General features: G+C 47.2%; 11 protein-coding genes across 20 annotated transcripts; 5 read left to right on the top strand and 6 right to left on the bottom strand.

Moving 5' to 3' along the window:
- The first annotated feature begins 11,200 nt into the window (after positions 1 to 11,200).
- LOC120710372 (formin-like protein 1) lies at positions 11,201 to 15,529 on the top strand. The gene is made up of 4 exons (XM_039996013.1): positions 11,201 to 13,128; positions 13,220 to 13,419; positions 14,072 to 14,319; positions 14,485 to 15,529. Exons 1-4 carry the CDS (start codon positions 11,597 to 11,599, stop codon positions 15,310 to 15,312), a joined length of 2,808 nt encoding a protein of 935 aa, XP_039851947.1. The 5' UTR covers positions 11,201 to 11,596; the 3' UTR covers positions 15,313 to 15,529.
- Positions 15,530 to 18,379: 2,850 nt separating this feature from the next.
- On the bottom strand, positions 18,380 to 24,682 carry LOC120710368 (beta-glucosidase 4-like). The gene is made up of 13 exons (XM_039996008.1): positions 24,254 to 24,682; positions 22,784 to 22,850; positions 22,650 to 22,708; positions 22,362 to 22,437; positions 22,146 to 22,220; positions 21,982 to 22,069; positions 21,592 to 21,817; positions 21,184 to 21,299; positions 20,752 to 20,963; positions 20,132 to 20,166; positions 19,952 to 20,054; positions 18,953 to 19,061; positions 18,380 to 18,871 (listed from the first exon to the last, which is right to left on the bottom strand). Exons 1-13 carry the CDS (start codon positions 24,587 to 24,589, stop codon positions 18,673 to 18,675), a joined length of 1,701 nt encoding a protein of 566 aa, XP_039851942.1. The 5' UTR covers positions 24,590 to 24,682; the 3' UTR covers positions 18,380 to 18,672.
- A 262-nt stretch (positions 24,683 to 24,944) lies between these two features.
- Positions 24,945 to 28,870, bottom strand: LOC120710365 (pentatricopeptide repeat-containing protein At3g02650, mitochondrial-like). Its single transcript, XM_039996000.1, has 2 exons — positions 26,787 to 28,870; positions 24,945 to 26,158 (listed from the first exon to the last, which is right to left on the bottom strand). Exon 1 carries the CDS (start codon positions 28,672 to 28,674, stop codon positions 26,869 to 26,871), a length of 1,806 nt encoding a protein of 601 aa, XP_039851934.1. The 5' UTR covers positions 28,675 to 28,870; the 3' UTR covers positions 24,945 to 26,158; positions 26,787 to 26,868.
- Positions 28,871 to 29,070: 200 nt separating this feature from the next.
- LOC120710371 (50S ribosomal protein L13-like) lies at positions 29,071 to 31,718 on the bottom strand. The gene is made up of 5 exons (XM_039996012.1): positions 31,537 to 31,718; positions 30,635 to 30,706; positions 30,385 to 30,551; positions 30,187 to 30,298; positions 29,071 to 29,523 (listed from the first exon to the last, which is right to left on the bottom strand). The coding sequence occupies exons 1-5, from the start codon at positions 31,573 to 31,575 to the stop codon at positions 29,314 to 29,316; spliced, it is 600 nt and encodes a 199-aa protein (XP_039851946.1). The 5' UTR covers positions 31,576 to 31,718; the 3' UTR covers positions 29,071 to 29,313.
- Positions 31,719 to 32,487: 769 nt separating this feature from the next.
- LOC120710369 (ribonuclease 2-like) lies at positions 32,488 to 36,098 on the top strand. The gene is made up of 10 exons (XM_039996009.1): positions 32,488 to 33,119; positions 33,211 to 33,239; positions 33,787 to 33,860; positions 33,954 to 34,055; positions 34,169 to 34,172; positions 34,332 to 34,423; positions 34,529 to 34,690; positions 35,196 to 35,286; positions 35,447 to 35,507; positions 35,856 to 36,098. Exons 1-10 carry the CDS (start codon positions 32,863 to 32,865, stop codon positions 35,857 to 35,859), a joined length of 876 nt encoding a protein of 291 aa, XP_039851943.1. The 5' UTR covers positions 32,488 to 32,862; the 3' UTR covers positions 35,860 to 36,098.
- A 364-nt stretch (positions 36,099 to 36,462) lies between these two features.
- Positions 36,463 to 39,123, top strand: LOC120710370 (ribonuclease 2-like). Its single transcript, XM_039996010.1, has 9 exons — positions 36,463 to 36,779; positions 36,948 to 36,976; positions 37,068 to 37,141; positions 37,216 to 37,317; positions 37,466 to 37,469; positions 37,587 to 37,678; positions 37,844 to 38,005; positions 38,450 to 38,546; positions 38,640 to 39,123. Exons 1-9 carry the CDS (start codon positions 36,565 to 36,567, stop codon positions 38,714 to 38,716), a joined length of 852 nt encoding a protein of 283 aa, XP_039851944.1. The 5' UTR covers positions 36,463 to 36,564; the 3' UTR covers positions 38,717 to 39,123.
- Positions 39,092 to 43,307, bottom strand: LOC120710366. Of its 7 annotated transcripts, none has more exons than XM_039996006.1 (7): positions 42,867 to 43,151; positions 42,505 to 42,556; positions 42,131 to 42,286; positions 41,916 to 42,038; positions 40,146 to 41,565; positions 39,853 to 40,045; positions 39,347 to 39,583 (listed from the first exon to the last, which is right to left on the bottom strand). In XM_039996006.1, exons 5-6 carry the CDS (start codon positions 41,250 to 41,252, stop codon positions 39,977 to 39,979), a joined length of 1,176 nt encoding a protein of 391 aa, XP_039851940.1. In that variant the 5' UTR covers positions 41,253 to 41,565; positions 41,916 to 42,038; positions 42,131 to 42,286; positions 42,505 to 42,556; positions 42,867 to 43,151; the 3' UTR covers positions 39,347 to 39,583; positions 39,853 to 39,976. The 7 variants fall into 7 exon arrangements, with proteins under 7 accessions (XP_039851939.1, XP_039851940.1, XP_039851938.1 ...); XM_039996004.1 differs by having other exon boundaries at positions 40,146 to 41,269; positions 42,867 to 43,150; XM_039996005.1 differs by having other exon boundaries at positions 39,092 to 39,583; positions 40,146 to 41,269; positions 41,916 to 42,286; positions 42,867 to 43,307.
- Positions 43,308 to 44,422: 1,115 nt separating this feature from the next.
- Positions 44,423 to 47,513, bottom strand: LOC120710364 (60S ribosomal protein L5-1). Its single transcript, XM_039995999.1, has 9 exons — positions 47,362 to 47,513; positions 46,418 to 46,490; positions 46,247 to 46,338; positions 46,012 to 46,138; positions 45,844 to 45,923; positions 45,638 to 45,754; positions 45,227 to 45,361; positions 44,909 to 45,078; positions 44,423 to 44,808 (listed from the first exon to the last, which is right to left on the bottom strand). Exons 1-9 carry the CDS (start codon positions 47,362 to 47,364, stop codon positions 44,694 to 44,696), a joined length of 912 nt encoding a protein of 303 aa, XP_039851933.1. The 5' UTR covers positions 47,365 to 47,513; the 3' UTR covers positions 44,423 to 44,693.
- Positions 47,514 to 49,165: 1,652 nt separating this feature from the next.
- LOC120710362 lies at positions 49,166 to 55,315 on the top strand. Of its 2 annotated transcripts, none has more exons than XM_039995995.1 (13): positions 49,166 to 49,479; positions 49,555 to 50,367; positions 50,504 to 50,604; positions 50,691 to 50,805; positions 52,491 to 52,568; positions 52,755 to 52,847; positions 52,949 to 53,032; positions 53,117 to 53,212; positions 53,422 to 53,484; positions 53,752 to 53,782; positions 54,116 to 54,162; positions 54,433 to 54,491; positions 54,612 to 55,315. In XM_039995995.1, exons 1-13 carry the CDS (start codon positions 49,411 to 49,413, stop codon positions 54,805 to 54,807), a joined length of 1,845 nt encoding a protein of 614 aa, XP_039851929.1. In that variant the 5' UTR covers positions 49,166 to 49,410; the 3' UTR covers positions 54,808 to 55,315. The 2 variants fall into 2 exon arrangements, with proteins under 2 accessions (XP_039851929.1, XP_039851930.1); XM_039995996.1 differs by having other exon boundaries at positions 49,284 to 49,479; positions 54,596 to 55,315.
- Positions 55,316 to 56,137: 822 nt separating this feature from the next.
- LOC120710363 lies at positions 56,138 to 56,972 on the top strand. Its single transcript, XM_039995997.1, has one exon. The coding sequence runs from the start codon at positions 56,275 to 56,277 to the stop codon at positions 56,758 to 56,760; it is 486 nt and encodes a 161-aa protein (XP_039851931.1). The 5' UTR covers positions 56,138 to 56,274; the 3' UTR covers positions 56,761 to 56,972.
- A 69-nt stretch (positions 56,973 to 57,041) lies between these two features.
- LOC120710361 (chromatin assembly factor 1 subunit FSM-like) lies at positions 57,042 to 64,200 on the bottom strand. 3 transcript variants are annotated; one of them, XM_039995993.1, is made up of 13 exons: positions 64,014 to 64,197; positions 63,136 to 63,862; positions 62,949 to 63,048; positions 62,513 to 62,657; positions 62,296 to 62,422; positions 61,382 to 61,881; positions 60,949 to 61,299; positions 60,778 to 60,859; positions 60,577 to 60,705; positions 58,086 to 58,490; positions 57,866 to 58,003; positions 57,692 to 57,737; positions 57,042 to 57,613 (listed from the first exon to the last, which is right to left on the bottom strand). In XM_039995993.1, the coding sequence occupies exons 2-13, from the start codon at positions 63,769 to 63,771 to the stop codon at positions 57,435 to 57,437; spliced, it is 2,838 nt and encodes a 945-aa protein (XP_039851927.1). In that variant the 5' UTR covers positions 63,772 to 63,862; positions 64,014 to 64,197; the 3' UTR covers positions 57,042 to 57,434. The 3 variants fall into 3 exon arrangements, with proteins under 3 accessions (XP_039851927.1, XP_039851928.1, XP_039851926.1); XM_039995994.1 differs by having other exon boundaries at positions 64,018 to 64,197; XM_039995992.1 differs by having other exon boundaries at positions 57,075 to 57,737; positions 64,014 to 64,200.
- Between the last annotated feature and the right edge of the window lie 1,705 nt (positions 64,201 to 65,905).

Here is a 65,905-nt window from a genome sequence, read left to right as displayed (position 1 = left end):
TTGTCGACAGCATTTCGTGAGGAGCTCTGAAGAAAGTCGCGTCTTTTCGGACGCTGCACTGTGGTTCCTCGTGCATTTGTTCTCCAACTGAGCTGCTCCAATCCTCTATGATCTGACGGCTACATCGTACACAGAAGAGAAACCACTCTGCTGTACAGTGTGCAGTACAGCTGAGTGACGAGCCATCAGCTCCATGAATCGGCAAATCTAGCTCTGAACCTTCACCCAGTGTCGGTGGCGTTGATTTTCACTGTACAGGTACTGCAAAGTCTTTCTCGCTCCTCCGTTCACTACCAGTATTATTATCTCTTCTAATCAGGTACTTTTTGCACTTCTGGAAGCAACCAGCGGCATTTTGAGCAGAGAATGGTCCAACCAAAATACTAGTGTAGATCTGTCAAGAAAAAAAAAAATCTGGATGCCCCTTCCCCCCCCCCCCCCCCCTTGATTCGCAAGAATGAGCTACTGTACTTGGACATACTAGCTAGTAGACGATCAGATTCAGAAAAAGCTGAAAGTGTGAGGTTGGTGTGCGTACCCTGCTATTTTTTCCATTAGGCGCATCACATGGCATGTGACGCTGTACTGCCTTGTTGCCGGGCAGACGCTGCTGTCTGCTGCTGATGCATATGCTAGTGTCCTCATCAATTCCTCAATCATGCATGCGTGGCCACGGCTTCTCACAATGATTGGAAAAGCCCACATGAAATCCACAGCAAGGGATGCAGTAGAATGCATGGAGAGTTGGCACAGCACCCCAACTCTCAAGCGGTCGAGCACGCGAGATCTTCTTCGTCAGGCTGCTGGTAGCTAGCCTTCCCGTGCCCCAGATCGATCAACAACAGGATTAGCAGTTATCCCCATTTGGACGAAAACTGCTAGATAGTTTGGTGACTGACAGAGATCACTCAGGCCATTCATGGAATGTCGCGGAAAGAGGCTCTCCGTGCTGGTCCTTGTATTATTACCCTTTCGAAAAGCGAGCTGATCTAGCTAGTTCCCTTTTGTCACACGAGCTTGTGTTATCAGTCAGTGACGGGTGATGGCCTGACGGGCTATCAGCACGCCATTTTTCAGTGAGCCGTGGCCCTGAAAACGACAGAGAAACAAGAGTTAGGCGCGCATGCATGAACGCACGAATGGTTGCGCATGCTAATATACAATCAACAGCGGTTAACGAGCACCTAATGGAAACAAACGGATCGGACAGGAACGCTGCTTGTGCTGCAGCTGCTGCAGAAGCTTTTTTGCTCACGAAGCAAGCCAGCAAGGGGAAGGAAAGAGGCTGCTGAGGCTGGAGCTGGAGCTACCCCGAGTAGCCCCGGAGCCTGGAGGTGGAGGTGGTTTCGGTTTGGCCATCGACATCACGCTCCAAATCTCCGATGCATCATCCACTGACCACCAGACCAAAAGGAGAGAATCCTTTGTGTGTGGTGACTGGCCGGAGCCGCGCCAAAAGTCCGGGTGGGTGGGCCTGCGAAAGCTGGCCCAGAAAGCGGTGAGATAGATTCTGTTGTCTGCACTCGCACAGCGGCAGTATTCTGCTATCTGTCCTCATTGATCACCGTGCTGATCGAACACTTGTTGCTGCGTGCGTGCCTGCGTGGCCTGCGTCTGCGTAGCAGGTCGGTCGGTCGGTGCACGAAGCTGGCCGGCGATCAGGGCTTGTTCTCGCTGGGATTTCCTGGGTTCTCCAATCCAACGAGACAAAAAAGTTGAAGATGCACGCAACAGGAGTCAAAGATGAACGTCTTTTCCCCTAGTTTATCAGAGGGAGAGCTCGATCCTTTCCCTCTGGTCGCCCTAGGGCCGCGAATCCGCCATCGAACCCAGAGCTTGGGCTTGTACTCGTACCTGCTGGGCTACGCTTCCGCAGCGCACTCCCATGACGCGCGCCACGGAGAGCCGGCCGGCAGCGGAGAGCGGTCGAAGCAGCCGAGAACGAGGTCGGCGAGAAGAGATCCCATTCGCAGGGCAGGGCAGGGGAAATCGAACCGTACGGAGCAGAGCAGGCTCAGGCCGCGCGCAGTTCGGCGAGCGTACCCACCTTGGCATCGGCAACGCGCCGTGGTCCCTGGTCCGTGTGGGCGGCGGCCGAGGACGCGAATGAAATCGGAGCGAAATTACGAGGGGCAATGCACGGCGACTTGCTGGTACGTTTACCCGTGGGGGGCGTGGCTTGCCTGCAGCTCGCCGGCGTCCTGCTCTCACGGCTCATCGGCGGCGCTCACGTATGTCTCTGATCTGCGACTGCGAGCCACCACCAACAACCCAGCGGCGAGTAAGAGCACTAGAGGCTTTGATCTTTTTTCAACTTGCGTGGTTGCCGGTGGTTGAGAGCCTGCCACAGCACTGCTGCTACCTTACCTACTGTACTCGCATCGAGATGGTTACGTGCTGCTGCTCGACCAGACGACACGGGTACGGCGGGGCTACGGAGTCGTCGATCAGGTTGGACGAGTATATAGTACTGTATGGCACACACGCGTACACATCAGCCGTCAGACTCAGATGAGATCGCGTCGTTGGCAATGCCATCACATCCGTCGTTCAGGGCGAGCGAGGGAGATGCGACGCTTTCACCAACGGCGGAGAATGGGGAACGGAGTTTCTCCGCGACGCCGAAGCCATCGGATCATGGACCGGCAGCATTGATAAAACTAGTAGTACTGGTAGCACGAACTGTACCCGGGATCGATCACGGCACGGCATCCGTCCGCGACTCCGCGTCCGCGGTTACCAGCTGCAGTTAGTTATACGAGAGTCCTCGCCGGACACCGCACAGTTGAGTGTGCAGACCAATCTCAAGGGGGAAGCAAGGATCTTGTACATTGATCTCCGTCTTTAGCGTTTACTAACTTTTTAACCGGGACGAGCTACTCTGTTTGGCTGCAACTAGTCAATAATATTTTTTCTCATAACAAATCAATATTAGCCACCAACTACCACTACACAGGGTCAGTCCCCACCCCATCCCCAAATGCCATGCCGGCGGGCAGGCAATGCCGTCCCTGCGCGTCAGCCAGTAGTACTACGGAAAAGGCGTGCATCCCCTTTGTGGCCTGCAAGGGTTGGGGCCGGCAGCGCAAAAGCTAGGCCGGAAAGCTAGCCCCGCAGGCAGCAGATTCTGCTGTCAGCGCCGCGGTAGTGGGCGTATCTCCTCGTCGTCGTCGACTGTCGTCAATTCGTCGTAGCCCAGCTGCAGTGCAGTGCAAGCAGCAGCACTGGCCTCCCTCCTCAGGCTATCCTCAGTGGCCTCTGTATCCCACGCGCTACTCGTTTTAGCGTTCGATTTTGGAATAAAAATCGCCGGGGTTCTCTAAATGCTGCGCTAAGTTAGCGCGCATCCTCCCGTCCGCGACTTTCAGCACAGGTACGGACGTCGCGCTATCGCCATCTGGCCAACCCACCCCACCTTCGCACCGCGGCTCGGACGTCCCCGCCGCCGGTCAACATCGGAGGAGCATGGCCGCCACCCCGATCCGGCCATGGACGCGCGCGCGGGAGGGCGACCATCCCACCTCATCGCCGTCACCGGCGCCCCCCCTACTCCAAGCCCCGCCTGGGCTCGATTCGGGCCGCCGCCGCCATGGTCCGAGCTCGAGGCCGCCATGGAACGGAGGCACGGAAGAAGGCGAGGGGCAGGGGAGGAGAGGGATGGGGCAGAGGCTGGCGGCGCCTGAATCCGCCGGCACGCTCCTGTTCGGCTCTCATTCGCCTCAGCACGCGCCGTCCCGCCACCATCCCGCCGCCGCAGCACCGCCGGGCCTCGCCTCGAGCCGGAGCTGGGGCGCCTCCGCGCCAGCTCGCCGAGCAGGGCCACGCCCACGCGCGCGCCGCGGGTCGCCGCCGCGTACACCGCGAACCCCGCCGTAAGGGGCGGCGCCCCGGCTCCGCCGCGCCGGCCATGTCCGGAGCAGAGGAGGCGCCGCTGCCGGGGAAAAGGACGACTTGGGGGCGAGCCGCGGCCTCCTCCGCCGTGTGGCCGAGGCGGCCTTGCGCCCCCGCGGTGCTCGCGGCCACGGCCTCCGCTGCCGCCGCCGGGATCTGGGAGGAGGGTGAAGGAGGAGGTCGGGGAGGAGGGGCCGGGAGGAGGTGCTAGGAGAGGCCGCCGCCGGGCCGAGCTCGAGCAGCCGGAGAGCTCGACGCCGGAGAGCTCGCTGGCCCCCACTCGAGCTCTGCCGCTCGCCGCCGCGCCCCTGGCCCTCACGTCGCAGATCCGGCCGGGGCGCGCGAGCGCTCGTCCGCCCGCCGCAGCAGCTCCTCCCTGAGAGAGAGAGAGAGAGAGAGAGAGAGAGAGATGGGGGAGGAAGGGCGCCATGGCCGCCGCCGCCGCCGAGCTCGAGGAGGCGCGCCGCCGGGGGGGAGCTGAGGGGAGAGGGAGATGGTGGAGGGGGCGCCGACGGCGGCGGGACAGAGCAAGAAGAGGGCGGCGTGGAAGAGAAGGGAGAGAGGGTGAGAAAGAAAGGAAAAAAGATTTCTGAGGTGTGGGTCCCACCTGTGGTTGTTGGTATAGAGAGGAGATATAGAGAATGGATGGGTGCGGAGAAACTGAATATAGAGTAGAGAATCTCGATGATCAGGATGGAATATCCGTTTAGAAAGTGAATTTGGAGTACCACGAGTGTGGATAGCCTCGAGTATGGGTGGGCATTCGGGTTACCCGAAAATTTCGGGTCGGGTATTTCGGGTTTTCTAAAATTTGGGTTTTTAAAAATGCTACCCGAAATATACTCTGAAAAATCAATACCCAACATTTCACGTACCCGAAAGTTCGGGTTCGGGTTTACCCGATATGCCCGAAATTTTCCAATCTGCAAGCCTCCACCGGCTGGTGCTCCTCTTCTCTCCCCGAGATCGATGCGCAGCCGCCGCCGGCCGGTGCTCCTCTGTTGTCCCCCGAGGTCGATGCGCAGCCGCCGCCGGCCGGTGCTCCTCTGCTGTCCCCCGAGGTCGATGCGCAGCAGACCAGCAGCCGCCGCCGAGGGTGGCACCACGGTACTCGGGACTGGCAGTGACACGAGGTGGGTGAGAGAGAGAGGCGCATGGGCAGTGGCGTGGCGGCGGCCGGCGAGCGGTGGTGCGGTGGGCGGCTCGCGGCTGGGGCGGTGGCTGGTGGGCGCTGTGGCGTGGGGCAACGAGGCGCTGCCACCCTGGGGTCTGGGTGCGGCGCCGACGCGGCGGTACAGGTGGAGTGCGGCGCTAGGGGCTGCGGCGTAGGATTGGGACTGCGGGGGGGCAGGGGCGCTGGTTGGCTCTCGGGTGGGTGCGGTAGGCTTAGGGTTAAGTGGCTTGGTGACTTTGTGGGCTGGGCTCAAATGAACAAACACATATGGGCTGGCTATTTTTCGGGTTCTTCGGGTATTTTGGGTACCGTGGCCCAATACCCAAACTATCCGTACTTAAATTCGGATACCGTGGGTTGAAACTCGAATTGGGATTCGGGTTTTTCAGGTTCGGACTCGGGTTTTTCGGACTTAGATTTCGGGTTTCGAGTTTTCTGCCCGTCCATATCCTCGAGCAATGAGTAGTGCGAGCCATGTCGGTGCACACGTGGGGCGGCAACGCGAACCGGGGCGCCTCTATTTTTCCGGATTCAGACGAGACAAGGTTCAGCGTGCACGTGATCCCACTCCCACTCCCACTCGTATTCACCGTGTTCGGCTGGTGTAACAGCCTCCAGCGCTACAATATTTCTCTCTCACACCGCTCCAGCACCAGCTTCTAGCCACCAGTCAGATAATAGTATTTTTCTCTCACACCACTCCAGCTCCAACCTCCAGTTCCAGCCTGGCGAACGGAGGCAATTGTATGCACACCGTGCCAACATGTACAGCAGTGACCGAAGCTGCTGAAGCACACGAGGCCGAGATCAATTAAGAGCTCACGCCTCACGGAAAGCCAAGCTCTCGGCCTCGGGCCTTGCCGCCGGGCAGAGTTTCCAGTGGCCGGATCCCGGAGGAGTCCTGCGACCGCGATGGCCATGCTGCTGACCCGTGTACGGCGTGGAGGCACGGCCGCCGCCGTCGCCGGCGCTGCGCGCGACATGCGTCTCCCGCCCCGCACTCCGGGTTAGTCGGCGGCGGGGCCAGGAGCTGAGCTGACACACCAGGGTTTACGTTTTCGTTTTTGAAAAAAATTTCGGTGACCACCGGAAACGGTATACCGGCCGAAATTTCGCGGTTTTTCGGTAATTTCAATCGGAAAGAGTTTTCAAATTCAAAATTCCGAAATTTCGGTATACCGGCCGGTTTTTCGGTGCATCTCGCCGGTTTTTTCGGTGCTTTTCACCGAAAAATGATGGAAACAGTTGGAAAATGATGGGGAAATTATGTATTTGTGAAAAGAAATTGAAAATTTTGGGGAGTTTGCCCTAATTATGTCTATATTTGTAGATTATAATACACAACATATAAGAAACTCCAGCACACAATGAGAAATACGAAAACGAAACACATAATTCATGTCCAAAGTGCACACGTACTTAGTCCAAAGTACAAAGTCTATTAAAATTATTACAATTAAGTCCGTAGTCCAATTAATACAACACATTGCTTGCACAGTAATCGAAAGTATTGTCCATCCATAATCCATGTAGCAAATGCATAGTCTCTGCATACGAAGATTTTGTATGAAATGAATGGAATAACTAGAAAAAACGAAATATAGATATAAAAACTTTTCGGTTGCTTAAGTACCTGCGTTCTACACTCCTCATAGATGGTGAGACTTAAGCAAATTTTGACCTACCAAATCAACTTAGATTTTGACTCCTCATAGCAAATTCATCATTCTGACCTACCAAATTTTCACTCCTCATAGAAAATTCATCATTTTGACCTACCAAATCAACTTAGATTTGAATGATTTCAAGTGCTATAAGCTAATAAAAATCCCTAGTTTTTTATCATAATTTTTTGCCGATTTTTTTGACGGTTATTTATAATTTTTTTTGAAATTTTAAAATTCGAAACGAAAAATACCGAAAAAAACCGGTATACCACTTTCCAGTACCTACCGAAAACGGTAAATTCACCGGTTTTTCGCCGGTTTACCGCCGAAAAGCTAAACCCTGGACACACCCGCCTGGACACGGTCGCCGCACCGTCGTCGTCTCGGCGCCGTTGGCGTGGGGTGCAACGTGGAAAAAAAAAACCGGCCGGAGGTAGTAGTAAACTAGTAATTACCAGGAGACGCATGCGACGCGGCGGCCACTTGTTGCTGCTGCGTACGTACGCCCTGCCCTCACGTGGGGGGCGTGCTGCCCTGTGCCCTCGGTTCGTCCCGATCGGCTGCGGTCACGCCTCCGGCCCTCTGCCATTCTGCCGGGCGTCCTTGCACGGCCGCGTGCCAACAACCCGATGGCTAGTACCAGTACGGCGCTTTGACCTCGGCAGCATGCTCCGTGCAGCTCGCTCTTCACCTGCTACACCACCGTGCACCCGCTGGTTGGGTGCCGGCCCCTCAAACGAGACTGCAATTGGCCGGCCCTGTTTAGTTTCCAAATAATTTTCTACAGTATCTGTCACATCGAATTTTCAAATACATGCATGAAGCATTAAATAAAATTAAAAAAATAACTAATTACACATTCTAACTAATTAGCACGAGATGAATCTTTTAAACCTAATTAGATCATGATTGAATATTATTTGTCAAGTAACAATAAAATGTGCTACAATATCAAAACTAATAATTTTTTACCAACTAAACAGGGCACGCATCCGTCCAGTTTTTTTTCCATAAAAAATGCGGTTTCCGAGTCGTCGTCGTCGTCAGTCGTCAGTCTAGAGTCCTCGCCGTCTGACACAATCACCACGGCATTCCAGTAGTAGTTTACCAATCGATCTCAAGGTGGAGGGAGGGGCGGGAGGGGGAGCGATTAATTAGTTAATCCACCGACCCACCCACTAATGTAATAATGAATCATCTGCCTGCTGCTCATGGTGATGACGTCAAGGTCGTCGAGGCCAGCCAAAAACAAAAAGTTAGATTAAATCAGTCGGGATCAGCGAAAGAGTCGCCCAGTAGGTATAAGAGTCTCGGTAGCATCGGAGGTCTTGATTCAACTCTCCATAGAATTTGCATATGTGTGTTCACATAAGTGTGAATATGCATGCGTTGTGAGTGTTCGAGTTGTACTGTATAATTAAAAAAAACAGTCAGTTCCCCGTGCACGCAGCGCAGGCAACGCGTCGTCAGATGATGCACGCAGCTGACTGTAAGCCGATCGACATGGCGGCAGGCAGGCAGCAGGCATGTCGCAGCCGAGCCTCTCGCAGGCTGGAACGTTCGCTCGACGTCCTGGGGATGCTGCTGGGTAGCTCCAGCGCAAATGCCCATGCCCCCTCGATCTATGCTGTAGTGCTCCACAACGGGCAAAACCAAACCGTAGCCGCAGGAGAGCTACCACGCCGCTTTCCGGGCCCACGTGTCGGCGACAGGAGAGCACGCTGCAAAGCGAGGCCCCAACGGTCGTTAGTCTTCCCTCAAAGCGTTAAATAAAGCACAAACCTATAAGATGCCGATCGAGCTAGCAGGCCAGGGCGACAGTAGTACATCATCTATCACGCTTGGTTATTCACATTATACTGTTCCTGTCTAGTCCTAATCCACCTTGTCCCGGAAGCTGCGTAAATGCGTGTCGCTATACGTTGGCCGCCCAAAAAGAGAGAAACGAAAATTACCCGTCGCTATACGTTAGCCGGCTTTAGCTAACCGGCCGGTAGGTCAAGCGTCGCCGGGTCAGCCGTGCCTGCTAGCCAGCTGCTGCATCGGCAGCTCGATCACCCTGACCTCTCGGCTCTCGCCTTCGATCGTCAGCTGTCGATCGATAGGCACACTTATGAATGACTTGATGGCATCACACGACACTAATGAACAACGCACGTCGATGTGCACAGTGCAATTTTTCTTTTTCGGTATCCTTTTTTTTTGGCGCCAAAAAGGGGGAACGAGAAGAAGGCAATTAATTCGATCCAAGTGCTGAGGTTAGATCGTCTGCATCTGTAGTAGTAGTGTGGCTGGCTGTCGGACTGATGCATGGTTCTGTAGAAACCGGCTCGCTAGATTCGTTGGACAGACACTAGCAGCCCAGTTCTGTCTGAACCTTGGTACAGCAGCGTAGAGGTACGCAGCGGCGGCGATCCTTGATTCCGGGCTACGCGCCACGCCAGGGGTACCCATACAGCCAGACGTGATGCGTACAGGTGCGACACCGGCAAGGAGTCAAGGACCACTGTTACTACGGAGTAGGATCATTGCACAGTGGCAGTAATCCACGTCATTGCAAGTTTTGGTATGGCGGTTGAGCAGTTGGCGTGGGCAGCGGACCAGCAGTGAACTGTGGATGCGCCGGTAGGATCGGACATGTGGCGAGACCGGCGGCTGTACAAAGGGAAGGGAAAAAGCAAGTACTAGCATCTTCTCCCCTTCGTGCCAGCCTTCCAAAAGTTACCGCCGCCCAGGCTCTGTGGACGAATCAAGCAGGAGCCCAGGGGGTCGAAAAAGGGTAGCCAAGCAAGGGGAGAGGAGCAAGAGCCGAGGACACGGCGATGACTGGACGAGGCAGGCAGGTGCGGTGTTGGTAAGCTCCTGTCCTCCATGGCTCCCCTTCCCCCGGGGCCGCAGGCCAGCGGGCGCACCGGCCTCGACATTACCGGCCGCCGAAGCCGAGCCGAGCGCGGGGGGCGCCCACAGGCCACAGGTCGGCCGCCGAGCCGAGCGCGGGGGGCGCCCACTGGCCACAGGTCGGCCGCCGAGCCGAGCGCGGGGGGCGCCCACAGGCCACAGGTCGGCCGCCGACCCGATCGCGGAGCGCTTCCCCCTCACGCGCCCGGCGCCCCACGTTGGCTTGCTGGCCCTCGGGCGCCGCATGCCGTGGGCATCGCGGAGCAGGGGCGCCGCCGCGGCATCCACATTCCACCCACCCACCCGATCGAAGAACCCATGCGCGCGTGCCGCCGGTGCGCGCCCAAGGCAACCGCGCGTGTCCGCGTCGGCCGCACACGTGCCGGGCTCCCGCAGCGTATGCCTGTCGGGCAAACCGCGTGCCTACAGTGTCCAAAGGGGGCAAGGACCAAGCGACTCACGACGGCCTCACGGGCTCCAGGAGCCGGTCAAACTCGCCGGCTTCGTTCGCCCGCCCGGGCATGCATGGTGGTTCACAAGCATGCCTCCTCCTTGCGAGAATTTGTTCACAGAAGCTCACAGCACGGTCCGATCAGGCAGGCTTCTTGGCAAACCTTTTCGGGCGACGACGCCTCGCGAGAGGCGGCGGCGACCAGGGAGGCAGGGAGGGCCTATCTTTTTTTGAAGAAGAGGGAGGGTAGCAGCAACTCGGACCAACTGCATATCTGCAACTGACCGTGGCAGAGGAGTCAAGAGTTTCGTAACTCGAATGTTTGGAGGGGATGGCGTCCGTCGATCCCCTGCTTGATGCTTTTCCGGACCACCTGCTGCCTGTTTGTGACGCAAACGAATCTGCTAACTCGAGACCTAAGCAAGGTTGCGCTAACTCCGGAGAAACCAACACTTGTGATCTTCCAATGTACTCCTAAAGACTAAAGAAGCGAGCATAACTGTTTTTTTTTAAATTCCATAAAAGATAGCTTGTACTGAAATTTGGTACCTGACTTCAATTAAATGCATAAAACCAGCAATATGCATCCATTGCTATTCTCACGGCTTCATTCGAGGCCTCCAGCCAACCATTATGCATCAGCATCATCACCTTGATTTTTTCTATCCTCGTCCCACGTAAGGTCTTATATCTGCATAAAAGATAGCTTATACTGAAATTTGGTACCTAACTTCCTATGATGTTGCCATTGCTCTATATTGACTACATATTTAACCTTTCATCATCAGTGAGCATACAGTAGAGCGCCTCTCTTTATGCACATGGCGGACAAAAGGTATCACATAATTTTGGGAGCACATTTTTAGTTCATTTCCTCACATCAAAAGAAAAAAAGTTTAGATTAGTCTCCTCAAGTACGTCAAGTCCTAATATCCCTAAACAGTTTAAATAGCTTGGTGTATAAGATTTCTATATAAAAAACTGAACAAAGTGCGAGTGCATGTATACAGGCACCGAGGTGCCTCCATATAAAACTCGTGCTTGTTCTTCCACACCTCCCCTTTGCTCTCTTGCACTCTTCCATTACTTTATTCGAGCAGGCGAAATGGCCAAAGAATGAGAACAAACCAAGCAAGCTTCAACCACCACCACCCCTCTCTCCCCCAGCTCACAAAACTAAACCACCACTAGTGGCCAACCCCCCACGCTTTTTATATGCAACTCTACCAAAAAAAAATCTAGTAATCAAGAGCGAAATAAGAGGAGCACAGCAAGAAGAGGAGAGGGAGAAGGAGAGAGAGTGAGGCCGGAGGAGAGACTGAGCACACATCCAAAATACTCCACCTCCATGTAAGAGCTGTATCCACTACAACACCTCACCTCCCCTTCTTCTCTCTCTCTCTCTCTCTCTCTCTCTCTCTTCCAAGATCTGTCGATCACACACACCACGCCATACACAAGCGGCAGCTTTTGCTCTTGCTTCCTCTGCTACCTGCTTCTTCCAGCTCAATCGCAATGCCATCTCCCCGGCAATTCTTGCAGCTGCTGCTACCCATCTTGCTCGCCGCTTGCTGCGTCAATGGCGCCAACGGCCCAGACGCCCTCGCCACCGCCAGGAGGCAGCTCCACCAGCCGTTCTTCCCGGATCAGCCCCAGCAGCCGGCCGCGCCCCCGCCCTTCTTCCCGACGCTGCCCGTGCCGCCCCCGCCGCAGATGCCGGCGGGGCAGGACCAGCCGACGTACCCTGCCCTGGTGCTGCCCAACACCGGCTCCAGCGGCGCCGCGCCTCCGGCCGGCGCCTCGCACGGGTCCAAGAAGGCGTCCAAGCTCGTCCCGGCCATCCTGCTGCCGCTGCTCACCGTGGCCGTGCTCGGGCTGTCCATCGCCTTCTTCTTCTCGCACCGCCGGAGCAATGCGGCGCGCGGGGGAGGCGGCGGCTGTGTCGGTGGCGGGGAACCCAAGTTCCTGCACCCGGAGAGGACGAGCCTCTTCGCGCGCGACGAGTTCGGCGGCAGCGGCGGCGGTGGCGGCGCTGCCGCGCCTGCGGCCGCTACGTCGGCCGAGTTCCTCTACGTGGGGACGCTGGCGAGCAGAGCGGACGAGAAGAGCAGTGACACGACGTCGTCCGGCGACGAGGACTCCCGGAGCTCCGGCGGGTCGCCCGAGCTCCGCCCGCTGCCGCCTCTGGCGCGGCAATGCGCGCCGGCGCCGTCGAGGAGCCCCGGCGGGGCCTCCCCGTCGTCCGGCGATGAAGAATTCTACTCGCCGCGAGGCTCGTCGACAAAGACCTCGAGCTCGCGCCGGACTCTGGCAACCGCAGTTCAGGCGGCGCTCGAAGCGCGCGACCGCTCCAGGACCCCGTCCCCCGGGTCGGTCCTGAGCACGCCGTCGTACCCGTCGTCGCCTGGCGCGACGCTGTCCCCCGCGCCCGCCTCGCCGCCGGCCTTCTCCAGCCCAGGCGAGTCCGGCCGCCGCTCCGTCAAGTCGAGATCGGACAGCGCGCGCGTCGTCGTCCTCCCACCGGTTCCCCCGACTCCGCCACCGCCACCTCCCTTCGCACCAACACTACCACCGCCGCCGCCTCCTCGCCGGAAGCCACCGTCCCCATCACCACCGTGCTCTCCACTGGACGACAAATCATCAGCTCTCAGATCCAGCACCGACGCCATCTCAAGGAACCCATTCGCCCAGCCAGCACCCCCACCGACAAGCACCCACCCGCCAGCTCCGCCCGCAGGCCCACCGCCACCACCTCCTCCTCCTCCGCCGCCGCCGGTGGGCTACTGGGAGAGCCGCGTACGGAAGCCCGACACGTCCAAAGAAACCCGCTCGCCGGCGCTGTCGCCGCCACCCCAATCCGCCAATTTCAGGAGCGTCCCGGCGCCCACCGACGCGTTCCCGGGCCGGCTGCCGGAGAGCTCGGATCAGGGCGACAAGTCTGAGGACACGACGCCACGGCCGAAGCTGAAGCCGTTGCACTGGGACAAGGTCCGAGCCAGCTCCGACCGTGTTATGGTGTGGGATCAGCTCAAGTCCAGCTCATTCCAGTGAGAACTCTGCCGCAAAATTCTCATCTTTTCCCAGATGCATCAGCTGTTCTTGGTCGGTATCCTTACCAGTCTCACTGAATTCTTGCAGGGTTAACGAGGAGATGATCGAGACGTTGTTCATTTGCAACCCGGCGAACGCGCCGGCGAAGGAGGCGACGAGGAGGCCGGTGCTGCCGACGCCCAAGGCCGAGAACAAGGTGCTGGATCCGAAGAAGGCGCAGAACATTGCCATCTTGCTGCGCGCGCTGAATGTGACCAAGGAGGAGGTCTGCGACGCGCTCTGCGAAGGTGAACAAGATCCTCTCTGACACCACACCACTACTTAGAATTCAGCCATTTTTATGCGCTGCATACATGCTGCATCGGATCGAGAGCTGGTGTTCACAGACTTTCCGATCGCGTAGGAGTCTTCGCTAGTGAGCTGTTTTTCGTGTTTGACCACATTTAGCTTGTGACCGACTGCAGCCATGCTTGTCCGTATAGTATGGTTGGGCTTTTAATAAGTTTGTCTGAAAGAAGTGAATGCCAGCATATAGCAGTTGCACTGCAAGTCGTTGCCGAAATGGCTGGCCAATTTATGCTGAAAATCACCCGGTGCTTCAGGTCTGTTTAATAGGTACAGGGACTTATATCTGCGGTGAGCGTGTGAAGAATGTCGGAGATAGTATTTCATAGTTTTTTTTTTTGAGAAAGATAGTATTTCATAGTTGCTCACAATAGGAACTTCCATTTTTCAGTCGTTTATCATGACTTTTTATGGAAATCCCTGTAATCAAGTTGGATGAATGCAAAACTCAGGTTTTTAGGCCACAATTCTTTTACTGGTATTGCAGAAGATATACTAATTGCTTTTCACTTTCCATTTTGTGGACTTCACTAATGTGCTAATTGATCGTTCTGAGAATAATATGCTAACCAATTTACCATTCCTCTCCTTCAGGTAACACAGAGAACTTCGGAGCAGAATTACTGGAGACCTTGCTAAAGATGGCTCCGACCAAGGAAGAGGAGATTAAACTGAGAGAATTCAATGAGGAGGCTTCTCCAATTAAACTTAATCCTGCTGAGAAGTTCCTCAAGGCAGTCCTTGATGTGCCTTTTGCCTTCAAAAGAGTAGATGCCATGCTTTACATAGCGAACTTTGATTCAGAGGTCAATTACCTAAAGAATTCGTTCGAGACCCTCGAGGTGAGCATTGTACCTTTGGCATTTGTCGTTTCATGGTATTATTGGGACCTTTTCATCTCCTACATGTGATATACACTTATGTGATAGATACAAGTATACAACAAGTAAATTTAGCATTGGGTAGTATGTATCCTCACCTAATTTCCTTTCGTTTCTTACTCACAGACTGCTTGCGATGAGCTTAGAAGCAGCAGACTATTTCTGAAGCTACTTGAAGCTGTTCTGAAGACAGGCAACAGGATGAATGTTGGCACAAACCGTGGCGATGCACACGCGTTCAAGCTTGATACTCTACTCAAACTGGTTGATGTCAAAGGCACCGATGGACACACAACCCTTCTGCACTTCGTCGTGCAGGAGATCATCCGAACAGAGGGCGCCCGCCTCTCTGCTAGCACCCAAACAACTCCAAGAACCCAAGCAAATCCTCTACGAGAAGAGCATGAGTGCAAGAAGCTTGGCCTCCAGGTAGTGGCTGGCCTTGCAAACGAGCTCAGCAATGTCAAGAAAGCAGCTGCCATAGATTCCGACGTGCTTAGCAGCTACGTTACCAAACTTGCTGGAGGAATAGAAAAGATCACCGAGGTACTGCGGTTGAACGAAGAGCTGAAGTCAAGGGACGATGCATGGCAGTTCCATGACAGAATGCAGATGTTCTTGAAGAAGGCAGACAACGAGATCATCAGGGTTCAGGCTCAGGAGAGCGTGGCGCTGTCGCTCGTGAAGGAAATTACTGAGTACTTCCATGGCGACTCCGCAAAAGAGGAGGCTCACCCTTTCAGAATCTTCATGGTCGTCAGGGACTTCCTCTCGGTTCTTGATCAGGTCTGCAAGGAAGTTGGCAGGATCAATGACCGCACCATCGCCAGCTCTGTGCGTCATTTCCCGGTGCCGGTGAACCCAATGATGCCACAACTGTTCCCACGGATTCATGCGTTGAGAGCTGGATTCTCCGACGACGAGAGTTCAGCTGCTTCAGTTGCATCGCCATGATCACTGGTAGTCTGCCAATATAATTTTTCGCGGACCATCAGTAGAACGCCGCCGGAGGGCAGAGGGATACAAATGGTAGCGAGCTGTCCATTTTTTTAAAACTTTTTGTACCTGTAGATTATAGAATGTACAAGATTTTTGCAAATATTTATTTCTATATATAAGAAGGGATAAAATCTAGATCAGAGGAGGAAAATATAAGCAGTTGATACATGTATGTGGCCATCGCTCTTCAGTTCAGTCTGCAGTCTGTACATGCCTTGAAGCAGTTAACCAGATATAGATTTATCCATCTCAGAACAAGACGAGTTAACAATTTCAGAAAAAGAAAAATCTGGAGAATTGTAAGGTTGATGGACTTTGCTGTACTTGAAAAGGAAAGAAAATCCATTAAAATCTGGCAGGCAGTACCAAGAAAGAAAACATCAACCTGTGTCATCCATCTACAGTGTTTTGTCATCATATTCTTTTCGAAATCATTCTGTCACCATCTTTACAATTGCACAAATGGTCCATACCCGGATACCCCCATGTATACACCTCAAGGTTGTACCAGTTTACCTGACAATTTTATCTGCAGTAGAAGAATCTGTCCTGTCACAAGAGCACCCTGTAATTTCAGACACTGTAACTACTTCCCCATGTGGTGAAACTGAAACCAGCATGGATGAATGGAGTAAAGCTGCAACAGGCTTCCACTTGGGACATCTGGAGAACCAAGTCCCTGCAGCAGCAGTGGTCAAAACCAAAGGTTTCCATGGCAGCATGGGAAGAAGAGAGGGCGGGAGCAACAACGAAGCGGGCGGTGGTTCGGGTGGGCGCCATCGCTGGGTCCCCATCCCATGTGAGCGTGACAACCATGCGGTGGTTCGGGTCTTGGATGCACGCCCACACAAAGGTTGCGGCCGGGCCGGCATGGCGTGGCTGCCCTCTCCTACCAAACTCTTTTCCCTCGCTCCCATCCTGCAAGATCGCGGCGCCCCATATGCGGTCTCTTGTCCCCGTCCCCCCGCAGGCTGTGCACACCGTATGGGATGGATGCTTAGGTGACGCTAATGGCCTCAATCATTGACCTCCAAGGCCAACCAGAGTTGTTTTCTTTTGGGGTTTCCTTGGACTCTGGCCTCCAAAACACATGGACCGGTTTGGTTGCTAATGCAAGTGGCGAGGGTCAAGAATGCCGCCAGTTCGATTAAGAAACATGATCATTATGCTATAGATTTTTAAAAGGAGAGAAGAGGAGGGGAATTGTAATGTTACTAGGTATATGGTGGTAGTTGGAGTTGGACATGGAAGGTAGAGAGAGGAGAGGACCCAGCAGCCATGGCGATGACAGAATCACAAAAGGTGGTAGCAAGATTCTAAATCTGGAATGAGAGCACAAAGTGAAAGATGGGGGCTATGAATACATGGATGATAGGTGCTCCTAAATACTAGCACCATGATTTGTGAATGACCAGCGCCAGCAGATTGCAGGAAGGAGCCAGTAGCTGCAAGCCTGCAAGGGCACCTGAACCACTCACCACCCAATCTTGCAATTGCAATCACGCCAAACCTTTCGCTCCTCACCATTCCGTTCCATCATAGTCTCGTGAGCTGCACATGCAAACTACCCCCGGCCCGGCTCAATGATACCTCCCCCATGTCCATCATCAGGGTAACTGTACCTTTCAAGTTCTCTCAAGGCGTTTTCAGTCACTTAGCAACGAATTAACTCGTTAACAAACTTTATCTTTCCCAATTAGAAATTCAGAGCATGCCCGGCAAAGAACTGAATAAGATATGCCAGCAGGTACAAATGGTACACGAGCATAAATGAAGCCTGTGGCGTGCACAAAACTTTGCCCATTTCAGCCCTAGCACACAGCAGAGGCGAAACGAAAGACCCAGACACCGATTCATCCTTGAAGCCGAATCCAATGCTTGATCTGGCCGCTTTGGGCTTGCCTTTGACAGGTATAGAAAGCATGCCAGATTCGCTCGACTTTAGGAAACACCTGGCGTCTTCCGATCGAGGTCATTACGCTGTAATCATCAAGGTTAATCCACGGGTTTCTCCGCCCCATCAGCGGCCTAGGGGCTCTCTAGGCGGTAGGCATTGAGCACGCACGCGCTGTCACGTGAGGGCGAACCGGCCGGCTTTACGCGCCGTGCCCCCCTTGCTTTTCTGCAAAGACCCCCCTGGCTTTAGCCAACGTTCAGCCATGTTAAAGTTGCAAAGTGAGCCTTGTTTACGTTATCGCTAATAAAGAAAGAACCTGGGCAGCTTGGTACTATATTCGTTCAGTACAATCCAGTACATATTCGTTCATCAGAGGATAAATTCCGCGTGTCTGGAAAACAATCCAGGCAATGCAACAGCAGATCTGAGCCCGAGCGAGCAGGGCACTCGCTAGCACGTCCCCGCTAACACGTTTGATCGAATTCAAGGGGGTTGCATTGGGAAGCTATGTCTCTGGAGGACCAGATCTTGAGTAGCATCACACAATTGGCAGCACGAAGCAAGTAGGGGAAAGGGACCAATACCTGAACGTAGTAGGGTTTGCTTGCAGCTGCCGGGACACCCAGGGAAGAAAGGCAAAGGGCCAAAGGCGGAGCACAGAACCAATCAGTAGGACTAGGACGTCTTCCGTTCTCTTGAGGTCTGAAGAACACCCCTCAACGGCCTGATTCCTGTCCCGGCGCTGCATCAACGTCCGGAGCCCGGGACGCAACGGCACCACGGCAGCAAAGCGTGTAACGAGGCAACCACCTGAAAGCGAGCAGAAACACCATTGCCCAGCGTCCTGGTGGTGCACAGAATAAAGAGGGGTCACGCGAACCCTACAGCTGCGATAGGGCCCCGGAGCAGAAAAGAAACTGGGCTGGTAGGTTCCATCGCCCCCCCCCCCTTTCACCAGCCCTTGTTTCTGTACGAGTTTCAAGGGGGGCAATGATCGCATGCCACTTTGTCCTTCAGCACAGATGACATACCAAACGGGAGGACATCTCCTCCCTACCACCACCAGCAAAAGATAAAGGGTCTTGAACCTACACCGCTAAAAGTCCCCTAATAAAATACAGATGGATTTTGGAACTGGCAACGCAACCTTGCAGATCAATGATACAACAATTACAGCACAACAAGCGTGAGTTATCTGCAACAGCGTGCTGCCCCGCACGAATTTGAAACTTTATCGGTGTGAAGTTCTGAACCTTCGAGACTACATTTGTACTAGTGTTCGACCAATGACAGGCTACAGAGCGCATCTGTGATTATTATGACTGATACATATAGTGGCGACACTATACGGTACAACAACAGGAGAACCTGTACTGACTGTATGTGTAATGTTCCTTTACTTGCCACGGGCTGTTTGCTCAGTTTGTATCAGCTTTGTTTTCGGCAGCCTCACCCTTCAGGAAGCGTGAGAACCACATGGCTGATGCTTTGGGGTGCCTGGAGAGCCCATTCTTGTAGTCCACATAAACAATGCCAAACCTCTTGGTGTAGCCCATAGCCCACTCAAAGTTGTCCAAGAATGACCACGCGAAGTATCCTCGGACATCAACTCCATCCCTGCACCGAACAATTGGTTGCATCAGTCATTTTGTTGGCTGAACACTCATAGTAGTGTGGTGGACTGCAAAAACAGCTTACTTGATTGCTTGTGCAACTGAAGCCAGGTATCCTTTGAAGTAACCGACTCTCGTCGTGTCATTTAAAACCTGCTCTAGTGTTGCGGACTGATCATCTTCCTCATCCATGCCTACAGGAAAGAATCAAGGTAAGGCCATTCAGATGATCAGTTATTCAGTAGAAGAAAAGGCTATCACTTGTGCAAGCAAAACTCATCATTTGTAATGCGATAAGAAATATCACAATGGTAGATTTCTGTTGTTATATTTCTGAAATTCTGAATTCACACCCTAGTTTATTCCTACCAATTTCCATATAATATACTTTGGACACATGGCTGTCAAAACCAGATATTTGGAACTGTCCAGATTTTTGCAGGGCTCACAGTTCAGTTAGAATGCAAGTAGGATCGAAGTTGGAAATCTAATGCATACTCTTGCTACCAGTGCTGAGCATGTTAACCAAGACTCCTTACCAAAAAAAAAACACTAGACTCCTGTCCTTATCTTTTCTTCTCATTCTCAGCCTTTCAGGGCTATGTATGGGGACCATTTTTTACATTTTCGTTTACCCTTTAACACAATGATACACAGAGCTACTGTGTATTTGAGAGGGAAAAAAGACAGTGCATACAACCTACAAAATGCATCTTGCACTTGCACTTCCACATTCAGCAATACGTTAAGTGGTGCAACAGGTATTCACAATTTAAGTTTCTTTTAGCACTTCAGCCTCCGGTAAAATACTAAATGAGTCATTCATATGCTATGATTGTAAGAGTATCCTATCTACAGGAAAATGAAATCATAAGAATAAAATAGGGGCATAAAATATTTCTATCTTCAACCTCGATTCATGTGAAGGAAAGACAAAAAATGTAATGATATTGACTTCAGCAATTCGAGATTTGAGTCGTGGCATATTTGTAGAATTTCCTGTCATAATTTATTCTGTACCATGCCACCAGTATCAGATGCCCCACGTTGTTTTATTTTCATTTGGGAAGTATGGGAACCTTACCATTCTCAGTAATATAAATTGCTGGATTATCATATTTCTTCGCTATATAATTAAGTAATTTATGAAGGCCCCAAGGAACTATGAAAAGCCATTCAGATGCAGCCTGCACAAATGTTGAGATGATACGTTAGGAGAGACCCATATAATTTACACATAAGGAGAAATAAGTTCAGTTCAGACCCTTTCACCAATCTTTTCACCACTATTCCATTTTTCTGCCAAAAGAATACATGTCAGAATAATGATAATACCAATTTGCAGGCATGATTATGAATAAGTCCAAATTTGATCAAAGATGACTCAGGCAAACTGCAAACATAGTAGTTCACACACTTGACCAATTAGCAATAACTCTCTTTGTACAGATATCTAGAGATAAGATTAGATTCTATTGCTGTAATCTCCTAACTTCCAGGATTGTAATCTCCATCCCCAACCTCCTCCTTCAGCCCTTTTTTGGTTGGAGTTGTACAATGTTCTTGGCTTCTTGCAATATGCCAATAGCCTAACTTCTATAAAGTGAACACCCAGGGCTAGGATTGTCCCTCGCTCCCCTCCCTACCAAGAGATGATTTGTGTATGCTACTAAAATACCACATTTTGACCTATATTTCTGGAGTCATTCACATTACATCCTTTGCTCCCTCCCTCTCAATTCTTTTTCAGACCCAAGAAAGGAAGCTGAGGGATGTAAATTTCATAAAATTATTTGATTCTAGACAACAACTGAATAATTAACATTCTTGAACACCTCTGGTATCAGCATACTACAATTTTCCTTCGTAGCTGAAGTATAGTACCTATTCTCTCCACTTGTTGTACTTGATAGAAATAAACATCTTCTGCATTCTGACGATGGGCAATGAGTCTCGAAGTATAATGGTTTAGTCCAATAAAATCAATTTTGTTCCTAATGAATTCTTTCTCTTTCTCTGAGAATGTTGGAAGATCACTGCCCAGCCGCTCACGCATGCTTTCTGGGTAATCACCGAAATATATTGGGTCCAGGAACCTTTAAGGAAAGGAAAACTTGTCAGTGGACATCATACATCATCCTATAAACACAGAGCCAAGTATGCGCGTTATACTACATAAATTTGTATGTTCTGTAAAAAAGATTTATGCCTTGTATAGGTTAAAAAATTCAAGCACATTGAGAAAGGTAAACAACATTGGAAAGATATTGCCCATGTTGAATTGTACTGACATTAGGAATTTGAACAGCAACATACCATCCAAATTGAAAGTCAATCCTCCGTTGTGCAGCAATTTGGTCTTCCGCTTTCTCCGAAAACGGTTCTGCCCATTCACAATCGACGACCAGCCCTACTTCACCACCTTGTGCAGCCTAATTTTGTAGCACGTAAAACCATCAGACAAACAAAACATGCTGACAGCAAACTGATGGAATGAAGACCAGAGTACCAAATACCACTATTTACAATACTGGTGGAAATAAGATGAATTGTACTCTGTCCCACACTTCCAATTCCGTTCTTACAAGGAAATTAGCGTTTAAGCATGAAAGGGAAGGGGAGTAAAAAAACCCATATTGACTGATGATTAGTGCAACCCAGAACCAGCTCTTTCAAGAATACTGGCCAGGACCAGGATCTACATCCTAATAATGTAAAACGAACCTTGAATTTTCTTCTATAAACATCAACAGCAGCAGCATGAGCCAAGATTTGGTGATGGGCGGCCAAGTAGCATCTAGCAGTTTCACCCTCGCATCCTCCGGGTGCAAAAACTCCAATCCCATAACCATTAAATGCAGTTTGGAGAGGCTCATTGATTGTCAACCAACGCTTTACTCTGTCTCCGAAATTTGCAAAGCAAGCTTCTGCATACAATGCAAAGTAATCCCTGGGATATTTTGATGGTGAGAAACTCATACAAAATACAGCAAATCAAGCTGCAACCACTCTTGAAATAAACGATTGTCTTGAAATCCTATGCACTCATCCATTTAACAGTTAAGAAAGCTCTGTAAATCATGCTGCACACTTATGATGCCTGCAACAACTTACACAATCTTTTCAGAAATCCAGCCCCCCAGAGTCTTTTGAAGATTGTTTGGAAGATCCCAGTGATACAGAGTTGCATAAGGCTCAACTCCTACTGCCAGATAGACAAGTGGTTAACAACTAGAAGCACTGTAAACTTTAAAGTTATTAAGCAAAACATCTGCCACCTTTTGCAATCATAAAGTTGATAAGGTTGTTATAGAAGGCAACTCCTTGCTCATTGACCTTCCCCCCCATGCCATCTGCAGGAATGATAAAATCTTATGCACACAAGATGATATGGAGCATTAACATTTGCAAACAATAGAAAATGCATCATTTATCATGCTGCATATGTCATGTGCATTTATAAATGAATCTCAGATTTGTTAAGTTTGACCTACCAGGAAATATACGAGCCCAAGATATAGAAAATCTGTAAGCGCGAAAACCTAAACTTGCCATGAGCTCGATGTCTTCCTGAAAAATGCATAGCAAACATTTCAAACAATAAATTTCTAATTCTAGGAAGCAATACAATGAACAAACATATTAACATTGTAGAAACTGAGGAACAAGACAGTTCCCATTGTTGTTGATGATATATTAAAATAAGATGCCCCCCTCCCTTTTTTTTCTTTCACTTATTCTTCTTTTCCCATGAAAACTGAGGAAGGAATGATAGACAATACCCTGTATCGATGATAATGATCTACTGCAATATCTCCATTGCTTCTATCTAAGACACGTTCTGAAAGTAGAAGCATTTAAACACAATAGTTAGATATATGTGTTTCAAGATCATAAAGGAACCAGATAAACAAACCTTTGTCTTCTGTGAATACATCCCATATGTTGTCTCCTTTGCCTCCCTCCCTTCTTGCTCCCTCAATCTAAAGTGGAGAGAATTCAGACAGCATGACTTCCAATATGGAGAGAAAGAGTTAAAGCAGCTGGTTTCCTCTCTCTATTTTTGTTTTGAGTCTTTCTAGTGTGTAGAGCTCTAGGCGCTGGCACTATTTTGTTCAGGAAAAACTATGCATCTTTGTATCAACTAATAGTCCACCTTGAGATTTACACACCCCGACTTGAATCTAAACTTTTGTTCATCAGTCACTCTTGCACTCCACACCATGCAGTGGATGATATTGACAGAAATTGTACCACACTCTTTACCGTCACACTGGGCACTGCGGCCCACCTCCAGTCCACACCATTCGCCTGGTGAAGGCTATAGTGGCAAGGTTTGGTGCATAAATCATCGTAATTAATGCAAAATGCATAAACTCTGTTCCTACTTTGTTGAACAACACAAGGCACCAGTTCAATAAATAAACTACTTCCACAAATAGTTAGTGCAATTAGAGGATGGCGAATCCTCTGCTGTGCCCAACGTTACGACTTCCACTCCATTTATCTTCGTTCCTCCCCCATCCAGAGACACAGCGAAAATTCATCAGAAGCTGCACTTGAATTTAACGGGAATGCTAATATTTAATATACAGGAGAGACTAATTCGACGGAGAAGGTCCTAGTGCGCTACACGCGGAATGGTAATCCGCCTCTGCAGGTTCGAGGCAAGCTTAATAATCAACCCCATGCATCGATCCAAACTCAAGCTGAGGCGCCGATCATCAGGCGGAACAAGCTTAAAGTGCAATGACGGCGCAACTGTTCCGAACTAGAGTCAAAGCAGAGACCAACCAGTGGAACCCACACACCAATTCGAATCTCAGAACCAAGTAGTACAGCCCCCCAGCAAGGCCAGCGCGTGCTGCGTGCACTAGCTGCCGCGCAGTCTAGGGGCGCGCAACGGGACGGGCGCCAAGCGAAGGCGGCCGAGGGCCGAGCTGTGGCGGAGCGTGACGTTAAACCAAGGGGGGGCCATTTGGCAAAGCCATGATTAGTTCGATCAAATGATTAGTTCAATCAAGTTCCGCATCTAGCAAGCCTAATGCATCAATAACTCTTGAGAAGAAACAAAAAAATCACACATAATAAACGGATAAGGACCTGCAGCGGTACAGGGAGTGCAAGAACTGTAAGCACAGGCTTTGCGGTTGTAGCATCTCTCGAGCACAGTGGTGCATAGAGGTTAGTTGAGCACGTAGATTGCTAGTTTAGAAGACATGCAGGCATGCAAATTTAGATGTTCGCTGGGTGCTTTTGTCCTGGCGGGGGGCGGGGGCGCGGAGCCCCGTATGTTCCTCACGAGGCTCCGCCACTGGGGCCGACGCGAGGCGGGATGAGATGGGGGGGGGGGGGGGGGGGGGGGCGGTCGGGGCCGGTCGGGTACCTGGTACGCGGAGGTAGCGACGCCGAAGACGAAGCCGTCGGGGAAGTCGGCGCGGGCCACCTCCGCCTCGCGCCCCGTGCTCCCCATTGCTCCAGGCGGTGGAGTTGCTTGAACCGAAAGGCGCGAGCGATCTCGGCGGAGCGCGGGGGAGGTGGGTGAGTTCGGAAGCGTCGGCTTGGGGTTGCGCCTGCGGCCGCGGGGGAGGGGGAGTTGAATAAATAGCGGCCGGCGTTTACTCTGAACTCGGAGGCGGAACCGTGGAAGTGGACACCCCGCGCGGCTTGCCCCGGCCGGCGAGCGCGCTGGGAGGGAACACGTGAGCAGCCAAGCCGGCATGTGGGGTGCGCCCCTATCTCGCCAATGGGAGTGGCGTCACGCGAGCGAGACGATCGAGGGCCGGGGGGACGGCGCTGTTTCCAGTGTGGCAGAGCGTCCGTTGCAGAGGAAACGGGCCCTCCCTGTCATGCAGACAGACTGGAAGACCCCCACTTCCTTTTTTTTCCCTCCTCTCTTTCAGTTGCCATGAACATTCACTAGGAATTCTCCCAAAGTTCAAAGTTTGAGAGTTCAAGCAGAGCGCTGATGAGGCATGGCCTCAGCGTCATCTCTCACTAGTTTAGTTATTCTGAATCAAAAACAACCTGGGCAGTTTGTCGGTCCACTGCGAGTTGTTACAAGAAAGTCGAAAGAATGAGAGCACTAGCTCAAAGTTGGACTTAAAAATGAGCATACAACTTGTCACCGTCCATTTGTGATGCCATGCCCATTTTAAAACAGTGGAAGGACGGGACAGCCTCAACCAAAGAAACTCGAGCAAACCTCCAGCTGTCACTTGGCAAGACAAAAGCATAAAGACAACCCTATCCCGAAGATACTTCTGCTAGTGCTAAAATCACATGAACAGAATAAGCGATATGCACCAATACCAAATAGAACATAGAAATATAGCACTTGCATGTGCAAGGACCAGGTTATGATCACCACCATGTGCGGTCAGTGTTTAATCCAATAATACAACTCCACCTTATCTACCTAGAATAGGACGCCACCAACTGTGTCGAGATCAATCCGTGATTCGTTTTGTTATTTTTTTTTGTGCAAAGCAAATTGAATGCATTATCACATCTTTCTGTGACTGCTTGCTTCCACCAGTGGGGATGCTTAAAAGTCTTGGAGATATCAGACAGCAGCAGCAACATCAGCAAATTATTTTCATAGGGTACAGATAAGGACAGAATGACCTGATAATAATTCAAAATATGGCATGCCATCTGCCAAATTTGATTCTGACAAGTGACTTTAAAATTATCAGCATGGATCACGTGATCTTCTGAAAATTGACATCAATGACAGAAAAAAAAATGGGCTAGTGTCATAGCTACGATGGACAACATTTAAATTGTACGAAGAAACCAATTAACAATTATCTGACTTAAAGATGGCAGATCTCACAGAAAAAAACTGCAGATCGGAAATGCCCAAGGAGATAACTAAAATGATCCCTCCTAATCTTTTTAGTTTCAGTACTCTCGTAAACAAAAATGTCACAACCGAAAAGCTACCTTGCACAAATGAACACAGTGTGCAAAATCAATAAACAATGTGTAGTGACAGATGATTAGAGCGCAACAGTATGTTGTGCAATGTAGCAGGTAAGAGTAAGAATCCAATAGGTAGTATGCGATAAATTAGTCCAGACATGAAATGCAAAAATGAAAAAAAAAAACACAAATGCAATGATTCGTAGAGGAAACGATGACAGAACAGCAGCTATGCTTAACTACAGATATAACTTATAAAGTGCAGTAATATGAACTTCATAAAATCCATTACATCATGCAGTGATCTTTTCATAAATATTCATACCAACTTTTCAGAGCAATGCTACCAGGGAAGCCACAATTTCTGCAGATATACAACACAATATAAGATATTGTATTGCCAGACAATATCACTGGCAGTCTAGCAGATAAATCACCTAACACAATGCGCACAACTAAAATCTTGACATAGGTGAATCAAGGCGCAGACTATTTGGGGGCAATACATTAAAGTCATGACGCAGAGATCCGTGTTCATGATATACAAATAGAAGCACAGCAAAATGCTAAACTGGATATCTAAAAAAAGACATCTGATGAACAGCATTTTTTAGCCATGCAATTGAGTTTTAATGAAGATATAAGGTGCAACTGAAAAGACCCAGGAGATAACATTAACGGTGTCATTTAAGTGTACTAAGCAATTAATGAATGCCATCCTAAATCAAAAAATATGTGAAATTTTTTTCCCTTTGTTGAATTCCACTGCCAGGGAAAATCCATGCATGTTTTTCAAATAGGATAAGATGTGAGGAGAAGAAATTATCCAAATGTAGCACGACATATGGAAATCCTCGTACAGAAATGAACAGCAGGCTTAGACCAAACTAGATACTCTTCATTGTCAGTCTAGCATTTAAATAAATGCAAAATTATTGTAGTAAATAACAACAGACATACATAAGTGCCAAAGATGTTTCTTGCAAGCTCACCAGAGATGCAAAGCTCAAAAAACTAATAGCTGCCCAAAAATTAGTTAGCAGCTGTATCGCCCCAAGTGTATTCTAGAAAAAACTATGCTTCCTTGCTTGCCTTTGACTGCATTTCCTCCGCTTCCAACTCCTTGACTGCAGCTATGAGACTGCGAGTTATACCCTTAAGGCACAAACCACTATCCTCCATTTCCTCCAGGAGTTTCTCAGCTCTTCTCCAGTCCAGAGCCTTGAGACACAATGACTGAATCAGTTTGTCATACTCATCCACATTTGGCAGCAACCCATCTTTCCTCATCTCCTTTACACAATCAATGGCTTTCTCAAACTCCTCCATCTTGCAGTATCCACGGATAAGAATGTGATAACAGACCCTGTTTAATTTTGGGTGAATCGTTTTAGCTTCCCGAAGTAGAGCATGGGCTTCATCAATCATGCCTCCTTTCGCATAGCCACTCATTAGCACACAGTAAGTATAGATATCAGGACTGACCCCTTCGCTCTCCATCAATCTCATCAAACCTTTTGCATCCTCCATTTCTCCCTGTTTCGACAATGCTGTGATGACAAAATTAAACACTGCTTTACCAGGAGCTGGGCCAAGATCTACCATCCTCGTCAACAATGTCTTTGCATCCTCCAGTTTCTTTTTCTTACACAAACCATGTATAACTGTGGTAAATGTCTTGCCTGCATTCTTAAGAGATTCCCCTTGGTACTCTTCAAGCTGCACCATCCTCATCAACAAATTATTTGCATCCTCCACTTTGTTTGTCCTACGCAAAGCATGTATAACCGTGGCAAAGGACTTGCCTGCATGCTTAAGCGACTCCCCTTGGTACTCTTCCAGCAGCTCCAGAGCAGTACCAATGGTCTCATCGTTCCTCGCCAAAGCACTGACAAGGAAATCCAAGGCTGATTTTGGGATCTGAATCCTCTTCTCCTTCGCTGCTAGGTACAACGAATGTGCCACCTTCACCTTCTTCCCCTCGCAAAGGAAAGTCACAATTCTGCCTACTTTCTCACCGTTAGGGAAGCAGCCAGAGCCAATCATCTTCTCACAAATTTCACAAGCAGAGCGGAACATTGACTTCTTTCGTGCCGCTTCAATCACCAGATGATAGCTGTTACTGTCCGGAGTACAACCAAACTCATCGAACTTGGCAAACACCTCCAGAGCTGCCTTCGACTTCTCAAGCTTCCAAAATATTGCGATCATTTCATTCAACAACGGTGTGCCCACTGATCCTGGCACAGAGCCAATTTCCTTAACAGAATCCCAAAGCAAGTACGCGTCCATCTTGTCAATCTCATCAGAATCAGCTACCTTGCTCACGAGGATCTCAAGATTCGAGAGGCTCTTGGCCGCTGGGTTGTTCTTCGCTGCATAGTTGAACAGGGAAATCAGCTTCTTACAGGAACATTGCTCGGCAGCAAGGAGGACAGCGGCGAGGAGCGGCTCGTTGAAGTCCACGACCATGTCGGCGAGGGTGGAGGCGATCTTGTCCTCTGGGGTGGCCTCCACGGCGGCGCGAACGCGCGCGACCTCTTCGTCGTCGTCTATGGCGTCGGCACCGCCGGGGGATGCGAAGATGTCGTCGGCGTCCCCATCATCTTCCCACATCGAGCTCAAGTTGTCTTCCCCGGCCTCAGTGTCACCATCTAGGGCAGCGGCGGTCGAGGAGGAGGAGGCTTCGGGGAAGGGATCTGCGGAGGAGGAAGTGGCATCGGGAATGGGATCCGGAGAGGAGGACAGGAAGCGGGAGAGAAGGCGCGGAGGTAGGGCTCGGGCCAGGGTTGGAGTGGGATGTTGTGGTGGATGCGGCGGAGGCGACCTGGGAATGGAGGAGCGGAGAAGGAGAAGAGCACGAGCTCGCGAACGCCACATCGTCGCCGTCGTCCTCGGCGGCGGCGGAGGCGGCGAGGTGATCTAGTGGTTGTGTTCGCGTGGAGGAGGAGCTACCGTGGACGACTGTGGAGGTTTCGTTCTAGGGTTTAAGGGCTTTTGGGCCTGGGGCTGACAATCTCCATCTTACTGGGCCATTATAACTTATTAATGGGCCGAAAGCATGTTTCTGCTCTATGTAATTTTGCTGAGGGCTTTCGAGTAATTTTGATCGCTCTGAAATCTGTGAGTACCAAGTTTTTCAGAGATCCGCTTCATTTCAGATATGAATGTCGGTGTAAATGCAAATCTTACAACATGCCAACAATGCATATTTATTTTCACTCATGCAAGAAAATTTGTTGCCTGGCACATTTTCATTGGACTTCAGAATTCGGATAACACAAGTCGAACAAAACATAAGAGGGCCTTATTCACTAGAGAAAGCAACTGAGCCTCGAGACAAGTTTTGCGATACATGCTGTAATAAAATACAAAAGAAATTCAGAATGTGTTTTGCAAGTTCCTAAGGCTCTAGTGCCTATTCGGCTCGACAGGCTACATGTCAAAGAAACAATAATACAGTACTGTCAAAACATCATAGGGTCGATCTGTAGAATGCAAATACACATCAAAATGTGCCTAGGCAGTGACCTCAGCTTTGGCATTCTTAGCATCTTCTTCCTCCTTGGCTCTGTTTGCCTGCTCTTTTTTCTGGGCCCTTATCAATGCACGCCTTGCACGAGGGCGCATCTCGCGTACTTGCCTGGGTGGCATCACAAATGGTTCAAGAGGGCGGTTATGGAATGGATGCTCATTTCCAGAAAATATCCTTAGCTTGCGATCCCTGTCCTGGATGATCAGAATAATATATGTTGAACATCAATACCATAAGAAGCACATTGGTTATATCAGCGTGACAAGAAAAGAGGCTTGATTTCTCAAAGTTACGGTGTCATGAAGCATTCCATTTGTGCACAACACAACAACTTCATGTGAAATTTCAGACACTTGTAACAGCACCAAGAACAAAAAAAGAATGAATAATATCAAATACCAAATTTGATTTCCAACAGATCCAGTTAATAACACTATTTTATTATCCACTGGCTACAACATAGCATTAACAATTTCAGAACAGCTAGCTACGACAATGCAGCACGCAGATTTAATAATCCAGGAGCTATAGGATACAGAAAAATAGACCTATCTGTACCAGTCATTGATTCAAGAAAGACAAAGCCTGCAACCTCTACAGCAGGAGTCCAAACAAACAGGGGTTGGCTAGACTGCTAGAGATGAAACCCGGTGAGACAGGAAACAGCACAAAAAAAAACTATATGTAGCAACAATACTAAAGGGGGCCAAATTGTTCACAAATGCAAGATAAAAGTAATCATTGCAACGTTAAACAACAGAAAATAATGCTAGAAATAACATAAGTGATTATTCAGAGAAACAAATGAGCTCATGTCTTATCACTTACAGAATAAAAGAGAGAGAAAATTCACTTACATCACGCAGCCTGTTGCGGGGAAGCATGCGCAGGACAGCTTTGCGAATCACCTCGGTTGGGTCTTTCTCCATCTGGTCCTTGAGTCTTCTTTCCTTTAGATGGCCAATATACCTGTTCGGGACGAAAGCGCATAACAAGAGAAACTTATTAATATCTCAAATACGACGTACTGGACAATCTTGCTGGGACTTACTAACCCTGTGTGCCAGTAGTAAATCTTATCAGTCATTTTTCTTCCTGTAACACTGATATCCTTGGCATTTAGCACAATGCACATGTCTCCATTTTCCACATGTGGTGTGTAAGTTGGTTTATCCTTGCCTTGTAGCACAACAGCTATTTGGGATGCCAACCGTCCAAGCACCTACCACAGAGACAAAGCAATTTACCACAATACTTTTTTTCCCGATGAGTTCCTACAGCTGAAACAGGGGAAAGAAGCCCAACCTGGCCCTTTGCATCAAATACACGCCAACGGAGCCCATCTAAATTGATTCTCCTTAAACCTGCAAGTGCTTTCTGCACGGTTCGAAAATGAAGCATCTGTCACTGCTAGCACTTGACATTTTGCTAGTATAGGTTCAAAAACTACACTAAGGTTTAGGGAACCAAAAATACATGGTGGATCTTCCCTTTTTACAAGTGAATGAAAGAAACAGAAATGCAGCTTCTTTCAATCAATGATAGATGAAGCTACATAACCACACCGTCATAAAAAATTATATGCAATTTGTTAGCACAATACCAAAATGATCGCAAGGAGGTGCCATCACGTGTGCCATATTAATATGTTCTTTGTATTCAAGCAGGATGAGCACACTTACTAGTACAGGCACTTAGTAATTTAGTACACATAAATCTAACCAGTGTCGTCAGCATCGTGTTTCATCTCCCGGTGAACCACAGCTTACCGACACAAGTCCAGAACTTCACAACCCAACCCCGCATACAGTGGTAAGAAGAAAAATCTAACGCTAATCTATATTAATTTCAGTCACATAAAGCATGTCCGATCAAAATCCGGATCGTTCACAGCTCAAGTTAATCCATGGTTCATACAGAACGGCCCCCAACGGTCAGATTCCGGTGTCCAACGCTCTGGTACACCCCATACTCCCTCAAGATGCGCCACGAAAGTCGAAACACTCGAGTCCCAACTCCCAACCTTCCGCGCACCACAAGGAAGCCCAGAAGGTGTCATACGCTGCGGCCGTGTCCCCGCCGGCGTCAAAGCATGGACTCGCTAGGTTTTAGCACCGGGCGAGGGAGAAATGTGTGCGCGTGAGGGAGGTTTTTATCGCTTGAAATTAGAGTGCCATGAGAGGAGAAGAGGACGAAGATGAGCTCACCTTCAGGTTACCAGTGAACGCCGGCGGCGCCGCAGCCATATCAAGTGGAAGGGTGGCCGGAGGAGGAAGAGGCGGCGGCCGCGGCGGCAGAGGCAGAGATCAGGGGACGGCGTCCGCTTGTGTGTGAGGCACCCCGCTCTCGGTGAGGCAGAGTCGATTCAGGCTTGGGCCAGTGGATGGAGCGAGACACGCACACGACTTGGCCCAATTAAGGAAGACGTCTCCCTGTGTTGTCAAAGCCCAAAATCCGAACAGAAAAAGGCCCAAACCCAACCTTTGGGCCAGATATCGCACATCTCCCCTCGGCATCCACCCAAAAAAAAACTATCTGTTCTTCTTGGATAATAAAAAAGTAATTCATTAGTTTTCTTTGAAAAAACTATCTGAAATAATGGAAATGATATTACTATTGTGTTTAGGATTCCTTGTGTTTTATAGTGTCATGTAGGAAAGTCAGGCCAGCTCCATAAATATAGCATAGCTTTGTCTGACTTTCATGGATAGTTTCATGGATGATATATTTATTATTTTTCAAAATATCGTTTCAATGAGTTTCGATCATTATTGATGTGTTCTCGATCGTATATTTTCGTTTCTAAATTTATCGTAATACCGATGTCGTTTTTGTTTCGGATAATATCGTATCACTTTTTGTTTTTGATAAAAAAATTATAAAAATAAAAGTGACAGAGCCTCTCACTGATCGTTTCCAACCATTTTCATCGGACACTTGCCTATCAACATGAGGGATTAACCAACCTCTGTCCAAATATGACCTCACTGCTCACTGGGCTATTTCTTTTGTTCTTGGGCTTTTTGTCTGCCCTTTTCGGCCTGTCTTTGGGCAAATTTCCTTCTTAGTTACACATCGCTTTTTGTTCTTTATTGTTTTCTCGAAATCAGTTTGAATTAAACTGATACTGGCTTGCTGTCACTGGTATGGTATAACTTGGCTATGCAAGTATGCAGTTCCAACGTTTGCATCCTCCATAGAATGAAGCAAAAGGAAAGGGAAACCCAATAGATGGGTGCTCGTAGCTGCCGTAGCTTCGGCTATAGTGCGCGTTTGCTTCACGAGCACAGCAAGCCATCGGATCTGCAAGCAAAAACTAATCTTCCCGCGGAGGATTTAACCGATGCGAGATTATTCTAAACTAATCGAGCCCGTAATCTGTGGCATGTTCTCCAAGCTACTCCATCCATCCCCACCATCTCAAGTCGCAATCATGCAGCAGTTGATGGATTTGTTGTAGTACACAGAGGCAGATCCGGACACGCGCCCGCGAAGTTTCAGTTCGGCCGGGAAGCGGCGGCGGCCGCGGGGTGATGGAGACGCGGCGGCACCGGCGCGGGAAGAAGTGCGTCCTCCTCCCGCTCTCGATCCTCTGCCTCGCCGTGCTGCTCCCCGGCGAGCTGCTGGCGCCGTCCGCCTCGGTGTCGTCGTCGTCGTCGGCGGCGGCGGCGGCGGGTGGCAGCAGGAAGCGGCGGTGGGCGGGGTTCGACTACTACGTGCTGGCGCTGCAGTGGCCGGGCACCATCTGCCGCCAGACCAGCAACTGCTGCGAGACTAATGGCTGCTGCCGGTACCATTTCGCTTGCCCTCCATAGCTCGCATTGTCGCCGCTGTAACTCGATTGAGCGAGCTCATTTGGTTTTACTTCACATCCTCTGCAGATCGAAGCCTCTCAAATGGTTCACGATTCGTAAGTCCACGCGAGCCACTAGAAAATTTTCTGTCCCCATTTCGATGCTGCACGGTATATCTTGTGTGTGTTTTTTTGCCACTGCACTGGAAGCATTGTTTACTATAGTAGTTTGATTTGAGATGCTGAAGAGTGAAGCAACAATAATTTGATTCTCCATCAGCTCATTTGATTTAGATATGTGAATTATAGATGATTGTTTTTCAAACTTTTCAATTCATATCGGTCTTGAATCAAGACTACAAAAAGTATCTCGTGTATTTTAAATGAAAATGTCATTTATTAGGGAAAGTACTAAATAAATGCACGCATCAAATATTTGACCGGTTGTTGCTTGAACAGTGAACTGCATCCAAATAGTTTACCTGCCTGATTTGTTGTTTCGATCAGCCTTTGGTTGATTTGGTTTCCGTCAGACATAAACAGCTGCTGAACTTTTTGGCACCGGAATGCATTGCTGATGATAGGATACTGTTGCAACCAAAAAAAAACATTGTATGCATCCAAGTAGTGCTGCCATTTCATTATAATTATTTTGTTTAAACAGATGGTCTGTGGCCACAGTATAACTATGGGGGATGGCCATCATGCTGTAGACCCACCAGATTCAACATCAATAAGGTTCTGCTTCTGCAAAAAAATTTCAGAACAAAATGTCTGTATCTGAACTAGTCCAGTTTGTCATGCCAGTTTGTGCGATTTGCTTTGCCACAGATCTTAATGTTGATGCCGATACTAGAGAAGTACTGGCCATCCTTGTATTGCGGCTCTTCTTCGACCTGCTTTGGTGGCAGGGGGCCATTTTGGGGGCATGAGGTGATTGGGGTTTCTGAGATTTGATTACGGGGAACAATGCATATGCTGAGTACTGATAAAGTTGTTTCTTTTGTTTGTGTGCATGTGCTGATGGTTTGTCGGATCTTCTCCAGTGGGGTATGCAATTTTCCGTAATTGTTGGCACAAAAACTGCTGCATTCAATTATTCTTAATTTCATTAAGTAGTCTGGTTATGTCTCGTTATGTTGAAGATGATCGTAGTGTCATTGAAGATCTGTTTCTTACTTTCTACTCTGTTTTCTCTCTTTTTGGCAGAAACTCATGGTACTTGTGCTTATCCTGAAATACAGGATGAATATGACTACTTCTCCACAGCACTTTATCTCTACAGCAAATACAATGTTACGGTTAGTCATCTCTCATCTCAGCATGGCATGCACTTTGCACGAGGCATGTGAGATTGTAACATTTTGCCTGCATGTCTTACTGTAGTTCTTGCTCTTGTCTTACAGAAAGCCCTGAGAAAAGCCCATATCCGACCTGCAAGCGGCAGAAAATACGCCGTTGGACATATTGTTGCTGTCATTGAATATGCATTTGGGGCAATGCCATCACTTGTTTGTAAGAATGGCTCGGTTCAAGAACTTAGGCTCTGCTTCCACAAGGATTATCAGGTAGGTGTGACGGAACCGCCAAATTAAAACTCTAAATTAAGCGTAATGGCCGTCATTTGAACACATCGGGCGCATTAGCTTAATGGTTTAATTTGACGGTCCTTTCTCAACCCACGGCCCGATCGAAACAACACCGGAAGGTAGTTTCTGTTCAGTCACAGCTACATTAAGGGCTGTTTTTCCTTTCTTTTTTTTAGATGGTAGGTACATGAAAGGTAGCTGTTCCAACATTAGTTGATGTTTCTCGGAAATACTAGTCCTTTCATACAATTCCTTCTCTGAATTTAAGTCAAGTCAGTTGAAGCAGGATGATAAACTGCTGGCCATAGTAGATAGAGAAGAGATGAATTTTTTATCAGGAGTATAGTAGGGTAAAACTTTAGTTGGAGCAATACTAATTTACAAAGGGCCGTCATAACTAAGAAGAAACATAAACATAAGTGTTGAGGTTGGAGCAATACTATATTGTCTGTTGCTCACATCACTTGCATCTCTTGGATGGCAGCCTCGTGATTGCACGTTCGAGACTGACAAGGCACCGAACAGCAGAAGCCACTGCCCTCGCTACGTCACTTTCCCGTCGTACAAACCATCAGGTGAGCTCTCGTTCCACGCCGTAACCCCTGCTGCTGCCGTTGCCTGAAACCGGTGCAGAACACACGAGAAAATAATTTTTTTCACCCCAAATTTTACATCGTTTTTGCCTGGCGATTGGCTGCTTGCTGCTGGACTAATAAATGAACTCTGTGGTTGCAGTGCTGGCCAATGCTACGGAAGGGATCAGTGACCAAGCCACTGGCGAGCTACACACGTTCGGCTGAGGGAGCGTTTAGTTCCCAAAATCAAAAATTTTTGGGTGTCTCGTCGTTGTTTGACCAGATGTCGGGAGGGCTTTTCGAACATTAATTAAAAAACTAATTTCAGAACTCACTTGGAAACCGCGAGACGAATATTTTGAGGCCTTTGACCGCATCATTAGCACATGTGGGTTACTGTAGCACTTATGGCTAATCATGTCCTAATTAGGCTCAAAAGATTCGTCTCGTCGTGTACATCCAAACTGTGTAATTAGTTTTATTATTTAATTATATTTATTGCTTCATACATGTGTTTTAAAGGGGAGGTGAAAATTTTTGGTTGAAAATTTTTGGGAACTAAACGGGGCCTGATTAGAGTTCAGGCCCTGAAGGACTCTGAGTTCCGACGGGAACCGGGTTGGGGTTGTACAGGCTACAGAGAACGACGCCATGATGTGTAAAGAAACCGCCAGCGCTGCTGGTTCTGTACAATTCTTTCATGATCCCGTATGACAGGCCACTGAGATCTGGGAATGCGATGTGAATGTATCTGAATTGTTCCTCATCTTCAGAGAGCCCCAGACGTTTTCCTCTACGAAAAGTCTCTGCCATTTGCGTGTTATACTCTTGATCTCAATTGCGGACTCATAACAAGACGCGTCGACATCTTTGCTTGCGAGTAGTTGTTACTTATTTTTGTGTGGAAAACTGCTTTGGATTAGTTGATCTTTGCTAACGGCTACTGGTGATGCAGATGCCTTTTGACGGCAGTGTGGAATCCGGTTGCTTATCAGGATGTTATCTTCAGCGGTCTGCAGATTTCACGAGATGATCGCGATAACCAGCCAACGATTTAAATAAGGTATCGGCGAATTATTCTGGAATCTATGGGTGGTCCCTGACTCGGCGGCGCGGGCCCGCTTGCCAGTGAGATGGCTGGCCCCACACATACAGCAATTGATAGCGTCCCATCTGGCCTCGTCGCCGCGCAGAGTTGTGTACTCAGCTGGGCAGCTGCCGGCGCTAACCGCCCCACCGCTGCCCCCGGGATCGAGAGAGGAGGAGGAGAGGGAGGCGATGGCGACGGCGGCGACGACGACGAGGAAGGCGGCGTGCCTGCTGGTGGTCTGGGCGCTGGTGGTGGTGGCCGGCGGCCTGGGCTCCGTCTCCGCGCGCGCGCCGCTGGGCCGCAAGCCGCAGCGCGAGTTCGACTACTTCGCGCTCTCCCTGCAGTGGCCCGGCACCATCTGCGCCTCCACCCGCCACTGCTGCGCCAGCAACGGCTGCTGCCGGTACGTGCTCCGCGCTGCCGCGCTAACACCACTAGCAGCGGTTCCCCTCCCACATCCGCAATCGAAGAACAACCCAACCCTCCCTCCGGTAGATTAGTTTTTGCTATTTCGTTTCGGATGATGCGAGACCTCACGCGATCCTTTTTCTTCCTCCTGCTCCGCGTGCAGCTCGGAGCCGCTCCAGTGGTTCACGATCCGTAAGTGTTCGCTCCATCCGTTCGATTTGGTTGCATCTCAGGTGAATTCCTCATCAGTTTGCTCTGAATTCTGCAACTGTTGCGGGGGCAGATGGTCTGTGGCCGGACTATGACGATGGGACATGGCCGGCGTGCTGCCGCCGCACCCAGTTCGAGATGGACAAGGTTCGTGCTTGATTGGCTGCAGAGCGTAGCATCTTCCGTGCTGATTGATGGTCTGCTCCCATCATCTCGTGCAGATATTGCCACTGAAGGATATGCTTGACAAGTACTGGCCGTCCTTGTACTGCTCCTCCTCTTCCACATGCTTCAGCGGCAAGGGACCCTTCTGGGCTCACGAGGTGGGCATCATCCGAATTCAGAACTGACTCGTCTGTTGTGCAACTGAACTCCGAAAATATCCCTTAGCTCAACCTTTGTGCTGTTTCCTTTGCATGTTGTGTGGCGCGATGGCATTTTCTGCCCGGTTCATCTGTTGCTTATCATCAGTGGGGTAATGTTCTTTTCGAGACCTTGTGATACAAAACTTTTGTTTTGCAGAGTAGCATCCCACATTGTGCTCTGATTTGTCAGATGTTTGTGAGAATTTGTCAGATGTTTCTTTTTTCAGAGAAGCATGGAACCTGCTCTGCCCCTGTGGTTCAGGATGAGTTACAATATTTCACCATGGCCCTTGACCTCTACTTCAAATATAACGTTACGGTTAGTACCCAGGTCTCGTATGCAGATTTGTCATACCACAACATTGGTTTCTTTGGTAGGCTAAAGCATCTTTGTGTTGCCAGCATGGCTTTGGCAAAACTTTTATTGCAAATCTGGCAAAGGACTTTGTCCGTTCTCTATTATTAATTTGGATCACGGTTGCAGGAAATGCTGTCAGGTGGAGGTATACAGATTTCAAATGGTAAGGAATATGCACTGAGTGATGTCATCGATACCATCAAACATGCTTTTGGGGGATCACCACAAATTGTTTGCAAGAGGGGCTCAGTTGAAGAACTCAGGTTATGCTTCGACAAAGAATTGAAGGTGAGTTCCCGCTTCCCCATTTGGCCATTAATATCTCCCTAGAATTTGTTGCTATGAAATATTATGGTCATCACTATAACCATTGACTGTAGTGTTGATAGATTACCACCAACACATTGTTGTAAACATTGTTCCTACTGGACCGAAAGTCTCATTTGCTAAAATTTGAAGTGTCTCTCAAGGTTGTTACAGCCTAGCATATAACCCCAAAGGCTGCTCTGAATCCTGTTATAACAGAACTTGTTAACAATAGAACCATCATCTAAGAGGACTTGATCATCATCAATCAGAGGACATGATCATCTGCATCATATCAATGTTTTGTGCCATGTTTTGTTACGTTTTATTATGTCTCAACTCCCAACAGTTGGATACATATGTTAATTTTCAAATTTTAAATGGCGCATATTGCACGGCAATGCTCATCTCAATTTATGTTTCCAGCCTCGTGATTGCCTTACTACTTCTTTGACGAATGGAAGTGTGTCAAGAACAAAGCATTGCCCACAGTACATCACACTGCCAAAATATGATCCCCTTGGTAAGTTGTCTCAAAAAAAAAAACTAAAGCTTTAGTTGCAGTTCAAACTGTGTTGGTGTATATGCTAATCCTGCTGTCTTGGCGTGATTGCAGTGCTTGCCAATTCAACTAGAGAGATCATGACACAGTTCGACGACTTTCAGATGTCTGCAGCAATTTATACAGCCTGATGTAGTTGTTGCAGCAGAGCAATCCATGGCTGTGACGAAACAAATGTCTTCAGGGCCACGGACTGCATTTATGATAGCAGAAGGTGGTCGCCTAAGCACATCCAGGAAAATTGATGTCTGAGAATCAATTATTTGTACACTTGAATGAGAACTGTGCTCTTTTAGATCCATGCGAATTGAAATTTACAGGTTTTACATAACTTTGAAGGTCGGGTCAATGTATATACACAATCTATAGCTGGATGGTGTCCTTGTTGCCATTATTCTAAAGGTTTCTGGTGCAAATTTTAAAATATTCGTGTTGGTTTCTTATGTCATAGGAATTGCCAATTTGTAAACTCAAAATTGTACCATGAGATAGGATTTTTCTAGTGATGAGAGATGAAACTCAGAACTATATTGTCGTATTTATGTCCTCGCTGTCAAAATATAACGAATAGTTTAACGCCTGCCATGTCTATGATAATACAGGGGTACCAGAAGAAGAAAAAAATGCCAAAATTCCTAGGAATGCAAGCGATGCAGACTCCCAGCTTATACTGAAGAACCTAATACAGTTCATGGCTGTAAGCATGTAATAATCTCAGTAGGTGATCAATGCACAGCAACAATCTTGCACATTTCCATGTATAGAAGGTGTAGTTGCAATTTTATTGGAAGTCGCGAGCACTGTACAGTACAAATACAGACTATCTTTGTTTCAATATCTGTAATGTCAGTAACCACCTCCAAAATCCAAATGAATGACTGGACCATTCATTGTCTATGCAGCCAAAAATCTTCCTTTGTTGTCGACCTACAGCAAGCTTCTAAAGATAGTTGCTACTGGATCTCATGCAGCATTCGGAAATCCCTAAATGCAAGAATCTGCAAAAACATCGACAAATGTGAGCATACTTTAGACCGAAACAAATATATAGCAAATGCAAAAAGATCAACAAATGTGACCACACTTTAAAATGAAATAAATATAGCAAATGCATTGTTTATAGTTGTTGTAGCATGACCGTGAAAAAGATGACTGAAAGGCACTGCAGTATCACAACCACCACGAGCCTACAGATTCTACAGCATGCACAAACACTAGAACTCCAACCCTCTGCATAGGAGATGAAGTACATGACATTAACACTTACCCTCATATTCATCACCAAAATATTGCAGATTTGATATAGAAATATGCCTGCATATACAGGCTCCATGCCCAAGATGTTGCCTGAAATGTAGCAGGATTGCCACACTACACATGCTGTGATGAGATCATCTAAAGCAAGCCCACTTTACCCATATCTTCAAATAGTATGTAGAAAGGTGATCCGGTATGTCTGCCTGCAGGAATACGATGGCAACCATAAATATACAGAATAAAACATAAGAAGATTGATTGATTCAATGACTGCAGTATTCAGCAACAAAGAATGTAACATACAATGTCCCAAGAAGCTGAGAAACCATCAGTTGAAAGGTGCCAGCTTCCTCGTGATTCAACATAGTTCTTTCCATTGGAAGATCCAAGTTCAAGCAGTTCATCAAGCTTGTCATCATCAGAATCATATCTATGCCGCTTTGTCCTCCTATTCCTCTTTCTCCTTTTCTGACTACTTCCAGCAAGATCCACATCATCAGTATCCGGTAAATGTTTAATTGAGCACCCATCATTTTGAACTAACGTGTAATCCTCAACCTTGCGGAACTCTATTTTGTTATGACAGAACAAAGATTCACAAGAATCTCCTGACCTGCATTCTTTAGACAAAACACAGAAGATGACCCAGGACTGAATGCCTATCCACTTAAGTGCGTCAGGTAATTCTCTCTCCACCATTTCCTTCATGAGAGCAAAATGATCAGCAACAGTCAAATGATTTATGCCCTTCAGGATCTCTTCCATTTGTTCCTGTTCTTCCAGCTGTTCTTCGTCATTCATGAGCCGCCAAAGTTGTCTACCCTTGGCAATGACACAGTTCAATAAGACAAGATCATCAAGAGATATGCGATCACAATGTCCTGACAAAAGAACCTCAAGCCAACAGCATGGGAATGACAATTCCTTGCATTGCGAAGTAGGACTAATGAGCTTGCCTAGCGATTTTAAGAAATCAAGAAGCCTTTGCTCATCCAGATGAATAAGAAGATGTTGGGAAAGAGAGGAAAACTGCTCATCAATCAAAAAATCTTCAACCACACACCATGCATCTTTGGAATTGTCTTCGTACATCAAGTACAAAAATTGATCTACAAAATATCCTGCATCAATTTGCAGTATTTCACCATCTTTAATAGAATCAGCAAGCTCATCCGAAGACCAGAAGTCAGGGACATACTCCAAGAAATTTTCCACTGTTTGGAGAACATCAAGATCACGAAAATAGTGAGGCTTAGTAGCAACAACAGCAGGAGACTGCCTGTGCTTTCCTTTCCACTCAAGTTCTTCCCAGCACATGTCACGATTTACGAATGCAAACTGAGAAAGTGCCTTTGCACCTTTCTTATGTGTGGATTCACCAGTAACAGCAAAATGACCAAACCACTGCATTATCCGCTTTGGGTTTCCTGCAGATACTAAAAGAGGTTATGTATGCAATGAAAGCAGTTCCAACTAGAATCTGAACCAATTCTTGCTACAAGGCAACAGTTCAGCAGGGCAAAAAACATCACAATTATTTGCTTTTACTTGACAAAGGGACTACTTAAGTGGCCAGGACAAAGGGGCACACAGCTTTCCTTTGAGTGAAGCGTGTTCAGGATACGCTATTGATTTTGCTGGGGCTTGATATAATAGTCATATCTGAGTAATTAGAAGAAGTTTGATGATAAGGTCAGGTGCTTCACCACATTCCCAGATGTACCTAAAGATAATTAAAAATAGGTGGGCTGAAACATCATTTGAATTTCCGTTCAATACAAGGAAGTATGTTACTAACTTCTATAACACTATGCTATCCAATTTACATGAGAGAGACACTGAAGTATAGTAAACAGTAGTATGTGATTTATAACATGATAAGGCGCTGTCATATTCCTTAGAACCAGCACAAATTGAGTTACAATGTGAGAACAAGCTGAGCAGATAGCTTAGCCACTTTTATGCAAGTTAGGGAGATATTCTGTACACAGTTTTATCAAATTTATTTTGGATAGAGCAACTGGCGGACTGCAGCCATCAAAAGAAAGAAAAACCATATCTATGTGAAATTACCTCGGAAGAACTCCTCCAGTATATGGCCTTTTTTTGCTAGAATAGACCCGGCCATTTTGGGCTTCTTATCGAAAATCATACGCAGCAAGCGGGCAGCAACATCTCTCCTGGAATTCTTCATTTCTAAGAGATCGAGAAATAGGTTCCGCTGGTCATGGCGACTGAGGGAATGGACTGACGAGACAGTGCTGCACAGCCACAACCGAGCTTCATACCTGCCTGCTGACTTGATAATTGACTTGATTATGGATTCAACATTGTTAAGAAGAGATTTCCTCGCCTCCACCGCAACTGTATTAACACTGCCACCTTCTGTCGGCACACACAAAAAGAGCTGAACCATCTCCAAAGTGGAGTTTGCCACCTGGAACCTGAAGTAACAATAAGCAAAGTATTATGCTACGCAATGAACTATGATGCAGAACTCGCAAAATCGTAGAGTCAGTGTTCGTGTGACGCTTGAGCCACAAAGGCGCTTCACTAGCTTTCAGGGTGAGGGATTAGGGTTTGATTAGCAGCAGCTACAAGAAAAGTACTCGTTCCTAGGGAGGAAAATCCATCTGAACAAGGAAAAGTTAGAATTCCTTACCTTCTCTGCAAAAGGAACCAATCCAGAGTCCGGATGGATCTCTGCTCCACGCCTATCAAACACAGGGAACGGGAGGGATCAGGATATGAAGACGGACAACGCCAGGTACAAACACGTAGGAGATGTTTTAGTGGTTCGCTCTGCTGGAGATGCCGGCGGCGAGTCGAGAGGTGCGGGCCAGGATTTGGGAGGGGGCATTCAAAATTTGGAAGGGTGTAAAAAAATTGACAGTCCAAAGCACATATTAATAGCACATAGGAGTAATTGAGTACCGACAACATAACTTGAAATTGTTCAACATATAGAAATTTCGTAAACAGCAATTCACAAAATATGGACGAATTTAACGGTCCATAACTAACCTTGATGCTTAAGGGCTTGCCGGCTTGCCCCTTACTCTAGACAGGGGCTGGAGTCGCGCCTGCAGCCTGCCGGCTGCCGGACCGCCGCTGCGGCGCTGCTGGCAGGGCTGCTGGATGCCCGCAGCTCGCGCCCTCGCCGTCTGCGCGCTGGCCACTGCCCGCACGCTGCAGCTCGTGCCCTCGCTACTGGCCTGCTTGGTGCCTCGCCGCCCCGCCGACGGTCGCCGCCTCACGCCCTCGCCGCCGGCCGCTGTGAGCCTGTGACGCGCGCCGCGCCGCCCCGCCGACGGTCGCCGCCTCACGCCCTCGCCGCCGGCCGCTGTGAACCTGTGACGCGCGCCGCGCCGCACCGCGCCGCCGCCTAGGCTTCCGGCAGGGGAATCGGGAGCGGGCCGACCGGCAGACGGGCAGAGGGCAGGGGTGACTGCTCCGCTCCTGGGCAAGTGGGATGAGGGTGGGGAGGATCGGCGTGTGTGGTAGTTTGGGCCGTCAGTGGGGAGGGGAAAAGTGGGCTGCTACATATTTTTAGGCCCGAACGAGAGATTCAGGGTTTGGAATCTTTTTTTTTAGAGGAACCGGGATTTTCATTCATAATAAAACTGTTAGTTTACAACCCATCTTACAAGGACAAATTTGAAAGAAACGGAAGTTACATCCAGATCAAGATGGGTAACAGGTATTATTTCAGTCGAATGATTCCTTTGGCATCAGCAAGCCTTGAAGAATCTAACATGATCCTATGGCTGTGAATCTGTTCGCTACACAATGAACAAGGTGCTAGCCGGTCTACACACTCCTGTGAATCTGTTATTTTAGAAGTTCGCATTTCTGTACGCTGCTACATGCACGACGGTCCGATTGTACATTTTCGCTACACAGTGATAGACAGACCGATTGTACATTTTCTATCTCACACAAACATAGGCTGATAGGCAAGTCTAGAAATTGAGATTACCTACCTAGCTTGTGGATGCTGTAGCCGCCCTTCCAGTCATCCAGCACCAGATACAGATGCTTCTTCTTCTTCTTCTCTGCACAACAATGCCTGCATCGCTCTTCGTTCCGCCGCGGCCGCTTAGATGAAGACTCCATTATTACTCTAACGGAACTACCGTACCGGCCGCCGGGTCAACAAGGAAGGGAACGATCTGGATCCACACAACCGGATCTAGTACTATCTATAAAGCTGAGGGTTCGATTTATAGATCGAGCGTGCAGAGTCCGAGTCGAAATCGATGAGACTAGGATTTTAGCGCTTGTATCTTTTCTTTCACAAATTTTAAATCTTAGTTAAAATTTATATCACCCTATTATCTTGACATTAGCAATTGAATCCAAATACTACGCTACAAAATATCAAAATAACATTTTGCTGACCACATTTTCCACATATCGAGATGATTAGAAGCATCTGCAGAAACGTCCAGAGCCCATAACTTTGATATTTATGCGGTCAAAACAGACAAACCGTCGATTAAAACTAAAGGGCCAGAATGAACGACGCCAGTTCTCAAAAAATCAAAAGAATGAACGATGCATTAAGAACAAAATAATAGTTGAAGAAGGAAATTAACCATGGATAATTCAAGGATTGGGATTAAAACAACACACAACTGGGGATTCAGAAGAACCACGTTCAAACGGCAGCATCTTAATTTTAGATAAGAGTAAATATCTATAACTCCAGCTCAAAACTAATAGAACAGCTTTGTTCACAACGACAAACTTAAACAAAAATGCCTGTTGCAGGACTACAGGTAACGATAAGTGCCATGGCAGAAGTTCTGATCGCCCCATAAGATAGCACTACTACGAAGGGACTACACTTCACTCGTCGTCCTCATCGTCATCATCATCAGCACCACCAGACGAGTTGAGGGCGTTAAGCCTTTCGACAAGGCTGGCCTTCCTCTGCTCATAGGTCAGCTTCTTGGGGTTGTACCTAAAATAAACAGAGAAATCAGTTAGAGCTAACAAAATATGGAATTATGAATGCATCGTGTGTAGAGTGCACAGAATCTTTAGCTAGCTATGTAGTATACCTCTTGTGCTCCTTCGGTGGCTGCTTGGTTGACTTGGCCATGGTAGGATCAGCACGGATGGCAGCATGGACCTTCTTGTACAAAGCTTCCATGTCATCAGCCTCAATCCCCTTCTTGATGTAGTCACTGAAGTGAGCCTGGTACTTCTCCGGCTCCTCCTCAGCCAGAGTCTGGAACATATAAGAAATAATAGAATCAGTAAGAATTAGAAACATAATCCTAACAAAGCACCCTCTTGAAATGATCTAACATATTGATAACTCAATCATCCTAATGGAACAAAGGGAAAAGATCTGACAAGGAACATGCACAACATACCCTCATGTACTCTGCAACATGGCCACCATAGATGTACTTGCGGTGGACCTCAGCATCCAGCTGCTTTTCATCCTTCTTGAAACCAGCAAACCTCTTGTCACTATGAGGAATATCTAGACCACCATCCAAAGCTCCCTGAAGCAACAAAAGCAGCTGGTGTCAATTTCGCTCATAATTTTCATGTCATCATAAAAACATTTAATAAACATGCAAACAAAACTATAGCTTAATAAACAGAAATTGGAAAATCATTCTTTCACTGTGGACTGAGATACAAGAAAGTTAATAAAAAGCAGAAACTTGATGTTTTGGAAAAGTCATCAAGTTGCAAACAATTATCAAGACTTAAGCAATACATTGCCAGCTACAGTCAAATAACAAATAGCATCATCAAAGTATCTGAAAATATACCTTCAGGGCACCAAAGACACGGTTTCCAGTGGTAGTCCTAACAAGGCCAACATCCAAAAGAGCACGGAAAGGCCTCCTCTCATCATCTGGCTCAACAGAGAAGTCCTCACCAGTGGCCTGAGAACAAAAAAGATTAACACAAATGTTAAACATATGCACCAACAGCAAAGTTTCTAGAATTAAATATTCTTATGTTTGAATTTTACCTCAACGTTGCCCTCATACTCCTGATCCAAATCACGAAGCTTGAGCACACGACGGGCCAAAAGAAGCCCAGTGCAGTAGGCTACAAAATGGGTGCCAATAGTTTGATTAGACAAAATAAGGGAATTAGTTTCAGAGTATACACAAACTTTTAATAAGAAATAAAATACCTGCAGCATAGTTGGTCAGACCAACTTCAAGACCATATCGTGGAAGCTCATGGGAGTAGGCAGCAGCAAGTACCATATCACCCGCAATACTTGCAGATACGATTTGTGCAGTGATGTCCTTGTTGGTCTAAGGTGATTGTGTTAAGAGATACAATGCCTCTACTGCTCAAAATGTCATAACCATACGCAGAAAACAGAAGAGCAATGCACAAAATGCTTATATTTAAAAGGATACAAATCGCACAACAAATCTGTATTTGGGCGTATTGTACTTGTTCTTGTCTTGGTTGATCAACCTGATCCTTGCCCTGTAGTCCGTCTTGCCAGCTGCAAACATACACAAATACACTGTCAAAAAAAACAGCAAATTGCAGAAACAAGCCATTAGCTGACAAGCCCAACATACCGCGCCTTCTCTTGAACTTCACTTGGAAACGCTTGGAGTACGCACTGGTCTTCTGGGTCTTGACAAAACCACCCTACAGAAATCACGCAAAATACAGGTGAATACATGCACAATTGAAGTTTCAGAAACTAGCCATCACACATAGAATGGATTTCCTAAGCTGCTTTCATGTTTCAACAGTATACAGGCCAATAAAAACGCAAGCCAAGCAGCAAATGCATCATTAACAGTAGCAGCACAACTGATAACAAAGTCACTGTACGGGAATAGCCACTAAACAAGTAACGCCAGAAAATTCTAGGGGGGCTGACACAAATCTCTACCAACAAAATTCAATATAAACTTTGCCATTGCAGGCATATCACATATAGGCGCTCGATGAGTAGATCTAGTGACCTACTAAACAATGCAATTTCCGAATGCTAAACAAGCTTTTAGACTCAAATAACTTTCATTAGCAGACTGGGAACCAAACAAAATGGCACAAACTGATCCCCATCACATGGATACAAAAACGCAAACACATCAGCTAATACATTTACCACGCAGTAATAACTAAATCGTCCTAACTAAATCCAAGCGACTACCCAAACCATGGCGCCAAATAAACCTATGAACATCCAGTCCATTCCCGTTCTTCCGGTGAAACAGAAGTGCGTACGCGAGGAAAATACTACAAATCATGCCACATCAAGTTTAATATCTTCGACTTCTGCCTGCCTAAACCACGATCTCAGTTAAACACGAAAAACAGCATGAGCTCAACGGCCGCCGCAAGGAATCCCTTGCCGCCGCGCTCGCCTACCTCGGCTGCGACCTAAACAATTCTCACGCCGGCCCCGCGTCGACGAACAAATCCACCCTACCAAACGCTAGTTGCATACGCACAGAAGCCGCGATCGAGAGGAAAAGCACAGAGGGAGCGGAAGGGTTCGGGATCTTACCATCTCGGTACCCTGCGGTGGCTGTCGAAGCGGCGGCGGCGGCTGCTTCTGCTGGCGGGCGAGAGGGTGGGAGCGGATGGAGAAGGGTAGGGTTTATAAGGCGGCTCCTCGGGCCCTTTTAACTCCGGGAGAAACCCTAGCTATCGGGTGGACGGATGGATCCCTTGGCCTTGCTGCAGTGGACGGTCACGATCGGTTCGAGGGTGTTCCGGGGATATATGGGCCTTGCGTCAGTTGACAGCCCCTGGTTTTCTCCGAGGACACGGTTTCGGATGGGGCGGATGGACTGGGCTGTTTCGTTTCTCCGGGCTCAAATAAACACTGTCTAGCCCAAGTACGAGCTGCGTACTAACTGTACCTTTTTGCAAAAGAAAATTGTTGGACGTGCAGATTTTTTTAATAATGAAAGAATCATGATTTCATGGAATACAAACTTTACATGTAGTGACAAAACGCCACGCAATTTTATTAAAAAAATTAAACAGTCATCTATGAATGGTGAACTATATGGTCATTCTCAGGGTAAGATTTCATATGAATGGTGATGTATAAGGTCATTCTTAGTGCAAGGTTTCATTGCGTGATTTTTAGGAGTGACATATCATCTATTGATAATTGAGTTGATGAATGGTACTATGCAAAGTTTCACTTCATGGGTTCATGTGTTTGTTCATCTGAGTGATCAATAGACATAGTTTGGTTATGTAGTCAGCTTAATGTAAATGCAGTGCTGCCGAATACATGTCAAATTCTCGTATGTTTTGTGGTCAGTTTAATCTGTTCATCTGAAGCCTAAGGTCATGATGACTAGCAGTCTTCTGGATCATGCGGGATCAGCTTGGCTACCCATTTGGTGTTTTGGATGCGTTGTGGCAAGCAGGGTTAACCAAACCAACCGGTCCGGTCAAACCGCCACCCTCCGGTAGCGGTTTACCGGACCGGTTTGACCAGTAACATGTGGAAACCGGTTGAATTCAAATCCAAATTCAAATAAATTCAAAAGCTCCCGTACAAACCGGTTTACCAGCCGGTTTTACCGGTTTACCGGTCGCCGGTCGGTTTGACCGATTTGAATTCAAATCCAAATTCAAAAGCTCCCATTCAACCGGTTTACCGGTTTACCGACCGGTTTGACCGATTTACCGGCCGGTTTGACCGGTGGGCCTTAATGGGCCGGCCCATTTTTTTTTCTTTTTTGATTTAACTTTAAATCCCCGCAAACTATACTAAATGAACGAATTTTTGAGAAAATTTGATACCATTAGATTCATCGCACCTTAAAGTATTTTTAGGATTTTTTTTGAATTTTTCATTTTTTTAATTTTTCATTTTTTGAATTTAAATTTAAATTTTAAATTTTGGCCGGTTGGGTACCGGCCGAAACCGGAACCGGTCCGGACCGGTTTGACCGGTAACCGGACCGGTTCCCACCGATTTGGTGAACCTTGGTGGCAAGTCGGTCTGATGCATGTATAGGCGTTGTTCACGTTGACATGTTGAAAAAGAGTCGCATTCGTCAACCGGAGATTTGTTTCACCGTGACGCCGGCGAACGAGAAGGCTACCCAACCAGTCCAGTCCCAGTGGCGCTAGTCCGCCGGGCCGCTGAAGCTCAGCTGAGCCGTCATCGGGTCAGCTGCAGGAGCCCGAAAACGACCGCGGCGGGAGAGGGTGCCACTGCCAACTGCCAAGTGCCAACTGCCATGGACGGCTCTGAGAATTTGTGGCGCGCGTAGCGCTGGGACGGGGGCCACCGCCGCGACCTCGACGCCGACGAGCCACACCGCACGCCGAATCTCTGAACACCAATCCGCGCAATCCCGGCGAAATCCGCACCCCCGCTCGCCGTCGCACCGGCTCCACTCGTCCCGGATCAATCCCCTCCTCCACACACCCGCCCGCGCCGAGAGACACGTGCCAGTGCCAGTCCCGAGTCTGGGCCTCCAACCCAACCAGTTCGCCGCCCCGCCCCGACCCGCGGCGACCGACCACCCCTCTCGACCTCGACTCCTCGAGGCAACCAAACGGATGGGAGCCGCAGCCTGACGCGATGAGCCCGCCCACCATGCTGCTGCCCGTCGTCTGCTCCGCCGCGCCCAGCTGCTCCCCGCTCTGCCCGGTGCGGCCTCGCCCTCTCCCGAACCCTCTCGCCGTCTTCACGGGCGCTGATTGCATTGGTGCGGTTGCTTGGCAGGTGACGGCGTCGCACGTCGTCGCGCGGGTGCCGCGGAGGCTGGACGTGGGCGCCGCGCTCAGGTCCTACGCCGACCCGCTCGTCGCGCAGGTGCCCGACCGCCCGCCGCTCGCCGACTCCTCCATCCTCTCCCCGTACCCCGCCGCGCCGGACGACATCGCCCGAGGCTTCGGCGGCGCGGCCTCCGAGCTGCCCAGCGCCGGCGCCGACGCGCTATGCTGCGCCGGGACCGACCAGCCGCTGACGTTCCTGGCCGCTCCAGAGCAAGCTGCCGCCGCCGTCACTGCCGTGGTCGACTCGGCCCCCCGCGATGCCGCGGAGCGGGCCCTATCGGACGCGCCGTTCCCCACCACGTTCCCGTCCGACGCGTCCGAGGTCGAAGACTCCGTGGCCAGGCTCATCGATAAGCTCGGCAAGCAGGTCTTCCAGGCGGAGGACGCGCTCACCGAGGCCTATGACAAGCTGAGGCTGTCGGCGTACGACGCGCTCGGGACCTGGAGGAAGACGGTGCGCGACGCGATCGGTGGGCTCAAGGCCCCCGTCGATGCCAGTAAGGAGCAGGCCGCCGGAGGGGTCACGGACGCTTCCGGTGCGCTGCAGGAGAAGGTGGCGGGAGCTGGCGCCGTGGCTGTTGATGTTCTTAGGAAGGCAATTGTTGCCGCAGAGGGTTCACTGGGCAGTGCGGCAAAGTTCCTCGTGTATTCTTACGGATCCGCAAAGGAGTCTCTGCCACCAAATGTTAGAGATCTGTTGAGCACATCTGAGGAGAAAGCTAGTCTGGTTTTGAGACCAATCGGAAATGCTCTTCAACAGGTATGTTGCTCCAAGAACCTAATTGCATCGGTCCTTGTTCTAAACATCACTTTACTGCTGTTCTCACTGAACATTCTGCGATGAAGTTCATTGTTGATGCAGCCACTGATAGATATTACTGCATCCAATGATTCAGGCATACACAATTGTTGAAGGTGTTGAAAAGAATGTTGGTTTGGACCCAAGTGATCCTATTGTTCAATTGGCAGTTGTGCTTGGAGGTTCAGCAACAATAGGGTAAAGGAAGACCTATTTGCTTTGCCTACCTCACCTCTAGCTGCATCTTATTTTCAGAGTTCGTTCTAAATTTAGCTACATTGTAGGACATCATACTGGCTCTTTGTATACGGGGGTTATTCAGGAGACCTGTCACCAGAATCGGCATTGGAGCTATTGAAAAATGATGACAAAGCCTTACTTATCGATGTTCGGCCTGAGGCAAGATATTGTAAATCTCATTGGCCTTTTCTTTCTTTCGTGTCCCCTTTTCATCTAAGCTCTTTTCTGAATCCAGTTCATAATACATATCCTTTTCAAATACTAGAAATGGTTGTATTTATAACCTATTAATTATTAGTCACACTAGACAGGTTGACGCGCGATGCGCGTCTATTTGAAAGATATTAACTTGAAAAGAATGATGAAACATAAATTTATATTTTGTTGTACTCAATCCAATATTAAATTTAGATATTTTATGCTATCATAATGGTCATCTAAGCACAGTATAACTTTTTTTTAGAAATCCGTTGACTTTTAGGTGTGAGTAAAAATAGCTGACAGAGTAACGTATAAAATTAGTGATGAAAGAATAATTGATCCTATTTTTTGAATTTATGTACGGGAAACAAATTATAAAAAGTATTAGAGCTATCGTAGATGAACGTGGTGTACAAAGTTATTATTTTCATATATATAGGAAAAGTTAAATTTATTTTATATTTTGTATACGAAATCATCATCGATGTTTTTTCAAATGATAGAGGCACCTAATAGTACCGTGAGTCCATTAAGTGGGGCACATTAAATGTGCATGGGTCGCAAATGGTGTGGGCCCTCACTTTATAGTATACAAACAGTAGAGCTACTACATGTGAACGCAGTATACAAAATCATATTATTTTTTATATAAAAAATAATTAAATATATTTTATACGCGGCCCCACTTGAATAGTACGCGGCCCCACTTGAATAGTATGCGGGCCCACTTGAACAGTACACATGGGCCCATGAACAGTACCCGGACCCCCACATGAACATATGAAAGAATAATTGATCCTATTTTTTGAATTTATGTACGGGAAACAAATTATAAAAAATATTAGAGCTATCGTAGATGAATGTGGTGTACAAAGTTATTATTTTCATATATATAGGAAAAGTTAAATTTATTTTATATTTTGTATACGAAATCATCATCGATGTTTTTTTTTCAAATGATAGAGGCACCTAATAGTACCGTGAGTCCATTAAGTGGGGCACATTAAATGTGCATGGGTCGCAAATGGTGTGGGCCCCCACTTTATAGTATACAAACAGTAGAGCTACTACATGTGAACGCAGTATACAAAATCATATTATTTTTATATAAAAAATAATTAAATATATTTTATACGCGGCCCCACTTGAATAGTACGCGGGCCCCACTTGAATAGTATGCGGGCCCCACTTAAACAGTACACATGGGCCATGAACAGTACCCGGACCCCCCACATGAACAGTACCCGGGCCCCACGTGGGGCCAGAGCGAACGGGAGCGCTCCAAATCTTGGAGCGTTAGTATAGTACTCAATTCTGTCTTGGTTCTTTAGCACAACAGTTTACTGCAAAACTTTTTTAGGCAGGAAATTGTAGATCTCACTGGCCTTTTCTTTCTTTCATGTCATCTGAGCCCTCCTTTGTATCCAGTTCTTAATTCATAAAAATTGCTATAGGGAGTGTTTAGTAGCCACCTTCTGCCTTGTTGTTATAGTACAGCAGTTTGCTGGCAAGTTATTTACTCCTGACATACTATTTCTGGCAACAAATTTATTTGGTGCAAGTATAGTTCCTGAAGGTTTTTGACATGATTTCTGTAGCCTAGGCAAATGCGATCAAGCTGACTATCAGATTATGCCGTGTAGGATTTGAGGGGAAAAGATGGTGTTCCTGATTTACGCCTTGGGGCTAGGTCTAAATATGCAAGTGTAGCTTCACCTGAGGTACGTCTTATTTCAGTTAAAAAGAATCTCCAGTGGTACTTGATTATTGTTTTAATCACTCGGCGATTTCTGGACATTTCCTATGTATGCTTACACTGTCATTGTAATGGTGTCCTTCATGTCACACTAGCAGGGGTTATTTTCATAGGTTCTATGATAATTATTTCATTTGATTACCTTTTTTAGATCAAAGGCCCAATAAAGAATATGCTTAAAAGTGAAAGAGATGTTGATGATGCCTTACTTGCTGTTGTCATCCGAAACTTGAAATTGGTTAAGGTATGTGTTTGGAACTTAGAGCTGAAGCATGCACTTTGTATCTGCCTTCTGATATTTCTTCACAGTAAGTTATAGTATTTTTCTTTTACCTGCCATTATAGGGTGATTCAAAGGTCATAGTTATGGATGCTAATGGAGCCCGATCAAAAGCCGTTGCTAGGTTACTGAAGAAGCTTGGTGTGCAGGCAAATTTCGAATGCCTTATGTTCTACTAGTAGTTAAGTTGCATGCATCCTTGCCCCTGTCTGAATTTGAATATTTGGGTGCAGCGACCTTACCTAGTTAAAGGTGGTTTCCAAGCGTGGTCAAAGGACCTTCGTGTCAAAGAACTGAAACCTGAGACTGCATTAACGGCAATAAATGAGGTAAAAAGAATCAGAACCAGAAAGTCACCAGTTAACCAGAAGGATTGTGCCAACTATGGCAATCTTGTCTTACTACCGATCATGTTTGAATAGTTCATCTAGATGTTAGCTCTTGTGAGCGCACATTTAAAATATTTCATAAATTAATGTTCGACATAATTGTTCCTTACATTGCTGATCACTCACATTATTGTCTCAAACATGTGCAGGACGTTGAAGAAATCATTGAACAAATAAAGCCCACCCCAACTCTTGTGTTTGGATCTCTTCTGGTAGGCCACCGGTCTTATTCTCATTTTCTTGCCGTTTGCTTATGTTGGCACACTGCCATGCTGTTCCTGAATATCTTGCAACTAAATTTCTCTTACACTTTATAAGATCTGGTTCCGTTAAAATTTCAAGAGTATATACAGCACAGAACACTTCTTTTACCTTTATGTTATCTTTTTAACTCTTATTATAGGAATTATCCCCCCCCCCTCTGAAATTGTTGGATGCATTTTTTTTTCATGACAATTTTGTCTATCTTTTTTTGACAGGGCCTCTCAGCACTTTCCTATGCTGTACTAGGTACGTGCATCACTAAACTATGTTGTTGTATGATTTGGACTTCATGCATTGCTTGGTTAAGACGTGCATGATGTGATGCGAGAACAGTTATCTGGAGTGCAACCTAGAAAAGTAGCCCCTTGTTTGTGTTCCTGAGAGTTAAATACAAGCCACCTCATTCTTCTGATTTCTTGTTGCCAGTTCACCTAAACACTTCTGTTGATCTTCTTTGATTTGTCCATGATGTATACTTGTCACCAGGTCCTTTAAAATCTGATTGGAAGAAACATGTGTACTACAGCTGAATTGGAATATTGATTTTGATTAACTGACATTTGATCACTGTGTCTGCAGAATGGGAGACAACTCTGCAATACATCGCCGTTCTAAGCATTGGGCTGGTATGTAGTATGCTTGAGACACAACCTGTTTGTTTACGCCCTGTTCGGCTGGACAGATCGGCTGGGCTGGCCAGGCACAAATCAGCCAGCCGCGGCTGATTATTAGCTGATCGGCAAGGCTCGAATCAGCCAGCCGCAGCTGGCTTCAGTGCAACCGAACAGGGCATATTCAATATGTTTGTATGTTGCTGTTAACTGCAAATATACATATCCGCTTGCAAAATGTGGCAGCAACACAGTTTACCTGATTTTTTCGATTATTTTTTATAGACTATCTACTCGCGATTCACTACATACGAGAGCTCCGAGGATTTGGAGCAGGACCTAAAGTAAGTTATCCTGGAGCTTGTGCCTGTTTTTGTATCAAAATACCCTTTTAGGTTGATTTGAAGTCTTGGATTACAAGTCCAACAACTAAAGATATCATTACAAGTTCTCTCTTTGTCTAGACTGTTGCTGTCTCCGGTACAAGTAGGAGCAGAAGCGTTGTCATGGGCAGCTAAGAAGATAGAGCCGAGCAAGGTGGGCCTGCCGACGTCCCCCTCCACGACGGCGGTGAAAGACCGGGTTCTCCAGGCGGCGGCGAAGCACGAGTCGCAGCCATCAGACGCCGAGGAGTCGTCGGCCCAAACAGCCGAAGCATGAGGCGGTTGGTGGTCAGCTCCAATCTGTGCAAGCTGAATAAGATCTCGGTCGGTAACCCTCCGGTAATATGTGAGTTCGATGGTGTTTTCTGATCTGTAAGTAATCGATTTGAGTCACTGGAAGCCGCTGTAAATTAGTAACGTGTAAGCAGCTTTCGTAAGTCGTTAACAACTTGTGCGTTAGCAAAAGAGGATGTGTCAGCGTTGCCGAGCGTGCCTGAATTCTTGCCCCACTGCTTGGCACGCAATCTGGCTACTCGGGTCGGGGGTGTCTGCTCCAGCGGCAACCTTCGCTGGAGCGAAGCATTCAATGCTGGGGAACTTTGTTTTCACTTGAGTTTGTGCTCAGTGAAAACAAAGTACGATTATCTTAAATCCTGGGTCACCTGGTCAGATGCTGGTCAGATAGAAATACTGTACAGATTCTGGGGCCACAGGCCACTGGGTGAAATACTGAATGCAGCTCAGCTAACCACTGCCTACAATTTTTCATGGAAGTTTCGTCCGCAGGGCATTGAATTTTTGTGATTTAACTCTGGAAATTTGGTCGCCAGCAGGACTGTGTTCAGTTTTTTTTTCAAGATGTGCTGTACTCTGCTAAAGCTGTGTTTAGTTGGTGAAAAGTTGTTGGTTTTGTAGCACATTTTGTTGTTACTTGACAAATAATGTCCAATTATAGACTAATCAGTTAGACTGTGTAATTAGTTATTTTTTTCAATTGCATTTAGTGTTCCATGCATGTGTCCGAATATTTGATGATGTGACGGGTATTATAGAAAAATTTTTGGTTTTCAAAAAATTTTCTACAGTACCCATCCACATCAACTCTTTGGTCACATGTATAGAACATTAAATGCAGTTCAAAAAAATACTAATTACATAGTCTAAGTGATTACTAGGAGATGAATCTTTTAAGCCTAATTGGTCTAAGATTGAACATTATTTGTCAAATAACAATGAAATGTACTACAGTATCAAAATCTAAATTTTTTCACCACTAAACACAGCCTAACCAGTTTCTTGTTGAAGAAACAAGGGACGCTGCTTCAAGCCGTCCGTCGTTTCCGCACTCCAGCCAACGGCTCTACAGGCGAAACGGGAGGCCAACGGCACACCCGCATAGGATCCCATTCCCATCCCACAAGGAGTCAACTAGTCAAGCAACGTCTCTCTTCTCTTGCCAGTGGACCCTCCACGCTCCCCTCCCTCCGGACCCCACCAGCCAGACTACCCGTTGTCCCCCACCTCTCGCCGCCGCCCCCAACGGCCAAATCCACCGCGCCGCCCGGCCGCACGCACGGGCATATAAGTACCCGCCGCTCCCACTCCATCACTCCCTCGATCTCGCTCCCCTCCCTCCCTCCCTCGATCTCGTTCCCTCGCTCGCAGGCCACCAGCCCTCCGCCCTCGGCTCCAAGGCAAGCGGCGGCCCAGCGCCCGAGCGGCTAGACCGGATCCGGCGGCAGCGATGGCGGGGAAGTCGCACACGCACAAGGCGTTCCTGCTCTGCAACTACGTGCTCCTCGGCGCCGCCTCCAGCTGCATCTTCCTCACGCTCTCGCTGCGCCTGCTGCCCTCCCCGTGCGGCCTGCTGCTGCTCTTCCTCCACGCGCTCACCGCAGTCTTCTCCGCCGCGAGCTGCTCGGGCTCCTTCACGGCGCCCGCCACGCCCGCCCAGTGGCACAACGCGCACACGGCGGGGGCCGCGCTCACCGCCATCTTCCAGGGCGCCGTCGCGCTGCTCGCCTTCACCCGCACCTCCGACTTCCTCGCCGAGCTCCAGTCCTACGTCCGCGACGAGGACGGCGCCGTCATCCTCAAGATGGTCGGCGGCCTCGGCACCGCCATCTTCGTCCTCGAGTGGGCCGCGCTCGCGCTCGCCTTCGCCCTCCGGCTCGACGACGAGGACGACGACGACCTCCATGCCAAGAACTGGCAGTCCTACAACGTCTGATTGATGCCATCATCTGCCATCTGGTCTCTGGCGTCGTGTGGTGCCACCACACCACAGTTTCGAGCAACCGAGCTCAGATTCGTTGATTCTTTGCTTTCTGTTCTAGCATGTATTCTTGCTGTCATTCTTTTGTACTACTATGTACTTCTCATTGCTGCTACCTGTCAGCTGAAAATGTCAAAGCAAATATATATTGCTTTTGCTGCCTTTTACTTCCCATTTCTGCAGTCATAATCAATTGAGCAGTCAGATGTAAAGATTGCTTATTCGTCAGAATCCCAGAATCAAAAACTCCAGACTCAATGAGCTCACACTAAATAAACACTGTTAACACAAGTTGCAGGCGATGAGCAATTTCAGATCAAATGGCCTGCCGCCTGCGTTAACAATTGATAGATACATGTTGGACACATCAAGACCAAATACATCAACCAGTATCCTTCATAAATTAACTTATTTTTTGGCTAAAATTACAACATGTCAGCACCCAGAAACATTATCCAGACCTCCATGTTGTCAAAAACCCAAGTTCTAGTTGGGTCATCTTCAGTCAGTGAAGATGGAAAATTAAGCTGCGCTTCTGTAGTCTTTGTACACGCACCACTGTTACTCAGTGCTCATCTTTGCGCACAGCTCCATGGAACCCTGATCCTGAGGAATAAAGCTTCAGGACTCTACTGGGACGAGGGGAACAGATTAATCTGAGGAGCTTCAGTGCCACCGTTGCCATTTTGAATGGTTTTAGATTTCAAGCACAGCTCAGGTGAAGATGCCAGAGCATTGATGGCCTCTTCTGGAGGTAAACACCGCTTCGAGAAGTACATGGCTATGCCTTTAGTCTTTTTGCATTTCACTGAAAAACAATCGTTTGTGAGAATATTTGTCAAGGCCAAGTATTCATATCGCCAAAAGAACAGGTGGAGAAGAGTACCTGGTGAAGAATCCAGGCCTAGCTTGTCAAGAATCTCTTTCTTGACCTGCAAAGAAACAAATACAGTTTAGTACAAAACACATTAGATCCATTTCACCTTGCAGGTATAATCAGCTTGTAATCATGATAATAAAACAATCAGTATCATGGCTTTGAATGCAAAAGCTTTCTAACCTTCCAATGATTATCAACAAAGTCAGATATCTCCCTCACTCTACGGTTTAATTGATACTTTGAAACATTTGGAAACTTCTGATGCAGTAATTCGACCACCTTGTTGATACCATCTCGACATGATCGAATCACCTGAACCTGCATTGGAATTGAAGCAAAATGAAATCACAGCAATATGCTTGCGTCAAACAGATACTGCTACTATTTACTCAATACTTACAATTTCTGGTAGGTCTGTTTCTGGTATAGCAGATGCAGAAGCAGGAGAACCATTTTTCACATTGGACTGGTTAATTTCCTCAGCACTTGCAGATGAGTTGTCAATAGAAGGCACATCAACAACCGCACCTCCCAGACAGATGCGCATTGAAAGAACTTGCAGACATAGTTGTTCAACCTTTGCTGTTCCCTTGAGGTCTTCGGCAGTCAGTAATTCAGCTTTTTCATGATATAGGTTGGATATAACAAGAGGCTGGCTCTTCCGAAGAGCCTGCTCAGTCAAAGTGTTCAGGACTTTTTGCTGGCGGAGTAAAGACCTGAATTCTTCAACTTCTGTGCACTGACCAGTTGGTGAGCTACAAGCTTCCGCATCCTTATCATCCAATAGACTTTCTATCTGTATCCCCTGCAGAAACAGAACTCCAATGGTGAAACGAAGAATGTTGCTCATGTAATTGAGGTACTATAACCAGGGTTTACCTTTTCGTTTTTTTTTTCCGAATCCCGCCATTTACCGGAAACGAAATTTCGGCCGAAATTTCGCCGAATTTCGCTAATTCCGAACGGAAAGAGAATTCAAATTCAAAAAACGAAATTTCGGTGAATTCCGACCGAAATTTCGGTGATTTCGACCGGAAAATGATGTCCGTTGTGATTTTCGTACTGTTCCCGAGGTCAAATGAAAAACTTTTGAATACCAACTTTGTTCAGTTTTTCGAGATCTACAACTTTTGTTTCAGGAACTTTTTTATTTGAGCAATGGTTTGAAAGTTATTTAATTATTTCAAAAACTACCAATTAAAAGTCTTGTCATTTCATGTGACAACTTTCATTTTCTCTCTTAGGCCTCAACTGGACTTTTATTATTCTTGTTATGGCGGATATTCCTATAAATTTTTAGGGACATTAGTTGATCCAATTGAAAGTTGTTTTAAATCCAGGACAAACATGATTTGAATTGGTTATCAATTCATGTGATAGTGTTTGAATTTTTTGTTTGATTCAATTTGTATAGAGAATTGTTAAAGCATTCTGAAAGGTGTGTTTTCCGACAGTTTTCCAACGGAAAGTTTTTCCCTGCTCTATAGATGGTGACAATTCTCTTGTGGACTAAGATTTTGGTCACATGCATGCTGTGGATGCAAGAATTTGACCTTCTCTTCTTATCCTCGGGACTGGAATGGCGTCGGAGGAAATTCACTGGAATAAGGTTACATTCACCGACCTACTATTGCAATGCAAAGCTTTCTTCCACGAAGTGGGGGCAGATCAAAGGCCACAACTGACTTAATCTGCAGTTGCCAATGGAATTTAACACGTATCAGCAATGGCCACAACTTCAAAAAAAAAAAACTCCCAAGTCTCCACAGTTACCGGCTACAAAGCTAGAAGAAGAGCCAGATCGAGGGCCTGGTTAAGAATAATAGACTACAGCAGACAGAGGGCTTTAGCTGCCATCTCATTCGATCTCACCGCTACATACAAAAGAAAAGAGCTGCTAGATGATAATATAAAAGCAGATGCAAAAGGCAAAAGCGAAGCAAGATTGACGACGAGCCTAATTGGACAGCACGAGGAAACCAGATCTACTAGTCTACTGACGAGAGTATAGTCCACCCGGGCCGGCGATGGATCATCATCCTAGTTGTAGGTATGCATATGAAATTGAATAGGTACCTCACCAATATCATGATAAACCAAAGTCTAGTTGAAGTCGAGGGGAAAAACAAATTTTTGCACATGAAATGACGAGTCATTCAAATTATGATTTCAAATGTTAATTTTAGCCTAGCAAATGATCTTAGATTTGAGTGTGTTCTAGTCCTATTTGCTTAGAAAAACACCTAGTTTTTTATCATATTTTTTACATATTTTTTTACAAATTTTTTTGAATTTTTAAATTTTGAAACGAAATTTACCGAAATTTCACTTCCCGGTAACTACCGAAAACGAAAAATTTCGCCAAAATTTCACCGAAATTTTGAACCCTGACTATAACACACTTAAAAAGTGAAACACCTACTGACACCAGATATATGGTACAACATATTTGAATGTGCATTAGAACTCAAGAAAAAGCACAAGAGATGGAACCGAACTGAACAAAATTGCTAACTTATGCATAGAACTTGTATCTTCCTACTTTCTACTGCACCAGTATAGTTTATTACCCACTATTTTATTTTCTTGCAAGTTCAGCATTTAGCCTTAGAATAAGACACCCACTGTTATCACCCTTCCGTGAGACATAACACAGTAAAGCATATAAATTTCATGGAGTAGCATTTATCTATCTAGTGTTCAAGGTGACAGAATCGGAGAAGATTTGCTGATCTGACTAGTTAATTCACAGCAGGTTCAACAATATTTGGCTTGCTCTCATGTGAAATTGGTAGGAGCTTTGTTGATTGAAACTAGCATTAAAAACTGCACCGCACCAAGACCAATAAGGTACTCAAATTACATGAGACATCATTCGTTTAGTGTTATACCTCATTGTCCGAGAGATAGCCATCAGGCACAACAAAGCTATCTTCATCTTCATCTGTAATTTTGGAATCTTCTTCCATAACTTCATCACCATCCTTCTCACAGTCAGAAAGACTCTCACCAGGATCCTCCTATGTAGAACACAAAACATGAATATCTCTCACCAACAAGGACAAAAAAGACACATGAGTATCAACAAGTACCTCTTCCCATTCATCATCACTATCAACCTCGTAGTCAAGATCAGGATCCATCTTAAGTGGACATCTTGGGCCAACAACAGCACTGCAGATATAGTAGAACGAATCATGACATTGCACTAAATGGGACAGCAATGATAAAGTATATAGGTGACATGAGTTTTGCTAGCCAACCTTTTCTTCCTCCAGGTCCCATAATACGCTGGCCTGTTACTTTTGTCAAATTGCAGAAGTTTCCTCCTAATCAATCTAGTTTGCAAAGGTTTAGCATTACTGGTGCCATGACATTGCGCCTCACTTGTTGGTAGCATGTCAATGTCACTTTCAAGCTTATCATGTTCATTCTCCTGACTTGAGTTGTGGCAGCTATCTTCATTTTGAGTGGAAAGTATTTCATCAACCATATCATCTGAAGATTTTTGAAGCTTGAGCTCTTTAAATGCCTCCACCTTGGGTTTGCGCCTAATACTCCATCTGGAGGATCTATTGTAGCTAGATAGCTTCTGCCAACCAGTGACCTGCAATCTGTACAAAAATATTCATTAAATCACTTCACTTTTGCTAAGTGTGCAGGTGAAAGAAACAGAGATCAGGAAATGTTGCTAACCTCCGAAGATCCTCTAAAACCCAGTTCTCTTGTTGAGACAAGGAAGAATCAATTTTTGATGTGGTTGCTGGAACTTCTTTTTTGTTAATGGGACCAGCCGAGTCATTATCTCCAGATTTTTGAAGTTTTCCACTGTCTTTCTTACTTTTGAAAAAGCGCTCCATCATAGAAGCTTGCTTTTGAATGGCTAGTTGCTTCTTGAGTTGTGCAGCTTCCTTCTCACGCCGTTTCTGTTCTTTCTCAGCTTCCTCTTGCTGTTTTTTCTGCTGTTTCTTCATTTCGGCTTCTTCCTTTTCACGACGCTTCTGTTCTTTCAATGCTTCCTCTTCTTGCTTTTTTTGTTGTTTCTTAGCTTCAGCTTCTTCCTTTTCACGTCTCTTCTGTTCCCTTAGTGCCTCTTCTTGCTGTTTCTTTTGTAATTTCCTCATCTGAGCTTCTTCTTTCTCCTGGCGTTTTATTTCCTTCTCAACTTGTTTTTGCACTTTCTGAATCTCCTTTTCCTAGAAGCCAATGTTATACCATAACTGCATTAGTAAAAAAGCTGCGCAATTCCATTGATACACTGATTTTAATATTGTGACATGCTCTCTCACAACAAAAAAAAAAGGATAAAAGAGAACAAAGCACGCCTGCAAACATTGTATGAACTGAATAAAGATATTTCCTAGTTCAAACATGCAAACTGCCATGCCAGTGCCTGTACTAAATACTAACTTATTTCATCATTTGTCATATCTGAATATCTGAAAGTGCTTAACTAAAGAACAAACTGGAATACTACTGATGACCAATAACAACAACTAATCCATCAAAAAATTACTAAAAGTTGAACAAATCAAAGATCAAACTTGGAAGAAGGGACACCAAAATGCCATTGTCAGAATGTCTCAAGCACAGTGCAACCAAGTGCTTACATTAGCAGGCAAGTTTCCATTCTGCAGTTCAGAGACACTCGCATCGTCAAGTCTGCTAACATTTTGGCCATTTTTCTCTGCTTCTTTCATCAATTCCTTAGCTGTTGACCCAGCATCTCTCACACCTCTTTATTGACAAAAGTACACATTAGAACTTTTGAAACCTCAAGGAACAAAGAAATTGTGTGTGTGGATCAACAGAAATAAGGGTACTTACCTTTCTGTGTTGTTCTTCTGAGTCACTCGTTCCACCATTAATCTGATCTCTTCCAGGTTCAATGATTTATTCAATTTTAATGATGCTTTCCTGAGATCATTCACTTGGGTTTCAACTCCTCGGTTTTCCAGAACTGACAAAGTTGCTGCCAATGATGCATTCACTTAGTGAGTGGACAGATAAGAAATATAGGGAATTGGGAAATCAAAAGTTTACAGGCTCTGTGCCTACGAGTACAAATAGGTTGATTTAGCATCAGGTTATTTTAAAAGTAACAACAGGTATAAATGTCATTCAAGAAACACATCATGTATTTAAAGAACGTGACAGATCCTTCACATCTTCGGTAGCAAAATGGAATATGCAGAACCACTAGTACTATAGGCAGAGACAAAAAAAAATGACTTGGCATGAGAAGGAACAAGGTTTTCCTTACAATAGATGGCATCGATCCTATCATGGATTTTCTTTCTGACAGATCTCCTTGTACCGAGAGTGCTGCGTGCTTTCACAGGCATCAGCTTCAGATCTCTTATCTGCACATAAAAAGATTCAGTTTTAATGAAAAATGAAAGTGAATAGAATCAAAAGAACATCAAGTTGTAAAGGAACACCCAACTTACCTCCCAGCACCAAAGAGCTGACTCTGATTCATCTTCCAACACGTCAGCATCCGGGGAAGATTTCCCGTACATCATCCTCTGCCCAACGAGCAGGACAGAGCTACGGACCGAAGCCGTCGACACACCCTCCAATCCCTTCATCTTCTCATATATCTCGTCCACCAACTTGGTCAGCCCAAGACTGCTCTCCTCAAGCAAGCAGCCAACCAACGCGTTGCCGGACAGGTTCCCACCATCAAACTGCATCTTGCGATCAGAAACCTCCTTGTAATACTGGAAGAGGCCCTCGAGCTCCTGCCGGCATCCGGCGACAAGAGCGTCCTTGTCCGCGTCAGCAATCGCCGGGCCGTTGGAGGCCCTCTTCCGCTTCAGCTGCTTCTGCACCTCCACGATGGTGTCCGTCAGCGTAGCAGGAGACTGCTGCATCGGCGCCTCCGGTTGGCTTGACGGTGCTTGCGCCGGGGCGTCATCGGTGGCCATCGAGTCACCCGAGTCGAGCTCGGCGGGCCGGTTGAGGACAACGGGGCCGTCGACTTGCATCGGCGATTGCCCCAAATCGTCGCGTGCCCCTGCGCCGTTGCTGTCGGGGGCTTCTTCGGGGCGAGCAACGCCAAGAACCATGCCGCCACTCTCCATGGCGGGAGGGTTTGGATCTTGCAGCTGCTACTCCAGGAACTAACAGCGCATTCCTCTGCCCAATCTTTGTTCAAACAGTGGTCTACTCCACCTGAACAACGACAGAAAAAACGGAAGCACGGAGTTACAAATACGGCAGTACTACAATCTACACAAACTAGAAACCGCGATAGATGGCTTTCGAAAAAAAAAGCAGACAAATCGCAAAAAGAACACATTTCTGCAGAAATTGAGACCTGTACCTACGTATCCGCGGAGTCCAAGCGCCAGAGGAGGGCGCGAAGCGTACCGCCGGAGAAGGGCGGCGGCGTCCGCGTTGGCCTCGGGGAGGTGGGCGGCGCCTGCGGCGGATCTGGACTGGGGATGTGAGCGGGCGCGAGGAGGGAAGCGGAGAAGATTGGTGGAGAAGAGAGGGCGCCGAACCGGGAAGAGTACTCCTATTTGTAAAGAGAGGCGCGCGCGCGGGAGGGATATGGAGGGAAGAGGAGGCGGCGCGCAAAATGTTTCCCGCGGCCGGCGGTTTCGAGAATTTCGTTTCGTGGATTTGGCTTCCCGCGGGACGGCCGCTGCCGTCGATTCGTGGGGCCACGTGTTCGTTGTTCCGCTAGGATGAGCCCATCCATACACGCCCCGCCTTTTTTTATTAACCCCCTGCCAGAGCCAGACCGTCCGGTTGAGGCCTGGTCCATGTTTAGACCGTCGCCGTCCGGTTCCTGCAATGGTTTTGTATTTTTATTTTAACTTTAAAAAAATGATACAGTATTTCCTCTTTTTTCTCGATGATGAATCATGAATAGAAGCGGATAATGCACTATGTTGGGTTAATTCCCTCGTGAAAATTATTTGTTGATGTTAATCCATATAGTTTGCTTAGTTGGATAGAGTTAAATATTTTTCGTAACGCACAAATAGAGTCTATTATTTATTTGTTAACATATAAATAAAGCGTTAGGACGTGACGACCATCAAATCACCGAAGGTTTGATATAGAACCACCCGCGAACCACATGGCTGCTCAATTAACACGACAAATGTGCCGAGTTAATTATGAGTTACTATATTACTGATTTCTCTGGCTATACTCTCCTTATTTATCAATGAAATAGGCACAATCTCGTGCCTCATGCCCGTTCATTCAAAGAAAATTAATAATGTTCCCCCTCTACAATACTGCAGAGGCACTACTCCCACTGACCTATGGGCCCCACTATCTGAGGAACCCACGTGTCGATGGGGTGGGTCCCTCTGCAGTACTCCACCCCAAACAAAACTAACAAAACTAACACGAACACTTCTATTCACTTTCCACTTTTTTATATATTTCTCCATTTACCATTCATTCCCTCATCTTTGTCTATTTTTCTCACTTCAATCATTGAGTTCAAATTTCATTTATTTCTTCTTGAATTTGACAAAGGCATGCCTTCTCTCCTTTTCCTCCCTCAACTCATGTATATCCCATGGATCAAAATGTATATCCCATGGATCGAAGACCCCGCCTCCAGAAGATCTTTTTGCCGCACACACACCATTGTCTCTCTCTTGTTTTTTTATCCTCTTGCCTTTTTGCCACACACGTCTCTTGCCTTTTGCCACACACATGCTCATTCTATATTTTGTCTCACTAAAAGTCATGCTTATGTTTTATTTTTACAATGAACAAAAAAAAATGAGATGATTATAGTTCCAATCTGGTTAGATCCCTCCTGAAAATTGTATATTTACGCCAACCCACAGCTTGCTAAGTTGTCTGAAATATAAGCTCGTGTGTTACAATTCCAAGCAATAGAGACAATACACCCTAAACCACATAACAGTTGAACTAACATAACAAGGCTCAATCATGAGTTACTCCGTTGTAGACTTTCTTATTTCCATCTCAGCAGAATTAAAGGCCTGTTTGGTTCCAGGCCATCAACCGCCACGCCATGTGCGGCGGCGTCACGGAGTGTAGCGAGGAAAATCGGCGCCACACGGGCTATGTTTAGTTCTAAAATTTCTCTCTAAATTTCACTATTTATCTATCATATCAAATTTTTTATTTCATGCATGAAGCATTAAATGTAGGTAAATAAAAAACTAATTATATAGTTTTGATGTACACGACGAGATGAATATTTTGAGCCTAGTTATG

Source organism: Panicum virgatum, chromosome 5K, assembly GCF_016808335.1.
Source record: "Panicum virgatum strain AP13 chromosome 5K, P.virgatum_v5, whole genome shotgun sequence".
Taxonomy (NCBI): domain Eukaryota; kingdom Viridiplantae; phylum Streptophyta; class Magnoliopsida; order Poales; family Poaceae; genus Panicum; species Panicum virgatum.
This window is presented reverse-complemented; position numbering and strand designations above follow the sequence as displayed.

Coding starts and splice junctions, on each gene's coding strand:
- LOC120710372 (XM_039996013.1), top strand. CDS start 11,597: ATGCCATCTCCCCGGCAATTCTTGCAGCTGCTGCTACCCATCTTGCTC. Junction 13,129..13,219: donor CTCAAGTCCAGCTCATTCCA/GTGAGAACTCTG, acceptor GAATTCTTGCAG/GGTTAACGAGGAGATGATCG. Junction 13,420..14,071: donor CTGCGACGCGCTCTGCGAAG/GTGAACAAGATC, acceptor CCTCTCCTTCAG/GTAACACAGAGAACTTCGGA.
- LOC120710368 (XM_039996008.1), bottom strand. CDS start 24,589: ATGCCGGCTTGGCTGCTCACGTGTTCCCTCCCAGCGCGCTCGCCGGCC. Junction 22,709..22,783: donor TGTATTCACAGAAGACAAAG/GTTTGTTTATCT, acceptor TTCTACTTTCAG/AACGTGTCTTAGATAGAAGC. Junction 20,167..20,751: donor ACAACAAGTGGAGAGAATAG/GTACTATACTTC, acceptor TTCTTTTGGCAG/AAAAATGGAATAGTGGTGAA.
- LOC120710365 (XM_039996000.1), bottom strand. CDS start 28,674: ATGTGGCGTTCGCGAGCTCGTGCTCTTCTCCTTCTCCGCTCCTCCATT.
- LOC120710371 (XM_039996012.1), bottom strand. CDS start 31,575: ATGGCTGCGGCGCCGCCGGCGTTCACTGGTAACCTGAAG. Junction 30,707..31,536: donor CGTTCACTGGTAACCTGAAG/GTGAGCTCATCT, acceptor CGAACCGTGCAG/AAAGCACTTGCAGGTTTAAG. Junction 30,299..30,384: donor ATTTACTACTGGCACACAGG/GTTAGTAAGTCC, acceptor CGTCCCGAACAG/GTATATTGGCCATCTAAAGG.
- LOC120710369 (XM_039996009.1), top strand. CDS start 32,863: ATGGAGACGCGGCGGCACCGGCGCGGGAAGAAGTGCGTCCTCCTCCCG. Junction 33,120..33,210: donor GAGACTAATGGCTGCTGCCG/GTACCATTTCGC, acceptor CATCCTCTGCAG/ATCGAAGCCTCTCAAATGGT. Junction 34,424..34,528: donor ACAGCAAATACAATGTTACG/GTTAGTCATCTC, acceptor CTTGTCTTACAG/AAAGCCCTGAGAAAAGCCCA.
- LOC120710370 (XM_039996010.1), top strand. CDS start 36,565: ATGGCGACGGCGGCGACGACGACGAGGAAGGCGGCGTGCCTGCTGGTG. Junction 37,679..37,843: donor ACTTCAAATATAACGTTACG/GTTAGTACCCAG, acceptor TCACGGTTGCAG/GAAATGCTGTCAGGTGGAGG. Junction 38,547..38,639: donor GCCAAAATATGATCCCCTTG/GTAAGTTGTCTC, acceptor GCGTGATTGCAG/TGCTTGCCAATTCAACTAGA.
- LOC120710366 (XM_039996005.1), bottom strand. CDS start 42,258: ATGGTTCAGCTCTTTTTGTGTGTGCCGACAGAAGGTGGCAGTGTTAAT. Junction 41,270..41,915: donor ACTGGAGGAGTTCTTCCGAG/GTAATTTCACAT, acceptor TAGTATCTGCAG/GAAACCCAAAGCGGATAATG. Junction 40,046..40,145: donor TCTCAGCTTCTTGGGACATT/GTATGTTACATT, acceptor GTATTCCTGCAG/GCAGACATACCGGATCACCT.
- LOC120710364 (XM_039995999.1), bottom strand. Junction 45,362..45,637: donor GTGTCTTTGGTGCCCTGAAG/GTATATTTTCAG, acceptor TTGTTGCTTCAG/GGAGCTTTGGATGGTGGTCT. Junction 44,809..44,908: donor CCACCGAAGGAGCACAAGAG/GTATACTACATA, acceptor TGTTTATTTTAG/GTACAACCCCAAGAAGCTGA.
- LOC120710362 (XM_039995995.1), top strand. CDS start 49,411: ATGAGCCCGCCCACCATGCTGCTGCCCGTCGTCTGCTCCGCCGCGCCC. Junction 50,806..52,490: donor TTATCGATGTTCGGCCTGAG/GCAAGATATTGT, acceptor TATGCCGTGTAG/GATTTGAGGGGAAAAGATGG. Junction 54,163..54,432: donor CCGTTCTAAGCATTGGGCTG/GTATGTAGTATG, acceptor TATTTTTTATAG/ACTATCTACTCGCGATTCAC.
- LOC120710363 (XM_039995997.1), top strand. CDS start 56,275: ATGGCGGGGAAGTCGCACACGCACAAGGCGTTCCTGCTCTGCAACTAC.
- LOC120710361 (XM_039995992.1), bottom strand. CDS start 63,771: ATGGAGAGTGGCGGCATGGTTCTTGGCGTTGCTCGCCCCGAAGAAGCC. Junction 63,049..63,135: donor CAGCTCTTTGGTGCTGGGAG/GTAAGTTGGGTG, acceptor TTTTATGTGCAG/ATAAGAGATCTGAAGCTGAT. Junction 58,491..60,576: donor GCTATCTCTCGGACAATGAG/GTATAACACTAA, acceptor CTGTTTCTGCAG/GGGATACAGATAGAAAGTCT.